Source organism: Bos mutus, chromosome 5 (assembly GCF_027580195.1).
Source record: "Bos mutus isolate GX-2022 chromosome 5, NWIPB_WYAK_1.1, whole genome shotgun sequence".
Taxonomy (NCBI): domain Eukaryota; kingdom Metazoa; phylum Chordata; class Mammalia; order Artiodactyla; family Bovidae; genus Bos; species Bos mutus.
The window spans coordinates 98,732,905-98,804,993 of NC_091621.1; the positions used below are offsets into that span (position 1 = coordinate 98,732,905).

General features: G+C 44.9%; 1 protein-coding gene across 3 annotated transcripts; it reads right to left on the reverse strand.

Moving 5' to 3' along the window:
- Window positions 1-29,323: 29,323 nt before the first annotated feature.
- Window positions 29,324-58,964, reverse strand: USP18 (ubiquitin specific peptidase 18). Of its 3 annotated transcripts, none has more exons than XM_014478126.2 (11): window positions 58,737-58,964; window positions 46,892-47,002; window positions 45,734-45,830; window positions 44,554-44,699; window positions 38,533-38,612; window positions 38,132-38,278; window positions 37,708-37,803; window positions 37,115-37,282; window positions 31,628-31,759; window positions 31,107-31,156; window positions 29,324-29,536 (listed from the first exon to the last, which is right to left on the reverse strand). In XM_014478126.2, the coding sequence occupies exons 2-11, from the start codon at window positions 46,893-46,895 to the stop codon at window positions 29,491-29,493; spliced, it is 966 nt and encodes a 321-aa protein (XP_014333612.1). In that variant the 5' UTR covers window positions 46,896-47,002; window positions 58,737-58,964; the 3' UTR covers window positions 29,324-29,490. The 3 variants fall into 3 exon arrangements, with proteins under 3 accessions (XP_014333612.1, XP_070227438.1, XP_070227439.1); XM_070371337.1 differs by having other exon boundaries at window positions 58,694-58,964; XM_070371338.1 differs by having other exon boundaries at window positions 58,898-58,917.
- Window positions 58,965-72,089: the final 13,125 nt, after the last annotated feature.

Consider the following 72,089-nt stretch of genomic DNA (forward strand, 5'->3'; position numbering starts at 1 on the left):
GAGAATAGGGACCACTGGATGGATGGTGATCACTTCACTGTTGACGGTGTGGAGGTCCTGGATGGGGCTGTAGTCATTCCCTCCAGACTTTTTGACAGGTAAGAACGGAGTGTTCCAGGGAGACTGACATTCGATTAGGATCTCGGCATCTTGTAGGCGCTGGATGTAGTCCCAAATTCCCAGGCATGCCTCCCATGGTAATGGATATTGTTTTTATCTAACAGGAGTGGCTCCTGGCCTCAGGTTCTCCACAATGAGGGCATGGTTTTTGGCCAAACCTGGGGGCCCCTTCTCTGCCCAAACATCAGGGAATTCTTTTAGCAGTCTGGGGGGATTTATTTGTTCCTTCCCTGAGGAGTAGAGATGCCATTCATCTTCCCTGGGCATGGTCACGGCCATCATCAGAGCCAATTGGCTCCCCAAGGTGAGGCTCGCAGGCTTTCTGGGGGGTAAAGGTGATTTGTGCCCCCAGTTTTGTCAGTAAGTCTCTACCCAGCAGGGGAATGGGGTATTCTGGTAAGTACAGAAATTCATGAGTCATCAGATGGCCCCCTTGCTGACACAAACCGGCCTTGCAAAATGAGAGGGCTGTCAAGTCCCCTATGGCCCCAACAATAGTTGCTATTTGGCCTGTGAGGGGAGCCACAGGTGTGGTTACCACGGAGTGCTCAGCTCTGATATCCACCATAAAATTCATTGATTGGCCCCCTACTTTCATCGTGACCTTGGGCTCCCAGACGCCCAGGATCAGGAAGTCCGGTCTTCCCTAGTCTGATACTGCTCCAGCCAAGTGGATAAGGTTTTGGACAGCCATCTCAGGTGGTACCTTTCTTTGTTGGGTTGACTGAACTTCTTCGACCCTTTAGATGTCCCTGTGCAATGGGGGCGCTCATTCCTCCAGTGTCCAGTCTCTTTGCAATGGGTGCACTGGTCGTAGCATAGTGGTGGTCTCTTCTTAGTTTCCCCTTTCCACAAGGGAACAGTCTGTTTCGCTGGATCTAAGCTCCTCAATGCTGCTGCTAGCAGGGCTGCTTTCTGCTCATTTTTTCTGAGTGGTTGGGCCACAAATACCCTACGTTGTCCCTGTCCGTTTGTGCAAAATCTTGAGGGTAGGGTCGGTGCTATTAGAAGCAAGGAGTCTGTATGGAAACTTACCTGAATGTCCTGGAGTCCCAGTGACTACCTGGTGTACTGCTTGGACAGTCAGCAGGTCAAGAGTGCCCTCTGGCGGCCATCCAACGTCAGTTCAGTTCAGTTCAGTTCAGTTAGTCACGTCGGACTAAGAGGGTAGGCCTCCCTGTCCATTGCCAACTCCCAGAGTTTATTCAAACTCATGTCCATTGAGTCGGTGATGCCATCCAACTATCTCATCCTCTGTCATCCCCGTCTCCTCTTGCCTTCAGTCTTTCCCAGCATCAGGGTCTTTTCAAATGAGTCAGTTCTTCACATCAGGTGGCCAAAGTATTGGAGTTTCAGCTTCAACATCAGTCCTTCCAATGAATATTCATAACTGATTTCCTTTAAGATGGACTGGTTGGATCTCCTTGCAGTCCAAGAGACTCTCAAAAGTCTTCTTCAACACCACAGTTCAAAAGCATCATTTCTTTGGCACTCAGCTTTCTTTATAGTCCAACTCTCATATTCATACATGACTACTGGAAAAACCATAGCTTTGACTAGACAGACCTTTGTTGGCAAAGTAATGTCTCTGCTTTTTAATATGCTGTCTAGGTTTGTCATACAGAGAAGGCAATGGCACCCCACTCCAGTACTCTTGCCTGGAAAATCCCATGGATGGAGGAGCCCTGTAGGCTGGCTTCCATGGGCTCGCTAGGAGTTGGATACAACTGAGCGACTTCACTTTATTTTTTCACTTTCATGCATTGGAGAAGGAAATGGCAACCCACTCCAGTGTTCTTGCCTGGAGAATCCCAGGGACGGGGGAGCCTGGTGGGCTGCCGTCTATGGGGTCGCACAGAGTCAGACACGACTGAAGCAACTTAGCAGCAGCAGCAGCAGCAGCAGGTTTGTCATAACTTTTCTCCCCAGGAGCAAGCATCTTTTAATTTCACAGCTGCGGTCACCATCTGCAGTGATTTTGGAGCCCCCCTCAAAATAAAGTCTGCCACTGTTTCCACTGTTTCCCCATCTATTTGCCATGAAGTGATGGGACCAGATGTATACCCCAATATATACCTAAGTCATCTGACTTAGTTTGTTCCATACAAATTCTTATTTTTTAGAGAAACTATATACTGGCATTGTCCATAAGGCACCCAGCCTAGTTTTCTAGTGTTATTAGACTGATTATCCATAGAATGATTTAATTGTTCCCAGTATAGAGGAGACTTTAAATGGGTGCAAGGTGCAGCTCCTGCGGAGTTAGAGGGCAAGAAAGCAAACTTAGTTACAGACATGCAGAGCCAGGAATGGCTAAAAAAAAAAAAAAAGGAATATTCAGTTCTGCTCATTGTTTTCTTTATTTTCTTTGTTCTCAGGAAGGGGAAAGAGAAAAACCATTTCTCTCTTTTTTATCCCTTTTCACTGCAACACAAGTACCTTAGGATCCAGCAGTCCCATCGCTGGGAATAAACCCAGAGAAAAAATTTTAAACATTTAAAAGACAAAGAAACCCCTGCAATCTCAGCCCAACAAGGTACAATAGTCAAGTCTAGGAAGGAAGCTAAATGTAGAAATTACAGACGAATGGAAACAGAGGATGGGGCACAGGTACACAATGCAATATTTCTCAGTGATAAGGAAGTAGGAAATAATGCCAAGTCCAGCCACAGGAAATAAAGTAGGGATGATCATTCCAAGTGAAGTAAGGGAGACAAGTATCATGCGATATCACCTGTAGGTGTAACCTAAAAATGGATACGAATGAAGTTCTTTCCCAAAGAGACACAGCCTCACAGATTTAGAAAAGAAACTCCTGGTCACCAAGAAAATCAAGATGCAGTAGATCGAAAAGAAAAAAAGAGTAGAAAACCCCACAAGATTGTAATTCACTCCTGTTCAAATTATAGGGTAAAAACAGAAAAATATGGGAAAAGAAATGTTGATTCTATCCCCCTCAGGCCGTAGTTACCTGAGCTGATGTCACATCCCTGGAGCCTGACTGGCTTCGGTACCAAGGCTGGAGTGTCCTGGGGCTGAGGGAGCTGCGAGGATGTAGCAGGCAGTGTACCTCCACAATGAGCCTGGAGTGCCTGTTGCCCTCTGCAGAGCCTCCATCCTTCAGAAACTAGTGGGAGAAATTAAGAGTTTGGAATTAACACATACACAGTAATATATATCAAATAGATGATTAAAAAGTAACTGCTGAATAGCATAAGAAAGTCGATGAGCACACTGTAACCACCTATATGTGGAAATGAACCCAAAGAGAATAAACATCTATGCATAACTGAATCATGTATCTGTACAACTGAAACAAACACATCAGAAATTAACAATATTCCAACATAAAATAACAAGGAAATTACAGGGAAAAAAAAGAAGAGTGGGACATGAAGAACTGCTGCTCCCTTGTGGCCATCTAATGTAACAACACCATGAAAAGCAGTACTCCTGGGTATTTCATATGCACAAGGATCAAGGGGCTGAAGGTAAAAAATACCTGCCTTCAAGAAATGTCCTAGGTGTCACTGGAAAAAAAAGAAAAAAACACCTCAAAACAATGCAGGCATTCAAGTGGTCAATTTCAAGAGGTAAGTTTAACTCACACCCTTTAAAAGAATCACGTGAAAAGATGTCCACATCACTAAATATTAGAGACATGCAAATCAAAACTACAATGAGGTATTTCCTCACATGGTTAACAATGGCCATTGTCCAAAAGTTGACAAACAATAAGTGCTGGAGAAAGTGTGAGAAAAAGAGAACCCTCCCACACTTAGTGAAAAGGTAGATTCGTAGCAGTCATATGAAGAACAGTGTGCAGGGTTTTTAAGAAATGGTCATGAGAATGAAATTAGAATACTCCCTAACAGCAAAAACTCCAAATAGATTAAAGACCTAAATAAAAGGACAGATAATATGAAACTCTTAAGGGAAAAAGCAGAACACACTTTGACATAAACTGCAGCAAGTTTTTCTTTGATCTACTTCTTAGAATCATGAAAAATAAAACAAAAATAAATAAATGAAAAAAATAAAAATAAATGGGACCTAACTCCCCTTAAAAGTACTAGCACAGCAGAGAAAACCATAAACACAACAAAAAGACAAACCCCATAATGAAAGTAATATGTGCAAACGGAGACACCCAAGAGGAATTTCTCACGAAAACATACAAACTGCTTATGCACCTCAATATCGAAGAAACAACCCAGTCAAATAAGGGCACAAGATTTAAATGGACCTTTCTCCAAAGAAATCATAGAGATGGCCATGAAGGTATCTATAAGTATTAGAGAACTGCGAATCAGAAGTGGCATCACCTCACACACGTCAGCATGGTCAGCATAGAAAATCTATGACAATAAATCCTGGAAAGGGAATGGAGGGAAAAGAACCCTCCTCCCTGTTGATTGGAATGAAAGTCACTAAATCCACGAAGGAGAACAGGACAAAGGGTCATTAAAAAAAGAGTGAAGTACCATAGGACCCAGCAATCCCAGTCCTGGGCACACATCTAAAGAAACCATAATTTTAAAAGACAGATGCACCCAATGTTCATGGCAGCATTATGTACAATAGCCAATACATGGATGAAGCCTGAGTGGGTAAGCACAGATGAATGGGTAAACAAGATGCATACAGGCACACAGAGCAGTTACAGCTCAGCCGTAAAAAGGGGAACATCATGCCATGTCCAGCAACAAGGAAGGAAGTAGAGATGACACACTAAGTGAAGTAAGACAAAGGAAGACAAGTATCATATGACGTTTCTTAGAGGTGGATTCTAAAAATGGATACAAATGAACGTCTTTACCAAAAAGAAACAGCCTCATAACATAGCGAAGCACCATATGGTTACCAAAAGGGAAAGGTGGTGGGCAAAGGAAATGAGAAGGTGGACATGGACATACACACACGACTCTGTAAAATAATCAACAAGAACCCACTATAGGATGAGGACCCCGAATCAACACTGCATAATAAACTATATGGGAAGAGAACTCAAAAAAGAACATGTACTATGCATCATTATGCATGAGTGAATCATGTTGCTGTGCACCTGAAACAAATAAACTCTACAACATTGTAAGTCACCTCTGCTGCTGCTGCTGCTGCTAAGTCCCGTCAGTCGTGACCAACTCTTCACGACCCCATGGACTGCAGCCCACCAGGCTCCTCCATCCATGGGATTTTCCAGGCAAGAGTACTGGAGTGGGTTGCCATTGCCTTCTCTGAAGTCACCTCTACACCATTACAAAATATAAATTACAAAAAGAGAATGCTGACTCTGTTCCCTTCAGGCCTTAGTGACCTGGGCTGCTACCATATCCCTGAAGCCTGGGCAGGCTTGGGTTCCTTGGATGGCCTGTCTTGGGACTGAGGGAGCTGGGGAGGATGGGCCAGCCAATGAGCCCTGCCCCATGGACCTGGTAAGCCTGTTCCCCTATGCAGCGGCCCACAACAACCAGATCCTGGCAGGTCCTCCTGCAGTGAAACTACACCTACTGCACCCAAAGGATGTGGAGCAACTGGGCTGGAGGAGCTTTGAAAAGCCCCCTGGACTCCACGTTTCCAGGTGATGCAGTTCCCACCTCCAGCTTCCTTCCTCAGGGTCACCCCACCTATGATTAAAGCACCCTTCACAGAGTGGTGTTGCAGGAATTGGGATGTGTCCAGGGGATAGGGGTAAGGAAGGAAGAAGGAATGGAACACAAGCTTTGGGTATTTCTTCTGGCACATTCCACTTTAATTGACAATCCAGAAACAGGACTTTCCCTAAGGCTCTGGTTCCCCCAGTAACCAGGGTAGGGGCATGAGACATGTTGCCGCCTGGTGGCCATTTCCCATAACAACAACTTTAAATCCTTTGTTCACTGGCACTGTGGTGCCACTAGGCTGCACTAGACCTGCGGGCTGTAAGTAAAAAACACCTGCCCTCAAGAAATGCCCTCGGGGACATCAACAGAAAAATATTAAAAAACAGAGCAGGCGTTCAAGAAGCCAATTTGAACAAGTTTAACTCACACTGTTTAAAAAAAGTCACATGTAAAAATGTCAGTATCGCTAAATATGAGAGAAATGCAAATCAAAACTTCAAGAATGTATCACCTTGTAACAGTCAGAATGGCCACAGATGGAAACTCTACAAGCAATAAATGCTGGAGAGGGTGTAGAGCAAAGGGAGCCCTCCTGCACTGACGCTGGGCATGGAAATTGGGAGCAGCCACCGTGGAGGACTTCGGGCAGGTTCCTTAGCAACGAAAATGAGAATGAAGTTAGAATGCTCCCTCACACTGTACACAAAAATAAACTCCAAACAGATTAAAGATCTAAATAAAAGGACAGATACTATGAAACTCTTGAGGAAAAGAGCACATGTGTTGGCATAAAATGCAGCAAGTTCTTTTTTGATCCACCTCGTAGAATCATGAAAATAAAACAAAAATAAACAAATGGGACATAATAAACATTAAAAACATCTGCACAGCAAAGGAAACCATCAGTAAAAGAAAAAGACAACTCTCAGAATGGAAAAAAAAATTCTTGCAAACAAAGATACCTATAGGGAATTTCTCTTCAACACACACAAACCATTAGTACAGCTCAATATCAAAAACACAAACAATCCAATAAAAAAATGGGCCAAAGAATAAACGCACATTTCTCCAAAGAAGTCATAGAAATGGCCACAAAGCACATGAAACAATGCTCAACATCACTAGTTCTTCAGTTCAGATCAGTCACTCAGTCGTGTCCAACTCTTTGTGACCCCATGAATTGCAGCACGCCAGGCCTCCCTGTCTATCACCAACTCCCGGAGTTCACCCAAACTCATGTCCATCGAGTCGGTGATGCCATCCAGCCATCTCATCCTCTGTCGTCCCCTTCTCCTCCTGCCCCCAATCCCTCCCAGTATCAGAGTCTTTTCCAATGAGTCAACTCTTTGCAAGAGGTGGCCAAAGTATTGGAGTTTCAGCTTTAGCATCAGTCCTTCCAAAGAACACCCAGGGCTGATCTCCTTTAGAGTGGACTGGTTGGATCTCCTTGCAGCCCAAGGGACTCTCAAGAGTCTTCTCCAACACCACAGTTCAAAAGCATCAATTCTTCAGTGCTCAGCTTTCTTCACTAGTTCTTAGAGAAAGGCAAATCAAATGTACAATGAGGTATCACCTCACTTTGACCAGAATGGCCATATTGAAAACCCTACAACAATAAAGTCTGCAGAGGGTGCAGAGAAAAGGGACCCCCTCCTACACTGTTGGTAGGAAAGTAAGTCAGTACACCCACTAGGGAGAACATTATGGGGGTTCTTAAAAACTAAACATAGAAGTACCCAGTGAGCCAGCAGTCCCACACCTAAGCACAGATCCAGAGGAAACCAAAATTTAAAGACACCTGCACCCAATGATCATCATGGTGGCGCTAGGTACAATAACCAAGACACAGAAGCAACTTAAGTGTACAAGGACAGATGAATGAAGACAGAAAATGGGGTACATGTACACAATGCCAGTATTACTCAGATGTAAAGAAGGATGAAATAATGCCATTTCCAGTTACCGGGAAGAAACTAGAGATAATCATACTAAGTGAAGTAAGTGAAAGAGAAAGACAAGTATAGGATATTACTTCCTGTGGAATCTACACATGGATACAAATAAACTTCTTTACAAAAGAGAAACAGCCTCACAGACTTAGACAAGAAACTCATGGTTACCAAAAAAGAAAGGCAGAGGGACAGGGAGTAATTAGCTGGTCCGGATCAACATATACACCTTAAAAGAGATGCTAAAGGGCTCATAAGTCACAAGTCCAAGAGGGCTGTAAATGACGCCTGCCCTCAAGAAATGTCCTGGGGTAAAGCACCGGAAAACAATTCTAAACAGGGCCAGCTTGGAAGAAGCCAGGTTGAAGAGGTAAACTGTTCTTACAAGATGTAAAATAATAACAAAAGCACACGGAAAGACAGTCCACATCAGTAATTATTAGATCAATGCCAAACAAAACTATGAGGTATCACCTCGCACTGGTCACAATGGCCATCATCGAAAAGACCTACAAAGAATAATTACTGCAGAGAATGTACAGAAAATAAAATCCTCCCACAGTCTTGGTGGGATGTAAATGGTGGGGCCACGATGGAAAACAGCATGGAGTTTCCTTGAAAAACTAAACATAGAGGTATCATCAGATCAGATCAGATCAGTCGCTCAGTCGTGTCCGACTCTTTGCGACCCCATGAATCGCAGCACGCCAGGCCTCCCTGTCCATCACCAACTCCGAGGACCGGAGTGAGGACCTCAGGTAAAACAAACAACACTCCTGGTTGGCCCAATTTACATAGGACAGGCCCAGGGAGAGGTAAACAGGTAAATGGAAGAGCCAAAGCCAGCTCGCTCGCTCTCTCTCTCTCTCTCCCGTGTGCTGGGGCACTCTTCTCTGCGTTTTTGGATCAATGTGCCCTCACGCCTCGAAGATGGATTTTCCTATCTTCTAAATAAAATAGAGCTGTAACACTGATTTGTCTAAGAGCTATAACATGGTTCATTTGAGACCTGAGAGCTATAACACGGTCTATCCAAGACCTGAGAGCTGTGACATGCCGAGGGGCTTTAATGTCCATCACTCCAAATCTTTGTTGTGACGATACAAAGAACTGAGGAACATACACTCGCGTGACAAAACCATGGACTAGGAGTAACCCTAAAGTTCTGGTTACTATAGTAACAGGAGTAGAACATGAAGAAATCCTGTCTCCTTGTGGCCATTTCGCACAACAGAAACTTTAAAGCTATTGCTTATGCTGCAGTAAAATAAGAAAAACTTTTTTCTCTTTGGTCTTTTGATTCCTTCTCTACTTTTGCTGTTCCTGATCTACAGTCTGCATTGATAACTAAGTTTCCTTCTTTTCAGAAGATTAACCAATTGACTGTTTTGAAACAATGCAGGAAGGAACAAGAATATAGGAACCTTATACCTTTGTGGAAATAAATGTTTCTGGAAGGAAATAAAAAGATGGCTTTAATCCCCAAGCTGGCAGAGGAGAGAACGCACTAGGCTTGCACCTCAAGAACTGTGTCTCCCCCAATGGGGAATCAAGGAGATCACACAGTTGGGCCTCATACTCAGAGGCTGTAGATAAAGAGCAAATATGTAAGGATCCTGTATTCTTTCTTTTTGCATTGTTTCAAAAAGAGTCAACAGGCTGGCATCAGGGAGCCCAGTATCTTGGGTCCAACAGGCGGTCCCAGGAGTTGGGTCCATTGCTTTTTGTGGACTGCACTGCAGCTTTCTTTCCTTAAGGCAAAAAGAGGGACAAACAAATGACAAGGGATGGTTTGCAGAGTAACATAAAATTAACCATCATTTAACTTAAGGATGTGACTAACATGAAATTAAAAAATAATAGATGCAAAGTATGGTTCATGTACAGTTAGAGGGCAATAGGCACGGGATATATCCGGAGAAGGTCATAGCAAACCAACTCCAGTATTCTTGCCTGGAGAAATTCATGGACAGAGGAGCCTGGTGAGCTACAGTCCATGGGATCACAAAGAGTCAGACACGACTGAGCAACTAACACACACACACACACACACAGGTCGCTCAGTCGTGTCCGACTCTTTGCGACTCTTTACATAATGGGTTAGTCTTCTGAAAAGAAGGAAACTTAACAGTGCAGACTGTAGATCAGGAATAGTTAAAATAGACAAAGATTCAACAGAGAAAAAAAACTGTTTCTTATTTCACTGCAACATTTATAAACACTTCATATTCACAAGGACTGCTGGGCTCTAACATGGACAGAGGAGCCTGATGGGCTGCAGTCCATGGGGTAGCGAAGAGTCGGACATGACTGAGCGACTTCACTTTCGCTTTTCACTTTCATGCATTGGGGAAGGAAATGGCAACCCACTCCAGTGTTCTTGCCTGGAGAATCCCAGGGACGGGGAAGCCTGATGGGCTGCCATCTATGGGGTCGCACGGAGTCAGACACAACTGAAGCGACTTAGCAGCAGCAGGAGCTGGGCTCTAAATGATACCAGCACTTTAAAAATGTCCATGGGTAACTAACTGAAAATAAATAAAAACTGGGCAGACTGTGAAGAAGAAAATTTCCACAATCAACTCCACACACACTGGTTAAAATCAAAGCCTATGAAAACGTGCTGCACATCAGGAATTGTTCAGTTCAGTTTAGTTGCTCAGTCACGTCCAACTCTGTGACCCCATGAACCGCAGCATGCCAGGCCTCCCTGTCCATCACCAACTCCCGGAGTCCACCCAAATCCATGTTCATTGTGTCAGTGACGCCATCCAACCATCTCCTCCTCCGTCATTCCCCTCTCCTCCTGCCCTCAATCTTTCCCAGCACCAGGGTTTTTTCCAATGAGTCAGCTCTTCTCATCAGGTGGCCAAAGTATTGGAGTTTCAGCTTCAACATCAGTCCCTCCAATCAACACCCAGGACTGATCTCCTTTAGGATGGAATAGTTGGATCTCCTTGCAGTCCAAGGGACTCTCAAGAGTCTTCTCCAACACCACAGTTCAAAAACATCAATTCTTCGGTGCTCAGCTTTCTTTATAGTGCAACTCTCACATCCATACATGACCACTGGAAAAATCATAGTCTTGACTAGACGGACCTTTGTTGGCAAAGTAATGTCTCTGCTTTTCAATATGCTGTCTAGGTTGGTCATAACTTTCCTTCCAAGGAGTAAGCCTCTTTTAATTTCATGGCTGCAATCACCACCTACAGTGATTTTGGAGCCCCCAAAAAATAAAGTCTGACACTTTTCCACTGTTTCCCCATCTATTTCCCATGAAGTGGGACCAGATGCCATGATCTTCATTTTCTGAACGTTGAGCTTTAAGCCAACTTTTTCACTCTCCTCTTTCACTTTCATCAAGAGGCTCTTTAGTTGTTCTTCACTTTCTGCCATAAGGGTGGTGTCATCTGCATATCTGAGGTTATTGATATTTCTCCTGGAAATCTTGTTAGAAACGTGCAAATCAAAACCACAGCGAGGGAACGCTCTGCACCTGTTTGAAAGGCCATCCTCAGTCTACAAAGGAAAATGGTGGAGAAGACATGGAGGAAAGAGAACACTTAGGGTGCTGATGAGATGCAAATGCTAAGAATTACTGTTGAGAAGAGTATGGAAATGCCTTTGTTAATTTTTAGTAAGATAAACATATTGATTCCAGATCAGGTCACAGGAGGACTTAAAACATGTCCTGCTCAGCATTCCCTCATTGTCAGCACCAGCAAAGGAAGAAGGTGCCTGAACAGCAGCTCTGCCCAAAGCCGGCAGACAGCCTCAGTGAGGGACACAGCAGTCAAGTCTCTTCCTCGTCAGGTGGTTAACAAGGCATAACTCATAGCAAAACTCTCCTTAACTCCAAATTTATTTTGCACAGAGACGAGGAAAGAATCAGACATAAACTATAAACTAAATCAAGTATCTCTATTTTAAAATTTAAATATAAAAAGTGAAGGATAAAATCAGTAAAAATTACACTTTAAGTGAATAAATTACAAACTAAATCAACTATATATTCTGACATATAAAAAAGGGGAGGAGGATGGAAGCCACACAAATTACTCTAAGTGAGCAGCCTTTGACTAAGTGGGTACCACCCAAGTTCTCCAGTCGACTCCACCGCTAGACTTGCCTGCAGACACCATCCGGGAACCAGAGCTGCTCTTTTCATCACACCAGAAGGAGCCTTCTTTGTCACCAGGATATGAAGAGAGCCCAAGTCTGTGCCTTCATGCACTTCTTCTGCCAGGCTCCAAGCAGAAGGCTCAGCCTGAGTTGCATTCTTCATCTTCTTCTCCTGCAGGTTAATGGCAGTAAAATGAGGCAAAGGAAGTGCCTAGAACTTGGATACCTCCCCTTTCTGCAGCTGTTTTATTTCCTTTTCTTTCTGTAAGTGACTTTTTTGAATCAAAAGAGAAAGAGCGTATTTCCACAGTTCTCCTCACTGGAATTTTGGGCTTAAAATGTACTCCATAGTGGGGCAATTGTTAAGCTCTTATCACTCCTGACTTCTCCTCATCCTCACCCTCTTGGGTGGGTTTTGGGTTTCTTGTCTTCCAAAGGCAGGAGTCCTGGGGACAGTGAGTGGAATTGCTTTCTTATCGGGAACACCCACAACACCTAACAAGATACAATAAGGGCAAGGCTTTGCATAAATTTAAAGTGTATCCTCCAATGTCCTCTTTGTTTCTCGCTGTTTGATTCTTTTCTCCGTTTCAAAATCAAAGCTAATAGGCATGGTGGGTGGCTTCTCTGGCAGTTTCTTAGGGAAAACGTGCCCACTGTAAAAAATTTCGGAATCCAGTTTCCATGCTTTAAATTGTAGAGCCCTGCTTTACAGGATTACATTTTTTTGGATTTCGCGTTTGTTTCCAACACCTCCACCACCTCTTGCTGCATTTTTATTCCCTTCTCTGATGCTTGTTTCTCAGTACTTTTTAGGATCTTCTGTGTAGGGGAAGAAGAACCTGAAAAAGAATAGATATGCACTTATACATGACTGAATTAAGTTCCTGTACGCCTTATACAAACACAACATTGGAAATCAACTCTATTTCAGTATAAGATCAAAATGAAATTGCACAGAACGAAAAAGAAAAAAGGGCCGTGAAAAATGCTGCCACCTTGTGGCCGTTTTCCATAACAACGTTGAAAGCTGTGCTGATGGGCACTTAATATTCAGAAGGGCCATGGGGTTGTGAGTAAACAACACCTGCCTTCAAGAAATGTTCTCGGAGTGTTCATCAAAACACCAGGCAGATGTTCAAGAGTCAACTGCAAGATGTTTCACTCATATCCTTTAAAAAAAATCACAGGAAATAATGTCAACCTTGCCAAATATTAGAGAAATCCAAAACTACAATGAGGTATCACCTCACACCAGTCAGAATAGCCATTGTCAAACACTCTACAAAGAACCAAGACTGGAGAGGGTGTGGAGAAATGAGAACCCTCCTCCATCGATCACTAATGGTCAGTTTTCATTCCAATCCCAAAGAAAGGCAATGCCAAAGAATGCTTAAACTAAACTACCGCACAATTGCACTCATCTCACATGCTAGCAAAGTAATGCTCAAAATTCTCCAAGCCAGACTTCAACAGTACATGAACCGTGAACTTCCAGATGTTCAAGCTGGTTTTAGAAAAGGCAGAGGAATCAGAGATCAAATTGCCAACAACTGTTGGGTCATCGAAAAAGCAAGAGAGTTCCAGAAAAACATCTACTTCTGCTTTATTGACTATGCCAAAGCCTTTGACTGTGTGGATCACAACAAACTAAGGAAAATTCTTCAAGAGATGGAAAAGCAGACCACCTGACGTGCCTCCTGAGAAATCTGTATGCAGGTCAAGAAGCAATAGTTAGAACTGGACATGGAACTGAAGGAGCAAACAGACAGAACAGGCTCCATCTTGAAAGCAGGACTCCATCTTGGGCCGGACTGTGGACTTTGAACTATATGCCCAGTATCTATGGAAATAACATACCAACTGGAAAACCAAAGCCCTCAGATGGAAGAGCCCCAGGGCTTGTACCTACTCTCCATTGCCTAAAAGAATACCCTAATTATCTGTGTAACCGAATAGAATCATAAATTCTATTATGCTTATTGGGGTATGACCACAGGCCTACTGATAATTGTCCACTGTTAACTATCTAGGCTTAAGGCATACAAATCACAGGTTTAAGGCATATGAATCACGGATTAACTTTGATTGTATCCTTCTTGTCCTTTGTTCAGACTAGTTTCAGAGAATCTGGGGAGATGGGTTTGAGCACGTACATTTAGGATATATACGGCTAAGTCACTTCAGTCGTGTCTGACTCTGTGTGACCCCATAGATGGCAGCCCACCAGGCCCCACCGTCCCTGGGATTCTCTAGGCAAGGACACTGGAGTGGGTTGCCATTTCCTCCTCCAATGCATGAAAGTAAAAAGTGAAAGTGAAAGTGAAGTCGTGTCCAACTCTTAGTGACCCCATGGACTGCAGCCTACCAGGCTCCTCCGTCCATGGGATTTTCCAGGCAAGAGTACTGGAGTGGGGTGCCATTGCCTTCTCCTAGGATATATAAGGTTTTCACAAAAACTGGTCGGGGTCCTTGGCTAAGAGGAGACTGCCTTGGGCCCACTGGTGTAATAAACTGCACTCCACTATCTGCATTGTCCTTCTGAGTGAGTTTTTTCCCGGAATGCATGGCTACAGTAGAAAAACAGACTGGTTCCAAATTAGGAAAGGAGTACGTCAAGGCTGTATATTGTCACCCTGCTTATTTAACTTATACGCAGAGTACATCATGAGAAATGCCGGGCTGGATGAAGCACAAGCTGAATCAAGATTGCTGAGAGAAATATCAATAATCTCAGATATGCAGATGGTACCACTTTTATAGCAGAAAGCGAAGAAGAAATAAAGAGCCTCTTGATGAAAGTGAAAGAGGAGAGTGAAAAAGTTGGCTTAAAGCTCAACATTCAGAAAACGAAGATCATGGCATCTGGTCCCATCACTTCGTGGCAAACAGATGGGGAAACAGTGACAGACTTTATTTCTTTGAGCTCCAAAATCACTGCAGATGGTGACTGCAGCCATGAAATTAAAAGACACTTGCTCCTTGGAAGAAAAGTTCTGACCAACCTAGACAGCTTATTAAAAAGCAGAGACATTACTTTGTCAACAAAGGTCTGTCTAGTCAAAACTATGGTTTTTCCAGTAGTCATGTATTGATGTGAGAGTTGGACTGTGAAGAAAGCTGAGAGCTGAAGAATTGATGCTTTTGAACTGTGGTGTTGGAGAAGACTCTTAAGAGTCCCTAGGACTGCAAGGAGATCCAACCAGTCCATCCTAAAGGAGATCAGTCCTGACTGTTCATTGGAAGGACTGATGTTGAAGTTGAAACTCCAATACTTCGGCCTACCTGATGTGAAGAACTGACTCATTTCAAAAGACCCTGATGCTGGGAAAGGTTGAAGATGAGAGGAGAAAGGGATGACAGAGGATGAGATGGTTGGATGGCATCACTGACTCAATGGACATGAGTTTGAGTAAGGTCCAGAAGTTGTTGATGGACAGGGAGGCCTGGTGTGCTGCAGTCCATGGGATAGCAAAGAGTCGGACACAACTGAGCGACTGAACTGAACTGAACTGATCACTAATGGTTAGAGGAAGGCAAATCAAAAGTCCAATGAGCTGTCACCTCACACTAGTCAGAATGCCCATCTCAGAGAATCTCCAACAATACATGTTGCAGAGGATGCAGAGAGAAGGGAACTCCCCTGCACTCTTGGTGGGAATGTAAATCGGTCCATCCATTAGGCAAAGAGTATGAAGTTTGTTTTAAAAACTAAACATAAAAGTACCTTAAGATGCAGCAATTTCACACCTGGGTGTAGATATGGAGAAAACCAAAATTTGAAAAGACCCTACAGCCCTATGTTCACAGCTGCACTAGGACCATTAACAAGCTGCTGCTAAGTCACTTCAGTCGTGTCCGACTCTGTGCGACCCCAGAGACAGCAGCCCACCAGGCTTCCCCATCCCTGGGATTCTCCAGGCAAGAACACTGGAGTGGGTTGCCATTTCCTTCTCCAAAGCATGAAAGTGAAAAGTGAAAGTGAAGTCGCTCAGTCATATCCGACTCTTAGCGACCCCATGGACTGCAGCCCACTAGGCTCCTCCATCCAAGGGGTTTTCCAGATGGATTGGATTGCCTTTTCCGAGGACCATAAACAAGATACGGCAGCAATCAAAGTGCAAAACACAGATGAACAGATAAAGAAGATGGTGGACCTAGACATAATACAATATTCCATTCAGTTCAGTCGCTCAGTCTTGTTTAACCCTTTGCAACCCCATGAATCGCAGCACGCCAGGCCTCCCTGTACATCAACAACTCCCGGAGTTCACTCAAACTCATGTCCATCAAGTTGGTGATGCCATCCAGTTATCTCATCCTCTGTCATCCCCTTCTCCTCCTGCCCCTAACCCCTCCCAGCATCAGGGTCTTTTCCAATGAGTCAACTCTTCGCATGAGGTTTATTGGAGCTTCAGCTTTAGCATCAGTCCTTCCAATGAACACCCAGGACTGATCTCCTTTAGGATGGACTGGTTGGACCTCCTTGCAATCCAAGGGACTCTCAAGAGTCTTCTCCAACACCACAGTTCAAAAGCATCAATTCTTCGGCGCTCAGATTTCTTCACAGTCCAACTCTCACATCCATACATGACCACAGGAAAAACCATAGCCTAGACTAGATGGACCTTTGTTGGCAAAGTAATGTCTCTGCTTTTGAATATGCTATATAGGTTGGTCATTACTGTCCTTCCAAGGAGTAAGCGTCTTTTAATTTCATGGCCGCAATCACCATCTGCAGTGATTTTGGAGCCCAAAAAAATAAAGTCTGACACTGTTTCCACTGTTTCCCCATCCATTTGCCATGAAGTGATGGGACCAGATGCCATGATCTTAGTTTTCTGAATGTTGAGCTTTAAGCCAACTTTTTCACTCTCCTCTTTCACTTTCATCAAGAGGCTCTTTAGTTCTTTTTCACTTTCTGCCATAAGGGTGGTGTCATCTGCATATCTGAGGTTATTGATATTTCTCCCGGCAATCTTGATTCCAGCTTGTGATTCTTCTAGCCCAGCATTTCTCATAATGTACTCTGCATATAAGTTAAATAAGCAGGGTGACAATATACAGCCTTGATGTACTCCTTTTCCTATTTGGAACCAGTCTGCTGTTTCATGTCCAGTTCTAACTGTTGCTTCTTGACCTGCATATAGGTTTCTCAAGAGGCAAGTCAGGTGGTCTGGTATTCCTATCTCTTTCAGAATTTTCCACAGTTTATTGTGATCCACACAGTCAAAGGCTTTGGCATAGTCAATAAAGCAGAAGTAGATGTTTTTCTGGAACTCTCTTGCTTTTTCCATGATCCAGAGGATGTTGGCAATTTGATCTCGGGTTCCTCTGCCTTTTCTAAATCCAGCTTGAACATCTGAAAGTTCACAGTTCACGTATTGCTGAAGCCTGGCTTGGAGAATTTTGAGCATTACTTTACTAGCATGTGAGATGAGTGCAATTGTGCAGTAGTGTGAGCATTCTTTGGCATTGCCTTTCTTTGGGATTGGAATGAAAACTGACCTTTTCCAGTCCTGTGGCCACTGCTGAGTTTTCCAAATTTGTTGGCATACTGAGTGCAGCAGTTTCACAGCATCATCTTTCAGTATTTGAAATAGCTCAACTGGAATTCCATCACCCCCACTAGCTTTGCTCATAGTGATGCTTCCTAAGGCCCACTTGACTTCACATTCCAGGATGTCTGGCTGTAGGTGAGTGATCACACCATCGTGATTATCTCAGTCATGATGATCTTTTTTGTACAGTTCTTCTGTGTATTCTTGCCACCTCTTCTTAATATCTTCTGCTTCTGTTAGGCCCATACCATTTCTGTCCTTTATTTAGCCCATCTTTGCATGAAATTTTCCCTTGGTATCTCTAATTTTCATGAAGAGATCTCTGTCTTTCCCATTCTGTTGTTTTCCTCTATTTCTTTGCATTGATCACTGAGGAAGGCTTTCTTATCCCTCCTTGCTATTCTTTGGAACTCTACATTCAGATGCTTATATCTTTCCTTTTCTCCTTTGCTTTTCACTTCTCTTCTTTTCACAGCTATTTGTAAGGCCTCCTCAGACAGCCATTTTGCTTTTGCGCATTTTTGTTTCATGGGGATGGTCTTGATCCCTGTCTCCTGTACAATGTCACAAACCTCCGTCCATAGTTCATCAGGTACTCTGTCTATCAGATCTAGTCCCTTAAATCTATTTCTCACTTCCATTGTATAATCAATCATAAAGGATTTGATTTAGGTCATACCTGCATGGTCTATTCAGCCATTGCTGCTGCTGCTGCTAAGTCACTTCAGTTGTGTCTGACTCTGTGGGACCCCATAGACCGCAGCCCACCAGGCTCCCCCGTCCCTGGGATTCTCCAGGCAAGAACACTGGAGTGGGTTGCCATTTCCTTCTCCAATGCATGAAAGTGAAAAGTGAAAGGGAAGTCGCTCAGTCGTGTCCAACCCTCAGCAACCCCGTGGACTGCAGCCTTCCAGGTTCCTCCATCCATGGGATTTTCCAGGCAAGAGTACTGGAGTGGGGTGCCATTGCTGTCTCTGATTCAGCCATTAAAAAGGATCAAATAATGACTGGAATCCCTTCCAGCCACAGGGAGGAAAGTAGAGGTGATCATTCTAAGTGAAGTAGGGGCGACAGGGCAAGACAAGAATCATATGGTATCACTTGTAGGTAGAATCGAAAAATGGAGACACATGAACTTCTTTACCAGAAGGAAACAGCCTCACAGACTTATGGTTCCCAAGAAGAAACTTATAGTTCCCAAGGAGGAAAAGATGAGGGAAGGGAGAAATGAGCTGGTTCAGATTAACATACACACACTACTCTTTATAAAATCATCCACAAGGACCCACTGCAAAGCCTAAGGAACCTCCTCAACACTCTGTAATAACCTATATGGGAAGAAAACCTTTAAAAACCAAGTATATGTCTGCTGCTGCTACTGCTGCTAAGTCGCTTCAGTCGTGTCCGACTCTGTGCGACCCCATAGACGGCAGCCCACCAGGCTCCCCCGTCCCTGGGATTCTCCAGGCAAGAACACTGGAGTGGGTTGCCATTTCCTTCTCCAATGCACGAAAAGTGAAAAGTGAAAGTGAAGTCGCTCAGTCGTGTCCAGACTCTTAGTGACCCCATGGACTGCAGCCTACCAGGCTCCTCTGTCCATGGGATTTTCCAGGCAAGAGTACTGGAGTGGGGTGCCATTGCCTTCTCCGAGTGTATGTCTAGGTATTCATGAATCAAGCACCTGGAAGGACATCCCCTTCCCTCATTACTGTGCTCAGTCACTCAGTTGTGTCGGACTCTTTGCAACTCCATGGACTCTAACCTGCCAGGCTCCTCTGTCCATGGGATTCTCCAGGCAAGAATACTGGAATGGGTTGCCATTTCCTTCTCCAGGGGATCTTCCCCACTCAAGGATCAAATCTAAATCTCTTGCATCTCCTGCACTGCAGGCAGATTCTTTAGTGCTGAGCCACACAAGGGAAGACACACTCATTATTAAATCGACGCAAATAAAATCTACACTGAGGAATCCCCTCCCACTGGTCAGAATGGCCATGACCAGAAAAATCTCCAAAGAGTAAATGCTGCAGAGGATGTGGGGAAAATGGAGTCCTCCTACACCCTGAGTGGGGATGCACAGGGTGCAGCCACAATGGAAAACTGCATGGAGGTTCCTGAAAAAAGTAAACGCGGAGGAGCCATGGGATCCAGCAACCTCATTCTGGGCTCAGATCTGGAGAACACCACAATTTGAAATGACACATGCACCTCTGTTTACAAGGAAGCAGTGTTTATAATGGCCAGGACATAGAGTCCACCAAAATGTTCAGCAACAGGAACATGAAGACTGAGTGGTGCATCTATACACTGGACTACGCCTCAGGCTCTGGGGGTGGAATCAGGATGGGGGAGCGTGGGCCTCTAACCAGTAGCTGGTTGGAAGAAGAGAAACAAATTCTGGAGGCAGGGGTTCCCTGAAGTCTGTGGGCCCCAGTGCCCTGATGGGCTTCATCCCCAGTGGGGATGTGGGCAGGGCCTGAGCCCCTTTGATGAAGCCACAGCAGCACTGGACTGAGAAGTCTCCTGAGGGTGCCTCAAACTCTGACAGTGTTTTACAAAAGAGCAAGAGGATGAAGCTGAGCTTCTGTGGGTCAGTCCTTCCAGCTCTGAATTGCTTCCAACAGGACCACCATCACCTGCACGTAGGTGCTATAGCCCACCTGCCCCCTCCTGACCTTTCCTCTTCCTCCCAATGATTCCAGTGACATTTCTAGCCTGGATCCCTCCCCCAGCTCAGATACATCTGTTCATCCACTGCCTCCCCGTCACATCTTGGGGACTAACAGGCCCCTCAGAGGACTGTGATCCTGTTGCTCCCCACGCCCAGGAGGCAGCCCCACCTTTCTCGGCTGCTGAGCCCAGACACCTGGTGTAACCGAGCAGGAGCCTATGGGGCCTTCTCAGAAGAGACCCAGTCCCATATCCTCTGCTGTAGCTCCTCTCTGAAGTATGGAGATAACAGTATCTGAGGCACACTCCCTGAGTTGTTTTACAAATGCTAAAACCCCCACTGAGTGGAAGAAGTTAACTATTTGATGAGCATGAACACATAACCAGAGCTTCCAGTGCCTGAGAATTTGTGAGTTTAGCCACCTGTTACCTCAGCAATCAGAGAACCATGCACCAGAGGGTCACATACTCTATGACCCCCTCCCTCATGTGGCCTGTACAACTGCTTTGCTGAAACAATTCAGGGAGTTCAGGGTTTAGAGCACAAGCCACCTTTCCTCTTTGTATTGGTACTTTTAGAATTATCACTTCACTTTCCTTCACCACGGGCTTCCCTTGTGGCTCAGCTGGTAAAGAATCTGCCTGCAATATGGGAGACCTGGATTCGATCCCTGGGTTGGGAAGATCCCCTGGAAAAGGGAAAGGCTACCCACTCTAGTATTCTGGCCTGGAGAACTGCATGGACTGTAGAGTCCATGGGGTCACAAAGAGTCGGACACGACTGAGTGACTTTCACTTCCCTTCACCACAACCTGACATCAGTAGACTGGCTCTATTGCACTCAGGAGTGTGGACCCAAGTCTGGTCAGTAACACTGGGGCCTTCCAGGCTCCCAATTCCTTGTGCCCCAGTGACTGTCAGCACCTCCTCCAGAGCCCATGGCCAGTCCCCACACTAATTCCTCCCTACCTCTAAGCCCGCAGTTACTGGTTATATGATGGTATTGATGATGACATTCAGAAAAGCCAGCTTTGCAAGGTAGACACTTCTGGGCTTGACACTGGGACCCTTTCCATGGGTAGGATGGAGTGACTGCTCTCACAGGCCCTATGGAGGAAGAGCTCACCTTCTGATGAAGCCAGGACTTGATCCTGTCCAGGGGATTCCATGGTCTTCATTCTCCCCAGACCTCCACCCACATGGCTGCTGTCTGTGCCAGTCTATATGAGACCTTGGTAATCTCCTAAAATGAGGGTGATTTTGTACATAGCTAATGGGTTGAACGGTGGCGTCAAAAGATGTACAAGACCGCATGTGGGAAAAGAGCTTTTGTAGATGCATTTAAAGATGTCAAGGCGAGGTCATCTTGGGTGTGGGTGGCCCTCAAACCTCTTACAGGTTCCTTGTAAGAGACAAAAGAAGGGAGATACAGACACAGAGGACAAGCTGCAGGAAGACAGAGGCAGAGATGGGAGGGAGGAAGCCACAAGCCCAGGGACCCCTAGAGCCCCCGAAGCTGGAAAAAGCAGGAAGGACCCTATCCTGGAGCTTCTGGAGGGACCTCAGCCCTGCACCACCTTGATCTCAGGTGTCTGGTCTCCAAGACTGGGGGAGGATGAACTCCTGTTGTTTTAAATCACCCAGCTTGTGGTCATTTGTTAGAGAAGCCACAGGGCAGCCACACAGACCCTGCTCTGTAGGATCCTAGAAGTGTGGGTCTCACCGAAGGCAAAAGGAGGCTGGATTACAGAACCCTTAGAGTCAGCATTGGTCCCCCCCAAAAAAATTCCTAAAGCAGTGGCTGGACACCAGAATGTTGAAGGGTCAAGTCTGAAGCCCGTCCCTTGGGGTACCAGCTGCACATGCTTCCCCAGGTTCTTACACTATACACATGGTGTAGTAAGTATTTAGTCCTGACTGAGGACATTTAATGTCACCGTTCACGTTGCTCATTAAGAAGTCACGAGTTACACAGGTGAAAACCCAATTAGGACGCTTGCTACACCAATGAACAATTCTTAAGATGGTCAGGGGTGGGGACTTAGGTGCAACCAGCAGTGCTTCCTCCTCCCCACCCCCTCCTCCACCCCTGTATCCCCTTCACCCCACCTACTCCCCTAAGAAGAGTCCTCAGTGGGAAGCTGGGATAACAAACAGAGGCATCTCTAAGAAAACCTTGGCTGACCCCCAGGCTAGCTGTTCCTGAACCTCATCCACCCTTCCCAGGTAAAACACCCGAATATGAGTAAAGACTTCACAGGCGGGAGCCATCCCAGCAACAGCATGCTTGCTGAGCGGGCTCGTGCAGGCCAGGCAGGATGGTCCTGGCCCCAGGGGCTCTTCTGGAAGCTTTCCATTTCCCTGCCTGAGTTATCCTTCCCATCCTGGTTCCCACTGCCTTTTCTCTTGTTTCCTCACCCCCACCTGGGGAGGTCCGACAGCAGGCACAGGTGACACATCCCTTTCTTATCTGGTCTACAAAAGACCTGATCACAAACAGCAATCCACACGGCCCTCTTGCCAGCCCAGCTCCACACATTCAACAGAGTATGGCATAGAGTATAGCTGCAGGCACTCTTACACCCGCTTACATAGACCTCAACCTAGGCACATCTGGGAAGGGCTGGCCAGCCAGGTCAGATTAGCCAAATCCTCACCCATCAGGGGCTCACTGTTGCAGAAAATGGGCCTTGTTGTGCCTGCCAGGCACACAGTTGTGGGTCCTGAGGGTCAGGATAGACATTGGGCTGCAGCTCTGGCTTGTTTTCTAGTCATTTTATCTGGCCCACAAGTAGGAGGTAATTTCAAGAAGACCCTCTCTTAAAGAGAGGAACCCAAGAGTCAGGGAGAGGAGGGGTGGTGGTGAAGACAGGGTCCCAGTGCCCGGGTGCAGTGGAAGCCTCTGGAAGACCCACTGGAGGGAGGCTGCATAGTGAAGCCCAAGGCTACTGACCTGTCCAGGAGCAGCTGTTTGTTAGTTCAGGTCCTGCTCTGAGGGGCTCAGGGTGAGGCCTGACCAACAGGTAGGCTGGAAGTGCTCTGCAAAGAGGGCTCTGTGCATGGTTCCTGGGTCCTGAGCCTTGTGGGTACCTGCTCAGGTGAGCCCCATATCCTGGGAGGAGCCTGCCCACCAGAACCCTGTGTTCCTGGGAGGGGTGTATGAATGAGCATCCTATCTGTGCAGCCAGCACAGAGTAGCTTAGTGACTGACTCCTGTGTAGGCAGCGCTGGGATGAGATGAGAACCAGGACACGCAGTGAGGCCCCTGAACCCACCCTGGGCCCATCCAGAGTGACGCAGTCAGTCGGCAGGTGCTGGCCACTGTGCTGTGTGTGGGAGGTCCCATAGGTACCTCTTGTTTCTTCCACTTGACACCACAGAGGCCTTCCCAGGACACAGCAGACAGCTTGCCCTGGGTGGTGGGAGCTCCTGGTGACCCTGAAGGGGATGTGAGAGAAGGACCAGGCACGAGGGGAGTGGGTGCCCCAGCAGAGCCACGGAGCTCAGGACCCGAGGGGGCCTTTCTGGTCTGAGCTGGGAGTGGATGAGCAGGTGGTGTGTGTGGGCCAAGAAAGCAACCCTGGTGACATAAGACTGACCCTGCTTCAGATTGACAAGCCTTCTGGATGATCCCAGAGACAGAATGTGAGACAAGAGTCCTGGTAAAAGAAGATGAGTCAACCCCCTAAGAGCAGGCTCTGTGAACTGCCCTGCAAGGGGTCAAGGGAACAGGTGTGAACCTGCTGTGAACAGGCAGTCACCCTGTGCAGGCAGCGGGCACAGACCCCACTCCATGGCCACACGTCTGTCCTTCTGGGTGGGTTACTTGGCTTCTCAGAGCCTCAGCCTCTCATCCTGCTTGTGGAATGATGGTAGCATGGACTGACTAGTCATTTGCTCAGGACAGGGCAGAGAAGGGTCTCATGGAAATTCCACAGAAAACCATCAATATGGGACTCACAGCCCACTTCCTGCAGGTCTGTCTTCGGAATCCAGAGAGCAAATGCGAGCAGACTTGTAGCAGAGCCTGGGATGGGCTTGGTTTTGGTGGTTGGTGGAGTGATGCTCTCATCTCCAGGCCCTGCCAGCATTGGCCCTTCAGGCTTTGGGTTGGGGAGCCCGTGGAGTGAGTCCAGCTGTGCCCACCAAGGAAGCTTGGAGGACTTGGCAAGGAAGCACTGGTGTGGTCATCACCTGTACAGAAGCTTCCAAGCCAGGGTCTGGTGGGAACTCTTGTCTTGCACATGGGTTTCAAATCCAGAGCATACATCAACTTCTAGCAGCTGTTTGTTTTCTAGAAACAATGTCCTAATATCCAGTATTGCCACTGCCCGTGAAAAGAAACATCTGATCTGGCTCCAAGTGTTGCTTCTGGATCCCTCCTGACTGGAGGCCCAGCAGTCAGTGTCAGCGAGTCAGACTGCCAGGTGGTGTCAGGGGTAGGGGGGCAGAGGACACAGTCCAGGCCCATGAGGGGCCATGCTGTCCACAGACCAGGTGCTGCGGTTGAAGGTGTGCCTCCCCCCACTCCATGGGGCAGACCACTGTCCCCTTACAGATTGTTACCAAGTTAAGTCCTGTGGACCCTGCTTGGGCCCTAGCCTGGCCGAGGCTCTCTGCCTCAAAAAGGAAGGTTTCCTTTTTCCAAGCGGGTTCAAGTAGGCGATTATGAAACCAAAGCCAAGACCAACACAGCACAGGCTTTACTCAGAGGTCAAAGAACAGAGAAGAAAGCAAGTTCACAGCTCAGCTTCTCGCCCTCTGCAGAGAGGGATTTAATTCTCCAGAGTAAAGAAAAGGAAGAGGACTGAGGCTAATGCTGGGGAGGCACGTGCATTGGGAAGGGGAGAGGAAGGCTACCTCCTTTTTACTGTTTAGGTTCTTCCTGTCTGGTCACCGGTAGATGTGTCACTGAATACGATAGATCAGTTCAGTTCAGTTCAGTCGCTCAGTTGTGTCTGACTCTTTGCGACCCCATGGACTGCAGCACGCCAGGCCTCCCTGTCCATCACCAACTCCCAGAATTTACTCAAACTCATGTCCATTGAGTTGGTGATGCCATCCAATCGTCTCATCCTCTGTCATCCCCTTCTCCTCCCACCCTCAATCTTTCCCAGCATCAGGGTCCTTTCAAATGTATCAGTTCTTCGTACTAGGTGGCCAAACTATTGGAGTTTCAGCTTCAGCATCAGTCCTTCCAATGACTATTCAGGACTGATTTCCTTTAGGATGGACTGATTGGATCTCCTTGCAGCCCAAGGGACTTTCAAGAGTCTTCTCCTATTTATTGGTAACTTATCATGTAATCTTTAACTAAGAGCAGTAAAGCAAGACAGAGACCAGCACTCTGGGGTTAAGGAAGCTACCTCCTGGAGGTCTGCAGGAAATCACATGAGAGTCCTAAAGAAAGGTCTTTGAAGAAAGGGGGTTTGTTTATCATGCAGAACAGCATCTTGCAATGCTGACCTGTCAACCAGAACATCTAACTTAAAGGCAGGGGAGAGCAAGCAAGGAAGAGGGAATGAGTAAGATTCAATTCCAGGAGACATTTCTGAGAAAGCCCCAGCATCGGGTACCTCCGCACCAGGACCCACCCTAGGGAATTTCTCAGAAGCAGGGACTAGGCCTGGGGGCTGAGGGGAGGAGGGAGCTGGTCTCTTTATGATGCACCAAGGGGGCTAGGATGCCTTGTACCCAGGAGGGCCTTGGACTCGGCTAACTACCACTGGGATCTCCTGGCCCTCCCTGGTAGAGGGCCCCATGACACTCCCCCGAACCTGCTTCTGACCCCAGCTACAGAATCGGGGATCCAGAGACCCCCTCCTCAGCTTCTTTTTACATGGAGGCTCCCAGAAGTCCCTGAAGCTGTTATACTCAAGGTGAGTTATGGTGAAGGATGAAGATTAAACTCAGTGAGGACAGAGGTGAGCACGGGCTCAGCAGTTGTGGCTCGTGGGCTCTGGAACACGGGCTTCTCTAGTTGTGGCACACGGGCTTAGTTGCCCCAAGGCATGTGGGATCCTACTTCCCTGACCAAGGTGGGAAACCTCATCCCCTGCCTTGGAAGGCAGGTTCTTAACCACTGGGCTACCAGGAAAGTCCCTAAACTGTCATTTTAAAAATTTCTTTCTGTTCAGCTTGAGTGACTCCCACTATGTTCTTCCAGTTCACCATCCATTCCGCTGTGTCATCTAATCTGCTACTGTTTTCTTTAAGTGCATTAGTGATTTCATTCTTCAGCTCCATTGGGTTCTTAATATCGTCTCTGTTAAACTTCTGTGTTCACCCAGCCTTCTCCAAAGATCACTGAGCATCTTTATGATCAGGACTTTGAGATCCACTGGGTAGACTGTCATCTCCACTTCACTTAGGTCTTATTTTATCTTGTTCCATTGTTTGGAAGACATTTCTTTGCTGCCTCATCTTGCCTAGATCTCTGTGCTTCTTTGTATGTTATGTAGGTTGCTTATGCCTCCCTGTTATGGAGAAGTGGCCTCATACAGAAGACACTCTATGGGGCCCAACAACACTCCCGTCAGGTCACCTGTAATGGAGCTGTATGGTCTATGGGAACTCTATGTGGGCAGACTATTGTGGGCACCCCAGCAGGCAGGACTTGGCCTTGGCCTGGGTGGCTACTGGGGATTGAACCCATGCCCTTCACCCTGTGGAGTTCCAACCACTGGATCACCAGCGAATTCCTCACAATACTACTTTTAAGGAAAAAACACAGGGACAAAGATATTGGGTGTACGTGCTGAAGAAGTCTGGGGCGGCAGACAGCAGGGGTACATAGGGATGAAATAACAACAGACCTCAAACCCTCAAAACAAGATCACAGCAAAGTTCACATACGGTCAGGCATCAGGTATCACTGTGAACCTTGATTTTTGGACAAATGGATATATGGATGAGTAAGGGGGCACTTTGGAGAAGAAACAAAATAGCATAGAAATCAGCTACTTCCAGAGACTCAAGTCAATTGATTCCTTGTCTTCTCCTTCAATCCAGGACATTAAAAATGATCTACTAGTACCCTTCCTCTTTAACTTGGAGTCTACATGTAACTTCTCCCTTCAGTCTCTTTGATCCATAATTTCATTCCTCAGTACCTACAGAAATATTTACTCATGTACAAAAACACATCTAAAGGTACTCATTCACTCTGCACTTTAAATAGTGAAAAAATGGGAATGCCCTAATATTTACCAATATGGGAATGGAAAAAATATAGTATATCTATTTATGGAGTAAATGTAACAATTCAAAAGAATGTTTTCCATTTACATACAGACTTGGAAACTTCCTAAGACACTATTATGAGAAAAAACAATGAGCAGAATAATGTTTCCAGTAGAATTAATGATGTAAAAATTATTCATATCTGTGAATATGCATGCCAATGCCCAGAATAAGGCCTAGAGGGATCAATACATTTTACTACTCTGAATAGGGTCCCCCTAAAATTCCCACCCACCTGGAACCTCAGAATGATGAAATAAGCCATGTGAAGGTGAGGTCATGCTACACTGGGATGGCCCCTAACCCATGGCTGGTGTCCTCGACTAACACACGTAGGGAAGACAGCGCGTGAAGATGGAGGTGGAGGCCAGAGGGACTCAGGTCCACGCAGGGGATGAGAGCAGGGCTGGCACGACCAGGCGCCAGAAGAAAGGCAGGACAGACTCTCCTTCACAGCCTCCTGGAGAAACCAACCCTGTGACACCTTGATTTCAGACTCCAGCCTCCAGACTGCAAGAAAAAAACACAGCTTCTGTGGCTTTCAGCCAAGTGCTTTATGATAGCTTGTGACAGTAGAGATAAGAATATACACACACCTGCTTAGCAACAGTTAGCACTGAGGAAGAGGATCTGTCCATGACGACATTGTTTGGCTATTATACGGTGAGAATTTACTCTCACGTGGCTAAATTCTTGCCAATAAAAAGAATAAATCACCCTCATTTCAGGTTGGAGGTTTCAGCTCTGCCACTTACAAAATATGAAATCTCGAACAAGTCGTTAAACACGTGAATGACTGAGTCACTTCCTTTGTTGGTGGGGGGTGTCCACACACTTCTTCCCAGGTTGGTGCAGGGTTTCCCTTCCCTGGACACCCCACGATTCACATTCTTCCTCTGACACGGCTCCAGGGACTGTGCACGCCTGCCCACCCATGCTGCCAACCTGTCTCTAACCCATGTCACCCGCAAATCCATTTTACTGCAACACCACTAAGTGTTCCTTTCCTTTTTGAACACTTTCAAAAAAAAAAAAAAAAAAAATCCTCATTACTTATTAAGCTAGACCCAAACTTCTGAGCCTGGATCAAGATCAACGTGCTGAGCCCCACCTCCCTTCCCTCTGGGTGTGTGGAGGGTCCTTGAACCCTGAGCCATGCCACTGGGTGTGCTTCTCCCTGTAAACAAACTGTCCTCATTCTCAGCCCCCTTCCAGCCTTCAGGCTGCTCCTGTGGGTGCACAGCAGAAGCATTTTCATTTATTTTCCTTTGAATTCCTGTAGCACAGACCCTCAGTACCGTGTATTTTAATCAACCCCCATTAAATTAAAAAGTTCTTTTTGAGAGAAAGAATTGTATTCATTACTGTCTGGCATACCATTTCACAGAGTAGGTGATCAATACGTATTTATCAAATAAACGAATAACAATTACAAAGCACTTGAGTTTCATGTAATTGATACGCATTTAAAATTTTTTCTTTTTAATTTTTGGCTGTGCAGGGTCTTTGTTGCTGCTAGAGCTTTTTCTTGTTGCGGCGAGCAGGGGTTACTATCTAGCTCTGGTGCACAGGCTTCTCATTGCAGTGGCTTCTCCTGTTTCGGAGCACAGGCTCTAGGGCACGTGAGCTCCGTCCTTGTGGCTCCTGGGCTCTAGAGCATAGGATCAGCAGTTGTGGTGCACAGGCTTAGTTGCTCCACAGCATGTGGGATCTTCCCAGATCAGGGATCAAACCCATGTTTCCTGCATTGGCAGGTGGATTCTTTACCACTGAGCCACTAGAGAAGCCCTGAAAGTTTTTAAAATTATAAACAGAAATGATATACAATCAGTACCTATCAGTATAGTCACATTAGCTGTAGAATATTGAAATAATTCCTGACCACAGCCCTTTGTTACCCGACTGCCTCTTGCTACCAGCACTGGCCTGGTCTCTCCTCCCCTGGGAGCACCCGGACTCTGCAGCTCCCAGCTAACAGATCACTGCCTTGTGCAGCAGGAGCAATCCAGACCATGAGTCCACCAGTGGCTCCCATTCTGACCGATCCAGACCTGTGTAGTGTCACTGCTAAATATTTTAATAATCACCACTTATTATAAATAAAATGTAAACAGCTTGAAAATGGTGCCTCTCCTCACTGCAGGATCTCTTACAATCTGCAGAGACAGGAACAGAAAAGGAAGATGATACTCTGTAGGTCTCTGAAGGTTTAGGGAGCATCCATTAGGACTCAGTCTTCACGTAAAACAGGAGATAGGCAGTCTCCCGCCTAGAAAGAAAAAAAGTGCAAGGGCATCACTGAGACGAAACATTCAGAGTTCATTACTACATCATTACTTCTTGATAGAACACCCATCAGAAAACTTCCCGGTTTACTGGATCAGGTCTTCATCAATCTATCAGCTCAGGGCAGACAAAACTGGGGACCAGGGTAAATAACTATTAGCTAACATCTCAAGCAGGGGTTGACAAACTATGAGCCCATGAACTTAAGTAAATGTAACTGGAACAAAGCCACATATGCTCACTCATGTACCACCAGTGGCTGCTTTTGTGTTGCAGAAGCAGAACCAAGGAGCCGAGACACAGACTGTGTATCCCAGAAACTGAAACATTCACTCTCTGGCCTTTGACAGAAAAAGTCTGCCAAACCCTGATCTAAATAACGGGGGGTCACTGACAACCAAAAGATGACCAAGTGTATATCTAAGAGTGTATCTAAGGGAGATGCTTAGAAGAAAAGGAGAAGCAGCAGGTAGCAGGGGGCGGTGGGGGGGCAGGATTTCAAGCACAAATTTCACCCAATTTATCAGTTTCCAAGTGAAGACCTACTCGTGCGGCTGGGTCCACGTCCCACACCACGCTTAGTGTGCAATGACACCTCTAACCCAGAAGCTCTGCAGAAAAAACCTGCAAAGTCTCTGCTTTATCTCTGCCAAGCTTTTTCCTCTCCAGCCTCCCCTCTATGTAGTTACTGATTTTCAATAATATATTTACTGTTATTATTGACTAAATTCAAGCCTGCATACCAGACAACAGAGGAGGACAAGAGTGATCCTTGCTTCCGAAGAGTTCATGGTTAACGTGAAAGAATGTTATGCAGGTGAACAATGACCAAGCAGCGTGGTCCTGGCTGTGAAGAGGTGAGCACATGATGGAAAACACCTGAGAGGCTCCTGCACACCTGCCTGAATGGTGCTGGGAAGGCAGTACAAGGCAGGTGGGCATGAGCAGAAGCACGGAAGCATGAAGGTGGTTTGCCTCAGGGACAAACTAGGAGAAGGGACAGCACGTGCAAAGCCAGGGATGGTGTGATTGTTTGGGAGCCTCAGACACTTTAGCACTGCTGGGTCTAAACTGCAAGAGGAGGACTTCCCTGGCAGTGCAGTGGTTAAGACTCCACCTGCCAGTGCAGGGGACACGGGTTCCATCTCTGGTCTGGGAAGGCTCCACGTGCCATGGAGCAGCTAAGCCTGTGCACTACAACTGCTGAGTCTGCAAGCTCTGGAGCCTGTCCTCTGCAACGAAAGAAGCCACCACAGTGAGAAGCTTGCACACCTGCAACAAAGAGCCCCCGCTCACCACAACCAGAGAAAGCAACGAAGACACAGCATTGACAAAAATTTTTCTTAATTAACTTAAAAATACATATGTAATTTCAAACCTTTATCTATGAAAAAAATTTAAAAAATAAACTAGGAGAGGAGCAGTGCAGTGGATGGGGCTGAAAAACGAGGCTGAGCATATTCTCTGGGCCTCCAAAGGTGAGTGGCAGCCCTTTCCTACAGCAACAGATGCCCTGAGTGAGTTCATGGGACCCACGACCCAGCCTTCCTCACCAGCGGTAGCTGTGATTCCCATAGGTACACTGGACATCTTCCCAGGACACCTGCAAGGACAGAGACAAACCAGGTTAAGTGGCCAGAGAGTGATGGTGCTGCCAGCTGCCCTCCTTCCCTAGACAGACCAGTCTGACTACTCCCAGGCCTGGTCACCCAGTGACAGGTGCTCGGCACACCAAGTCCCTCAGGTGCATTGTCTACACTTGGTTATGCTGGGCCCAGATTTTGTAACTCTTTCTAGAGCTTCTTGGCTTCATAGGTTAGTCCAGAGCACAAGGTTGCAGGGCCCTGAGCTGAGAATTCCAGAAACCGGGACGCTAAGCTAAGCAGACCGTAGCAGAGCTGTGAACCAGACGGGGCTCCATGCAGTAAAGGGCTTCAAATTTCACAAAGGCCCCCCTGCCACAGAAAACAGGATCTTAGTGTGTCTGGGTCACAATAGCCTTCCAGTCCTGGCTCAGAACCCATTAGCGATGGAGAACCCACGGCAAGAGGCAGTTTGGGAGGACGCTTCTCACCCAAGAAACATTGGAGTCGTTGAAGCAGAACCATTCTCCATCTTCAGAACTCCGGATGTAGGCACAGTAGTGACCATAGTCAGCGTTCCCCACGTGGGCGATCACAGCAAAGAGCTCATAGTGCCCTCCACACTGAAGGACACAAGGATAAAGGGACCCCCATCACACCTCCTCTTCCGACCCTCTGCTTCTCAGTGCCTTTCTGCCAGGCACTGGTGCGCCCAGGGCCCCAGAAGACCATCTCTGACCACAAGATGCTCATACCTAATTACAGCACAGCTGTAAAGCGAGGTTTCACACCAGGTTTACAGATAAATCTGGGAAGCAGTCTCTACCCCAAAACAAGAAGGAATGGGCAGTTGAGAAAAGCTCCCCAGAGACAATGTGCTTAAACTACCCTGAAGGATCTGTGGAGGGCATGGTGGTGGGGGATGGGGTTGAGGGATGGGGCAGGGGTGCAGGGACCCACTGAGGCCAAGTCAGGAGTCAAAACATCCCAGCAGCGGCAGCCTTGGAAGGCTCTGCGCAGAGGAGCAGCAGCATCAGATTTGTGTTTGAGAACACCAGAGTGAAGGCATATGAAAATGGCTTGAGAGTCCAAGTGAGGCAGAGTCACAGCTGAGAGCGGAAGAAGTGGGGAGAGACTGACCACCTGCAAGAAGCACCACGAAATGACAACAAGCATTATAAACATGATAATTACTAGCTAGCTTCCAGCATTTGGCTAAGTCTTCACATACATTACTTTTTTTATCCTAAAAGTGAACTAATATTTTATTTTTCCATGATTTACATACAATATTTCCTGGGAGCTCAGCTGGTAAAGAATCTACCTGCAATGCAGGAGACCCCAGTTTCTGGGTCAGGAAGATCTCCTGGAGAAGGGAACAGCTACCCACTCCAGTATTCTTGCCAGGGTTGCAAAGAGTCAGACATGACTGAGTGACTTTCACTTTCAAATACAATATTCTTCTACATATTACATCATAAAGCACCCTCAAAGAAAAAAATTACTTTGCATTGTGAATTAAATGTTTCTTATTCCTCCTGACCAATTAAAGAGTCATATCTAGATGCTGAGTCTATAATTTTTTTCTTTAGAAACCTAAGGTTCATATGCTGTAAGAAAAATAATGAGCATAAATATATAATTTATGTGCTACAATATTAATACCATACTTGAATTGTTATATGATAGGTGATAGACAAATGTATATATAATGTAAAATTTGAAAAGTGATATTTCCATTAGCAACACACTCAAATATTTTATGACATACTTGCTCAAGTGAACTACTTCAAAACAAGCTTAAACATTATTATTCTGGTTCTTTGTTAGATTTGTATTATTTATTGCTTTGCTAAAAGTTACAGCTTTTTATGATTTTACAGTGCTTTTAGCAGTCTTGTGATGACAATTTTACTAACTGCAGACATACTCACACACCTATGCTGTATATAAAAAATATGCCTAAATATGTTTAGCCACTGAGAGAAAACTGTCTTCACATCTTTCATGAGAAGTGTAAGAATTAGAAGCAGGAAATACTTTGTACTTCACTTAATAATACACCTTCAGGGACTTCCCTGGTGGCACAGTGGATAAGAATCCAACTGCCGATGCAAGGGACACAGGTTCGATCCCTGGTCTGGGAAGATTCCACATGCTGCAGATCTAACCTGCGAGCCACAACTGCTGAGCCCGGCTGCTGTAATTACTGAAGCCCACGCATCTAGAGCCTGTGCTCCACAACGAGAGAAGCCACCACAATGAGAAGCCCACTCACCACAATAAAGAGTAGCCCCTGACCTCCACAACTAGAGAGAGCCAGTACAAAGCAACAAAGACCCAGTAAAGCCAAAATAAATAAAATTAAAAAAAAAAATAAGATGCTATGGGAACTTCCCTGGAGGTCCACTGTTTAAAATAATAATAATACATCTTCAGAACAAGACATTCAAGGCTCATAAGACAATATGGTACGTCTTCATATAACATGATGCATTCTGAAATGGATTTTGCATCTGATGAGAGCTAATGACTAAATAGGATTCTATGTTTAGAGATAAATGTGATTCATATGCACTATTTCATTTAATATCCACAACGAACCTGTACACAGGGTGTTGGCATCAATCCCATTTTGCAGACATGGAATCTGAGCTCAAGGAGTAGAGTAACTCACATCAGATTCAGAGCTTATCAAGAGGTGGGACCTCCACCCAAGCCTGCCTGGCTCTGAGGCGCCAGCTTTTGACTGCAGTACTGAGGAAGTGGGGGACAGATTTGTGCAAAGTCAAGGAAAAACAGTAAGTCACTCGGCAACTGATGGATACAGTGGGGAGGAGTAAGTAGGGGGCACTGCAAGGATGAACCCCAGATTCTTGGCTTGGAAATTAGGAAGATGTTGGTGCTATAAAGTTACGCATGGAACAGAGGTGTCTGGGGATGAAGACAGCGAGTTTCTCAGGACTCAGCTGGAGGTGGACACCCTGGTTTGGGGATCAAGAGTGAGACCTGGGTAGGGGACAGCGACTCGAAAGTCCTCAGTTTCAGATGATCGAAACCATAAGAATTAATGAGAAGACATTTGAACAATGGGAAGAAAAAGGAATGCGATGAAAATTAAATACCAATAAAAATGGGCAGGAAAGGACCCAGAAGCAGAGAAAGAAGCCCCAGGAGAGAGGCCTGGAGGAGACAGATTTGAAGCAGAGCAGAATCAGTAAGAGAGCATCATGGTAAGGGAAAGACCAGCATAGTCACCAGGTTTGGGGTAATTAACCCTGCTCCCTTTGGTCTCAGAAAAGCTAGATAAGAGATGATTCTCTGTGAAAAGGGAACAGTGGTGAGAGTCTTCATTTTGAGCAAGATCTCCACAAGAGTCAGGAAAATTGTACTTTTCTTCTCAATACAGTCAAATAATGTCCCTTACCTGAGACTCTGAAATGGGATTATGAAGGGGAGAGGATGAGGGTGGTACAAACTGTGAAATGAAAATATCTTCTGCCTATTAATAAACAAGGAATGTCACAGCCACCAGCGATTTCTGGCCTCCAAATGTGAATGAGGGCTCCCCAAAACTGAGGTCCAGCAGATGCTGCCACCCCACAGTGACTGCTGTTGGGGGGAGGTGATGCAAGAAGCCAGGCAAACGAGGAAACAGGATTGGCTGAGGTGCTCAGGTCGCTGAGCTGCACATGAAAGGAGTGAATCCAAGCCTAGAGGCTTGCACCCATACACAGAATGCCAAACTCCTTAGCTTCATACCTGATCTGTGATGTTCAGACTGCCTGCTCCCTCCATTGCAAACTTGTATGTAGACTGACTCCCTGGTGGCTCAGATGGTAAAGCATCTGCCTGCATTGTAGGAGACCCGGGTTTGATCCCTGGGTTACAAAGATCCCCTGGAGAAGGAAATGGCAACCCACTCCAGTACTCTTGCCTGGAAAATTCCAGGGATGGAGGAGCCTGGTAAGCTACAGTCCATGGGGTTGCAAAGAGGCAGACACGACTGAGCAACCTCACTGGTTCACTGCCCTCCTGCCTCCTTGGAGCAGTTTTCTCAGAGCTACTGAGACACTGTCTCTGGGACTCTGAGTCCTAAATATTCCCACCAAATAAAAAACTCTCTACTTTCAGGTTGTGACTGTATTTTTTAGTCGACAAAACAAAGCTTTGTCCCTAAAAGGGAGGGCTCAAATCATTCTCTGTTCTCACGTGAGGACATTACGCTGGGTTTTTAATATTACTCTGGGGCAAACTCTGGATGGAACTATCAGTTTATAGGAAATACAAGGAGAGAGGAAAGCGCCAAACAAGACCACCAGCCAATTCTGGACGTACATAAAACCCTTCAAACAAATGCATCTCAAGGAAAAGAAAAGGAGAGAGAACAACAAAGAAACAGAACCTATGGAAGAAAGAAAGGCCAAGGGAGGGAGGGAGCAAACTGAGGCAAATGCAAGTGTAGACTTTATGTGGATCTAGATTCAAACACAGCAAACAACTTACAGGACAGTCAAGAGATCCACATACCAACTGGATATTAGAGGATATTACATAATCATGAGATGAAACTGGTCATGTTTGGAAAAAGTGTGCTTCTTCTTTAGAGAGACATGTGCTGTGCGCTTAGGTGCTCAGTCATGTCCAACTCTTAGAGACCTCATGGACTGTAGCCTGCCAGGCTCCTCGGTCCATGGGGATTCTCCAGGCAAGAATACTGCAGTGGGTGGCCATGCCCTCCTCCAGGGGACCTTCCTGACCCAAGGATTGAACCCAGATCTCCAGCATTGAAAGCATTTACCGTCTGAGCCACCAAGGAAGCCCTAGAGAGACATAATGAAATACTGGCAAATGACATGCATGACATCTGAGATTTGCTTCAAAATAACCCAGTAGAGGTTTGGAGAAGGAAAAGGATGGGGTACAAATAAAGAAAGACTGGTTGTGAGTCTGCACAACTGTTTAGGCTGTTGGTAGATAGGGAGACATTATATGTCTCACATGTCTTTTCAAGGTAAAAGAATTTTAAGATACTTCATTAGGTAGGCTGTGCAAGTGGAAATAAGGAAACTAGAAGGAAAGAACAGAATCCTATGCCCCAAACAGGGAAGGAAACCCTATTATAATAGGAGCCAATCAAACACATGGTCAGGCCTCAATTTTTCAAAAAAAAAACACAAACCCATAGTTCTAGAGCATGGATAGTAAAGAGCTCAGGGGAACAAAACAGACAGTCCAAAAACTGACCCATGTATATATGGCAATAAATGTAGGATTTTAAACCTATGGAGAAAAGATATTTATGTCACTTTTCTCAGAATCTCCCGACAACTTACTAGCTCGAGACAACTGGATTCAACTTTACTCTAAATCAATTTGGCCCCAAGTGCTGGCTCCTTTCTTATCCCCAAGGCAAGTGTAATCTGTCGGGAGAAGGAAGCAAGGCTGGTGCTGCTTAGCACCCAGGATGTGGGTCACCTGTGGCACACCCTATGTAAAAGGAAGGTTCTGAAGTATGGTTTCTTCTGTCAGTACTGGGAGATAGCTGTCCAGTCATTAGAAATAAAGTCTTAACAGAAATGCAGCTGCCAACAGCAACGCTGGTGGGAATGTGAAGCTAACAGCCCCATGGCTGTTATTCGAGAAGAGTCTAAACTCCTTATTGAAAGATCAGTGTTTCTTAAATGTGTGACTATGTTTCCACGAATCACACTAAGCGTTGGTGAGTGTTCCTCCCTGTGCGTCCTGAGCTCGGCCACAGAGGAGAGGATGACGCCCCAAACCCAAAATGCATCTCTGGTGTGTGTGATGCTGGGCAGCTCAGGGGAAGGAGACAGACAAAGGATGTGGTGTCTGATAGGGGTGGGGAGGGAGACAGACAAAAGACATGGGCTCTGATGAGGCCAGGGTGTGTGTGTGTGGGGTGTGTATATGTGTGTGTGTGCGTGTTTGTGTGTAAGGAGCACGAGGGCCCTCACCTGCTCCTCAGCACTGCAGGGCTCTCCCTTTGTCTCAAGGAGCTTGGTTAGATCCAGATTCTGGGGGAAATACAATGAGTGGCAGACTTTTTCTGCCCGCAGGTTTCTGATGGAGAATCTCATGAGGTGGATGGTCAGTGTCTGGGGCAGATGGGTCAGTGTCAAGACCTGGAAAAAACACAGTCACCGTGGAGATGAGTCCCAGGCACTTCAAACAGGTCAATTCCAAGAAGCACCAGGGCCAACAGGATGTTCTTCCTCCCCAAAAAGAAGGGAGTGAAACAGCACCCCTCCTTGGAATCTGCTGGGTCTCCCACAGAAGGCTTGAGCAGCCCAGGGTTCCACAGGTGTCTGTAGGGGACTATGGAGTCTGCTCCCTGAGCCCAGGCGAGGGTGGGCCTGAGTGTGGCTCTTGTGCCCTCCCCACCCCTACAGTGATGGGGCCCCAGGAGCGCATCCACAGCTCTGGGCATCAGAAGCCCCCAGGATCCTGGACCCAGCCTGGCGGATTCCCTCCCTCAGCATGCCCCCTCCCCAAGGGCCCGCACCCCCCACCCCACAGTCTAGGGAAGCCTCTGATCAGCAGCGAGTACCTGCTTCCAGAGAGTCTTCCTGCCACAGCTCTCACAGAAGCACTTGTCTTTGCTGGACAGCTCCTGGGGCTGGAAGAAACAGTGGAGAGCATCCTCCTGCCCCAGAGAGCAGGGAAAGCCAGGGTTACTCCACCTGGGGTCACCCTTTTCCCCACAGACAAGGGTTCTCCTCAGGTTCCCCTAACATCAGCCCGCGTGGTACACGTGCCAGGATCTCAGAGAGGATCTACTTGTTGAGGAGCAGGAAGGACAAGGGGAGCGGGAGGAGAGACTTATTTTTCCTGCAAATCAAAGGAGAACTAAGCAGACCCATGCTTAGGAAATGGAAATCAGTTTTTAAAAGCCAAGGGTGCATTAAAGAAGCAAGGGAGCGCTGACAACATTGGGCTGCAGGGAATAGCAAACTCCCCAGGAGGAACCTCACCAGCGTTTTCAGGGGCTTCCAGTGCATATCAAAGACAGACAGGGGGAGGGCCAGCATGCTGCTGTTTCTGCTCATCTCCGAGGTACATTCAAGACAGACAAAGGACTCCTTCAGCCGGATGGTGTAGAGGGCTTGCAGCCTTGCCACCTGCAACGTGGGGCGGGGGGTAGGAGGAAGAGGGGCAAAGAGAGCCCGAGTGAACAGGTCAGCCACGTCCAGAGCTGGAGACACCACACAGAGCTCCAGAAATAGCGGCTGCCCCTGCCCCTGCTCACTAAGGTGCAGAGAAGTCACAGCGCCACACTGCACGACTGTGGTGAGCATTCTACACGTTTCCTCTTGGTTTCCATGTGCACAAGGACAGCATCCTCCCTTTCTGAGCTCTCTGTTCTAGGACTTACCAAGTCCACGTCTGTGATCTGGTTCTTGATCAGGTTCCAGACTGTGAGGTAGAGCTGGGCAGCATCATGCTGGACAAACACTGGCCAAAGAGAAAAGCAACTCCCAGGGAGGGCCCATGATGCGGGTCATGCCCTCCTGCCCCAGCTGCCAGACTCAGAATTCATACCTGTTAACACCATTTCCTTCATACCTGTTAACACCATTTCCTTTGTGATACTTATCACAATTTGTACTCAGTGTTTGGGGGTTTTATTTTGTTTTGGCCTGTCTCTTCTCTCAATTGTCAGCTCCATGGAGGCAAAGACTCTGTCAGTCTAATTCCCTTACCAACTCAATAACCAGCACATAATCAGTGAGCATTACTTATTAGATCTTCCACCTAGGGATCGAACCCGGGTTCTCCTCCATTGCAGGCAGATTCTTTACCATCTGAGTCACCCAGAAAGCCCAGATGAATGGTTAATCAATCCAACTTCCAAGCTAATAATCCCAAAACAGGGATTAACAGGCTAGTAGCAGGTTGAACTGATGCTGTCTCCAGAGAATTACTTTCAGCAGGCTGCCTTCCCCAGAGCCAACACAGAACATGAAGAGGGTCAAGTCACTTTGCCAGGCAGAGACGTCCTGCCTCATCTGCCCATTCCAGAACCAGGAGTCCCAATTCATCTGAGAAATACCGGGGCCCTGCCCAACCTATAATTTCCTTCACTCCTGCTACATGCAGGTACTGCACAAGCCTGTTCCCAGGAAACCTACATTCTAGCAGAAGGTGAGTATCCATGTATGGACTCACAATTTAGAGAAGACTTCCCCAGGCATACAAACTGTTAGGAAAACTAGAGAAACATGAGCTATACCTGGGGCAGCAGAGAGAGGGTCTCTCTAAACCCACTCCTCCACACAAGCAACAAAACCAAGAGTTTACAAAAATCTTAGGAATTCAGGAAAAACTGCAGAGCAGGGACTGCGGCTTCCTCAACTTGGCTGGTTCCCACACACTCTTCAATGCTCTGCAGAAGGCTTGAAAACGAGAAGCCTTGCAGTTGCCACAGGCGACAGGCTGGGGCTGGACTGGGCACCTAGGAAAGCCCCAGGCCAGGAGCATTCCCACGATCTGACCTGTTTGCAGCAGCTCCGGGGAAAAGCCCATTTAAAGGAGGTTGCTGTTATTTAACCTGACTCAAAGCTGAAAGCCTGTAATATTCCCAGGGTGTCTGTGGAAAATGCTCAGCGACAATAAACAACTCAGTTACCTAAGGCAACCATGCCAGCCGAGGCAAGAAAAGCCTGGCCAGAAACTCAAAGGAAAGATCTTACAGTAAAAACAACAGCAAGAAGAGACCCCACTGTGGGGGTTTCTGATGTTCAGTGTTGTCACATTATCTAAAATGTCTAGTTTCTAACAAAAAATTCCAAGACACACAAGGAAACAGGAAAATATGGTGCACACACAGGAAGAAGAGCAATCACTAGAAACTCACTGAGATGCCCCAGATGTACTAGACAAAGACTTCAGATTAGTTATTACTGTATGTTCAAAGAACTAAAGCATCCAAAAACCCAAAATAACTAAAGAATGAAAACAATGTCTCACCAAATAAAAAGTATCAATAGAGAAAAGAAACACGTAAAAGACCAAATCGAAATTCCTGACTAGAAGAGTAGAAGGACAGAAGTGCTCACCAGAAGTAGTCAAGAGCAGATCTGAGTTGGCAAAGGAATCATCAAACCTGAAAATAGGTCAACGGAGGTTATCCAGTCTGAGAAATGAAAGGAAAAATGAATGATGAAAAATGAACAGAGCATCCACTGGGTTCACTGATGAATTCAACCAAACATTTATGGGAGGAATTCTTCCAATTCCCCAAAATCTCCTAAAATAGAAGCAGAGGGAATACTTCCCAACTCATTCTATAAGATCACCTTCGCCCTAATACCAAGCCAGACAAAAACATTCCAATAAAAGAAAACTATAGATCAATATCTCACATGAACACAGATTCAAAATCTGTTAAGATAATATTAGCAAATAGAATCCAAACAATGTAAAAAGAATTATACACCACAACCAAGACTTATCCCAGGCATGCAAGACTAGTTCAACTGGAAATCAATTTATGAACCTATGACATCAACAGGCTCTAAAGAATATTCACATGAGTACATTAATAGATACAGAAAGTCATCTGCCAAAATCCAAAACCCATTCATGATAAAAACTCTCAGCCAACTAAGAACGGACAGAACCTTCCTAAGATTGATAAGGAACATCTTCAAAAAACCTACAGCTAATATCACATTTAATCGTGAGAAACTAGCAGCGTTTCTTCCAAGATCAGGAAAATAAACAAGAAAGTTCCCTCTTACCACTCCTTTTCAATGTTGTATTGGAAGCCCTAGCTAATTAGATAAGACAAGGAAATAAAGGGTATACTGACTGGAAAGGAAGATTTCAGAATGTCCTTCTTTGCAGATGACATGATCATTCACATAGAAAATGCAAAATAACCAAAAACTGCTGGAACTAATAAGTGATTATGGTTAGATTGCAGGCTACAAGGCAAATATATAGAAGTCAATCACTTTCTTATATATCAGCAATGAACAAGTGAGATTTTAAATTTAAAACACAATATAATTTATATTAGAGCACATAAAATGAAATGCTTAGATATAAATCTCACCAAATATGTACAAGATCGATATGAGAAAAGCTACAAACACTGATGAATAAAATCAAAAGACCTACCTAATGGAGAGATATTCCATGTTCATGGATACAAAGACTAAAAATTGTCAACATGCCAGTTCTTCCTCCTAACCTGATCTCTAGACTCAATGCAATTCCATCAAAGTTAAAAAAATAAAATAAAATAAAATAATTAAAAAAAAAAAAAGATACCAGAAAGTTATTTCATGAATATTGATAAACTTATTCCAAAGTTTACCTGGAGAAGCAGAAGACTCAGAATAGCCAACATAGTACTGAAGGAAAAAATCAAATAAAATCAGATGACTAATATCAAACTACAGAGCCTCAGTTATCAAGACAAAGTGGTATTACAAAAGTATAGAAAAACAGATCAATGGGACAGAAGAGAGAGCCCAAAATACATCAAAATAAACAATGTCAAAAGATTGAAAGGTCTTGGGAAAGACTGAAGACAGGAGGAAAAGGGAAAGACAGAGGATAGGATGGTTGGATGGCATCATCGACTTGATGGACGTGAGCTTAAGCAAGCTCCGAGGGTTGGTGATGGACAGGGAAGCCTGGCATGCTGCAGTCCATGGGGTCACAAAGAGTCAGATGTGACTGAACGACTGAATTGACTGAAACAATTGTCCACTGCTCTTTCACGATGGAAACCAGCGTTTTCACCAAATGTTGCTCAAATACCTGAACATTCACATGAAAAAAACCAATCTGGACACAGACCTTATATCCTAAAAAAGAAGCAAATGAACAAAATAGATAACAGACCTAAATTTAAAATGCAAAACTGTAAATAAAACTCCTTAAGACAATATAAGACTAAATCTACACGGCCTTGGGTTTGGTGATTATTTTTTAGATATGACAGCAAGGTATAATCAATAAAATAAAGAACTGATAAGCTGGACTTCATTAAAATTAACACTTTCTGCTCTGTCAGGAGCATGAGAAAGCAAACTACAGATTGACAGAAAATATTTACAAAAGAGATATTTTAAGAAGATACAAAATATACAAAAAACTCTTCGAACTCAACACTAAGAAAACAAACAACCTAATTGGAAGGGCTGATGCTGAAGCTGAAGCTGCAATAATGGAGCCACCTGATGGGAAGAGCTGACTCATTGGAAAAGACCCTGATGCTGGGAAAGATTGAGAGGAGGAGGAGGAGGGGGCCACAGAGGATGAGATGGTTGGATGGCATCATCAACTCAATGGACATGAGTTTGAGCAAACTCTGGGAGATACTGAAGGACAGGGAAGCCTGGTATGCTACACTCCATGGGGTCTCAAAAGAATCAGATATGACTGAGTGACTGAATAACAACGAAAAAGGAACCTGAGCCGTCTCCAGTGTGAATCGGAGAGAGGACAGAAATATGTGAGGGAGATTAAGAGGCACAAACTTCCAGTTGCAAAATAAGTGAAGCACAGGTATTAAATGTACAGTGTGGGGAACCGAGTTAATAGTTATGTAATATCTTTGCATGGTAACCCATGGTAATTAGACCTATGGTGTTCATTTTGAAATGTGTAGAAATACTTAATCACTGTGTTGTGTAACAGAAAAAAATGAGAATATTGAGAGACAAATGAAAATAAAAACACAACATACCAAAATTTATGGGCTGCAGTGAAAGCAAAGCTGGAGGAAAAATTCAGACTACAAATGCTTATGTTAAAAAAACAAGAAAGATCTCAAATCCACGACCTAACTTACAATGCATGGAAACAACCTACACTTTGATGGAGTCCCAGAAGATGAGAAGGGAAAGGGTAGAAAACTTATCTCAAGAAACAGTGGCTGGGACATCCCAAATCCGGGGAGACATTCAGACATTGAAGTTCAGGAAGCTTGTTGGTTCCCAAACATATTCCTCTCAACTAACTGTTCTCTAAGAAACATCATAATACTGTCAAAAGTCAGAGACAGGAACTCCTGATGGTGCAGTGGATAGGACTCAGGTTCAATCGCTGGTCTGGGAAGATCTCACAAGTCACAGAGCAACTAAGCCCATGGGCTACAGCATTGAGCCTGTGCGACAGAGCCTGGGAGCTGCAGTTGCCGAGCCCACGTGCCCCAGAGCCAGTGCTCCGCAACAAGAGAAGCCACCACAATGAGAAGCCCACACGCTGCAAGGAAAAGTAGCCTCCACTCCCCCAAACTAGAAAAAAGGCCCACGCAAAGCAACAAAGACCCAGAGCAACCAAAAATATTTTTTTTTTAATCAAAGAGATCTTAAAAGCCATATGAGAAAAGAAGCCTATCACCCCAAGGGAACCCGCTTCATAAGGTATCAGTATATTCTCAGCACAAACCTTACAGACCATGAGAAAGTAGGAAGGTATATACAAAGGGATGAAAGGAGAAACTGCTGATAAACAGAACGTTATCCGGGAACGCTGTCCTTCAGAAATGAAGGAGAGACACAGGCTTTCCCAGACAGAGAAAAGCTAAGAGATCATCACCACCAGGCCTGCCTCACAAGGATGGCTGAGAGGAGTTTGCCAGGCTGAAGTGAGAGGATGCTCACTGGAATAAGGAAAGAAACTAGACCAACTGAGCAAGAGAGGAGTACCTTCAACACGTGGCGCTGAAACAACTGGATACCACGTACAAAAGAACGAAGCTGGACCCCTACCATTCACAAAATTTAACTCTAAGAGAAACACAGGTCTAGATCTAAAAGCTAGATGTGGGAAACCTGGAAGAAGACAAAGGAGGATGGTGAGCAATTATTAACAGGTAGAGGATTTCTTTGGGGAGATGATAAAAATTTGCTAAATTTAGACTGTGATGATAATTCCACAGCTTTGTGAAATCCTAAAAACCTCTGAATTGTATACTTTTAAATGACTAAATTTATAGTATGTGATGTATATTTCATTTGAGTCTGTTTAAAAAAAAAAACTAAGCTATTTAAGAGTTTCCTTTCGTAGAACATGGTTTCTCCTTACGAATCCTGTATTCTATTTCTTTAGGATGCTTTACCTGCAGCTGAACCAGCTTTGAGGAGACTCCTAGGCTGACTTACTCCACTGAGAGGCAGGAAAAGAGTGAGTACGAAAGTAAAACATGAATAACGAAATAAATGCTGTCCCTGCGAGATGAGGGTTGTTTAAGGTATTTCAGATACACACACAGGCGTCCAACACAAGGAGGGTTTCCTTCCTGTGCACTCAAGGGCCATGAGGCCCCTCCTTTCCTCCACTCTCCTCTCTTCTGCTCCCTCCCCCTCACCCCTCCAAGAGCTCCCCTTCCCCTCAGAGCACCAGGCCGGGAGCCAGAGCAGGAGGACCGTCTTACTCGGAATGTTGTACTTCTGCAGACAGTAGGCCAGCTCCGTGGGCTGCACCGCCTTCTTCCGGCTGTCCTGCATCTTCTCCAGCAGCAAGAGCAGCTGGAAGGGGACACTCCTCCTCTGCTCCTCAGCTCCGCCTGGCACCGTTATCCTGCCGGGTGAGAAGAGCCACAAACCTCCCTGTCCCCACTGTTCTCAACGCCAGGGCCACACTAGAGTCACCTGGGAGAACTTTCAAAAATCTCCATGTCCGGGCCACTCCGCAGATGGACCACATCAGGATTTCTGGGGGCGGGGCCCATTTATCAAAATTTTTATTTCCCGGATGACTAAAATGTACAGACAAGGCTGAGGACGGCCATGTCAGCAAATCAGCTATAGAGCATCCTCTCGAGACGGGGCACCCTCTCCCCACCCTGCACGAGAATCACACCAAGATGAAGGGCAAGAGCAGTAGGTCCTCGGTCCTCAGCACATGCCCAGCCTGAAGTCCTTCAAAGGGAAACAGCAAGTAAGGTCTAGTCCTGGGAAGGACACGGGAAGGAACGTCAGTGTATTCTGGCAATGATTTAATTACAGGCAACCTCCTGTGTCCATGAAACGGGAAAAGGAGAAAGCTCAAGGCAGAAAAGAATGAGCGATAAGGTGTATTATGTGAATATGCACACATTGGTATGGTCTTCCACTCAGTCACTGCTGGCTGAGCCTCAACACTTCTTGGCAGAACCCACTGAAAAGAAGGGTTTTCACAGTGTGTGTACTGTGTGTATATATACTCTGTGTGTGTATGTGTGTGTGTGTGTGTGTGCTGTTTGAGAAAAGTCAACAGACTCATGGACCCGCCTACTGATACTACCCCAACTTCCTTTTAACCAAATCAGTGGTTCTCAGTCTGGCTGCATTTTAGAATCATCTGGGGAGTTTTCTGGAAAGTACCCATCTTGGGCCCCACCCTAGAAACCCATGCAGATTCCAAGTGAAACCAAATATCTGGAGTGGGATCAGCATTTCACATTTTTTTAAACTTCCTAGATGATTACAATGTATAGTTCAGATTGTACAAAACAAGATCTCTTCTCTGGCAGCTTTTGAAAGAAGACTTCTCAAAGTCCAAATAACTGAATAACAGAATAAACAAAAACAAAAAACAATACACACATTTATCTGCCTTAACAATGGTCTTACCTCTTCAGTATCTTGGCAAATCCCACATTTCTAACAAGCACCTGGATCAGGGAGTTAAGACAGCATGTCTGTCCAATGTTGTGTAAACCGACCGGGCCTGCAAGGAGCAGAGGGAAGACACTGAGAGAAAGGCCCTCCATGGAACTCAACAAACACCAAACATTCTTCTCGGCCCTCATGAGGACGTGAAATCCTACAAAGGACTCCCAGGGGCACAAAGAATTCACTAAGGAGGTTGCAAACAAATTGGAAACGAAAGAGAAACACCAGCCTCTGAAAAGTGAAACAGCAGCCAAAGTCTCCACCGTCCAGGAAAGAGACACGCCACAACGAGGGGCATCATTCGCTGTCAAACTGGTAACAGTGCAGCAGTAAGAGCAGAGGAAGAGAAGACTACAGACAGCATCTGGGGGAGCTTGGAGCCCTGCCCGGCAGCTGCCCCACAGCGCTGGGCCACAGTGGGCATCCACGGGGTCAGGGCCAAGAACACCCTCCCAGACAACCTATTCCAGACCCTGGTGCAAACACCCTACCCAGCCCCTACCACATGGTGGAAGGAAATCAAGAGAAAGCTTGGGGGACCCACCTCATCTGAACTTACCTCAAGAGGCTGCAAGCTACAGGGAACTTCCGTGGATGTGGGAAAACCAAGAGAGCATTTCTCTGACCCACTAACCACCAACCTCCCCTCTCCCACCCACCCTGTGCTCAGCAGGCCCTACAAGGTGTGTCATTTAAGAGGAAGGGAGTCCACTTTCTCAGAGTTCCTGGGGAAAGGGCTCTGGTATACACGCTAGGGCAACAAGAACCAGGAATCTGGTCCAGCAGGGCCACAGATGTCCACTCCCCACTCAGCAGAAGCCCCAGGTGTGCGGGATTAAAGTGGTCCCCATTTTTCCCAACAAGCCTATGTGCTCAGGAGCTCAATAGTCCCCACTGCACAGCTGCCAAAGTGGAGGCACAAGAGAGCAGGCCTCATGGACCACACGGCTCCACGGCTTCAGGGTCCAGTGGACAAGCAAAGCGTTTCTATGCAGACAAAAGAGCAGAAGCGGGGTCGTGGCTGGTGGGCTTGGGCTTCCTCTGCCTCGTCCTTCTCAATGGGCTCTGCAGAGAAACGTGCAGACAGCCAGGACCGGCAGGGGTCCTGACACGTACCCATCAGTGGTTGCTCCAAGGTCCCTGGACTGACAGCTGCTGCAGGCGTCTTCAGGACAGCTAGACCTCACTTCCCAGAAGAGCGCTCATGAGCTGGCCTTGGGAGGCCCTCTGTGAAGAGGAAGAACATCTGTGTGACCAGTTTTGACTTCCAACAGTCAGTCTTAGAGGGTCAGTGTCTGGGGAGACCAGCCACAAAGCTATAGGGCGAAAATCGACAACTCGGCGAGCACCATCCCTGTGGTCCCTCATCCCCACTGTCTCCTCATCAGGACCCATGGCCACAACCTCTCCCCCTACCTCCGGGCTCTCTATTCAGGCAAACGGCTCCACATTCACCAAGGGTCCAGGCCATACACCTGGGTCTCCCTGTTGCTCAATCCCAGGCCCAAACCATCGCTGGAGGCCATCAGTGCCACTGCCCGAAGGCTGTCTGCATGCTGGACCGGAGGAAGCCTGTCCTGGTTCCTCAGCGGGGAAGCCAGGGTGCTGTTGACGCCCCATGGGTGCGGTACAAGGACCATCCGGATACCTGGCTCATTGTACCCTGATGTGGGAACAGCTATATTGCCTGTGGTGGGAGGTGGCGACACCCAGACTCTGGAAGGGCAGAAGCCCTTCCCCAGGCCGACAGGTGTTGGTGGTCAACAGCCCCCCACTGAGGCCCCCGAGGAATTCATCCCAGTGAAGACAGCTGGCCCAGTCCCTCTCCAGGGGTTGGACAATGAGGGGCATGACGGCCTTACCACCTGCCTGAAGGTGTGATAGCTCTGAAGGGTCACCCAGTCCCGAGTTCCCCTTAGGATCAGCTGAGGCTTCTGTTGCAGAGTCTGGCAGTTCGAGTCCCCTCTTTGCCCACCCTGCTGTGTTCACTTCTCCCTGCCCCCCGCCCTGGTGTCTTCCCAAGGGTGCTCCCCAGCACACCTCTCCCACGATCATCTCAGCTGGGATGACACCATCAACGGAGGAGCAAGTCAATAGCAGGTCCTCAGTCTATTGAGTTTTCTTAGACAACACACACACACACACACACACACACACACACAGTATATACTCTTCTTCTCAACAGGCTCCACCAAGAAATGCCGACACTCAGCCAGCACTGACTGGTAAATGTCCTTGGGAACCCAAACACCACGCCCATGTGTGCACAGTCACATAATAAACTTTATCACACATTCTTTTCTGCCCTGGGCTTTCTCCTTTTCCCCTTCTGTGGTCACGGGTCACTGACAGAGGCCTGTAATTTTGTTGCTATATCAGCACACAAGAAAATTTGTAAAGTGCTTAAAATGACTTGGGAAAATTCTTGTAACATGAGATAGAAAAAGCAGTACATTATCAACCATTTCACAATGATTCCTAATATAGCAACAAACACTGTGGAATAATCTGGTTGTTTTCAATTATTTACCATTACTTAAAAAAAAAAAATACAGGGAATATCTTTAGGTATAAAACCTTTCTCTACCTATCTGATTTTTCCTCAGTCAAACCAAAGGTCACAGATACAACAAAACCACAGCTGTAAACAAGGTCATGTGAACCAGAACCCACTTCCTCCAGACAGCACAGACTTCAGCTACCTGTGCATCCTCTCCAGGTATACTTGGAATCTCAGGAGTCTCAGAACAGGTCCCAAGCACCGTACCCTGTCTGTACCTTCCCAGAGTGCACACAGGTGTCTGCAGGGCACTGCCCAACACAGCGATCCATGCACAAAGGTTCCCTTGTGTCTACAAGCAGACTTGATACGGAAGTGGGATCTACGCCCAGGCCTCCCACTGCCTCCTTCCTTTTCATCTCATGGAATTCTGCTGATAGGGCTTCAGCTTTGCCGGCAGCTCAGGGCTCAGGCCTGCCCAGAGTCTAAGCTGAGGCCACAACCCATACTGTTTGCTCAATTATTCCCCTTGTTGTCGTTCAGTCACTCAGTCGTGTCCAACTCTTTGTGACACTATGGACTGCAGCACACCAGACTTCCCTGTTCTGTATCTTGCAGAGCTTGCGCAAACTCATGACCATCATTTCCCTATCCTGATGCAAATAAGTCTGTGGCTTTCTAACTTACCTGACCATCAGATACAACCAGTCGCTAAATCAGTATTTGGGAGAGATTCTTAGAAATATAATTACAAGGTCACAGTGTACAAAGTTAAGGGTTTGCTTTTAAACATTTATTTGGCTGTGCTGGATCTTAGCTGTAGCACGAGGGATCTCTTAGTTGCAGTGGACAGGATCTAGTTCCCCGGCCAGGATTGAACCCAGGCCCCTTCATGGGGAACACAGAGTCTTAACCACTGGACCACCATGGAACTCCCCCTAAGGTTATTAATAAACGTAGCTAAACGCCTTGCACCCATCTGCACTTTAGCCACTGGCTGAGAGGCCTATTAGGACTCAGTACTTAAATGAAGTGACCTAAATTCCCTGATGTTCACAAGGGCAAGTTTTGTGGGAAAAGTGGGTCTGGATCTGAGTTTATTATGAAGGAAAGGGTATGGTTTAAAATAAAGGACACCTTGGGACAAGGCAGGTGATGTGCAAAGAAGCCCAATGGTTGGGGGAGGAGCATGTGGGAAGAGTGTGCAAAGGACTCTGAGCAAATCTGCATAGCTGAATCTAAGTCAGGACTGGAAAAAATGTAGAGTTTCAGAATTTGAAGTTTTATAAAAAGTTAAGTGGTCACTAGTGGTCAGGGAACTGCAAACCTTGACCATAATGAGATACCATTTTACACTGTTAAACTGGCATCGGTTAAGAATTCTGGGGACTTCCCTGGTGGTCCAGTGGTTAAGAATATACCTTCCAATGCAGGGGACACAGGTTCAATCTCTGGTCAGGGAAGATCCCCCACGCCACAGGACAACTAAGCCCATATGACACAACTACTGAGCCCGTGCTCTAGAGCCAGCACTCCACAACTAGAGAAAGCCTGTGCACCACAACAAGGGCTCAGTTCAGGCACTCAGTCGTGTCCGACTCTTTGCGACCCCATGAACCGCAGCACGCCTGGCCTCCCTGTCCATCACCAACTCCCGGAGTCCACCCAAACCCACGTCCATCGAGTCGATGATGCCATCCAACCATCTCATCCTCTGTGGGTTCCCTTCTCCTCCTGCCCTCAGTCTTTCCCAGCATCAGGGTCTTTTCAAATGAGTCAGCTTTTCGCATTAGGTGGCCAAAGTATTGGAGTTTCAGCTTCAACATCAGTCCTTCCAATGAACATCCAGGACTGACCTCCTTTAGGATGGACTGGTTGGATCTCCTTGCAGTCCAAGGGACTCTCAAGAGTCTTCTCCAACACCAGAGTTCAAAAGCATCAATTCTTCGGTGCTCAGCTTTCTTTATAGTCCAACTCTTACATCCATACATGACAAATGGAAAAACCATAGCCTTGACTAGATGGACCTTAGTTGGCAAAGTAATGTCTCTGCTTTTTAATATGCTGTCTAAGTTGGTCATAACTTTTCTTCCAAGGAGTAAGCATCTTTTATTTTACGGCTGTAATCACCATCTGCAATGATTTTGGAGCCCAGAATAATAAAGTCAGCCACTACTTCCACTGTTTCCCCGTCTATTTGCCATGAAGTGATGAGACTGGATGCCATAATCTTAGTTTTCTGAATGTTGAGCTTTAAGCCAACCTTTTCACTTTCCTCTTTCACTTTCATCAAGAGGCTCTTTAGTTCTTCTTCACTTTCTGCCATAAGGGTGGTGTCATCTGCGTATCTGAGGTTATTGATATTTTTCCTGGCAGTCTTGATTCCAGCTTGTGCTTCCTCCAGCCCAGCGTTTCTCATGATGTACTCTGCATATAAGTTAAATAAGCAGGGTGACAATAGACAGCCTTGACGTACTCCTTTTCCTATTTGGAACCAGTTTGTTGTTCCATGTCCAGTTCTAACTGTTGCTTCCTGACCTGCATACAGGTTTCTCAAGAGGCAGGTCAGGTGGTCTGGTATTCCCATCTCTTTCAGAATTTTCCACAGTTTATTGTGATCCACACAGTCAAAGGCTTTGGCAGAGTCAATAAAGCAGAAATAGATGTTTTTCTGGAACTCTCTTGCTTTTTTAATGATCCAGTGGATGTTGGCAATTTGATCTCTGGGTCCTCTCCCTTTTCTAAAATCAGTTTGAACATCTGGAAGTTCACGGTTCAAGTAACAAGGGCTCAGTGCAGCCAAAAAAATTTGTGATTGAACCAAGTGTTGGAAAGAATGTAGATAAATACAATCTCTTACACACCACTTGGGGGGTGTGTAAAATGGTACAATCACTTGGGAAAACAATTTGGCATCATCTAGTTTCACTTAATTTCGACCCAAAAATTTTTAAGAGAAATTCTTACGTGCGTCCCTGGAGACATATACAAGAAAGTTCACATCAGTCCTGTTTGTACAGCAAAAACATGGAAACAATCCAAGCACTTGACCCAAAGGCAGAAGAATGAGTACATGGGCTGTAATAGATGTACACAGTGAAATTATACTCCTTAGCTGCACCTGAGTGAACATGTCCGGAAAGGGTAAATCTTAGAAACAGTGCTGAGTCAAAAGACAATTCTTAGAAGATAATATATAATATTTCTTTTGTAATTCAAACTCAAGGAAAATGAGATATTACATTGTTCAGGCATCAATGGGCACAGGAGATAAAGCTTCTTAAATAGATAACTATGATCAAAAAGGCCATTACCTCTGACAGGGAAGCAGAGGGAAGAGACAAGCAGAAAGCATGTACTTGCCAGTAATGTTCCAGCTAGGGGAAAGGGGTTCATAAACATTTATTTATAATTCACTAGCTAATGAATCGGAGAAGGCAATGGCAACCGACTCCAGTACTCTTGCCTGGAAAATCCCATGGACAGAGGAGCCTGGTAGGCTACAGTCCATGGGGTCGCAAAGAGTAGGAAACGGCTGAGCGACTTCATTTTCACTTTTCACTTTCATGCATTGGCGAAGGAAATGGCAACCCACTCCAGTGTTCTTGCCTGGAGAATCCCAGGGACGACGGAGCCTAGTGGGCTGCCGTCTATGGGGTCGCATAGAGTCGGACACGACTGAAGCGACTTAGCAGCAGCAGCAGCAGCAGCTAATGAATTAATTGGAACTTGGAGTCAAGGGCAGTAGTCTGAGGAGACAAGACACAGGCATGAAGACACAGGTCTGACATGGGCATGAAGGAGTCATTCACATTGCATAGCCCAGCAGGGAACATAGAGCTGACCTACTGCTGACAAATCTGAATCACAGATCACTCCCAGGATTTTTCCCAAAGACACTCAGTTTAATTAATTTAATTAAGAAGAACCCTAACCTTAAAGGCAGATTCCCTCAGAGCTCTGTCTCCAGCGAGAAAAGCAGAAGCCGAATCATGTGGGTGTGTCAGCCTTGCCACCTAGTGGGATGCAGGGGAATGACCGTGTAGACAAAGGCTGAAGACAGACTGCAGAGCAGAGTACCAAGTAGGCAGACCAGAGCACACACTGAAGAACAGATAGTAAAAGACAAAATACCAAACCCTAGATGTGACAGAAAGACCAGTCATTCCCATCTACAGACAGAGCTCTGGACGAAAGTGGCACCGTATCCAAACGCACGCTAAACACTGTATGAGGACTTCCATTTTTCAGATGGAGTAGGAAGTACCAGAGCATGGCTTCACTTTATTATTATTCAGCTAAGATCCATCCACTCTTTGGCCTCAGCCTTTGAGAGCCCAACCACCAAACGCCCACCTCAGTGTCCCTCCTGGTGTCCCTGCACTGGCACATGATTGAATGGTCATTGTGGTCACCACCCAGGTGACCAGTGTAACAAAAAACGGGGGTCACCTGGATTAACTGTTAATATCTGAAGATCCAGTTGCAAATGATCCACACAGCTTAGGGTAGAGAATCTCATATACTTTCTATGTTGAGACATTAAAGCATAATTTTCACTGCAAAAGAAAGATGCTGCAACAGTGAATGGTTTGGACCACTAATTATATGCATAAAATTATCTTAAAATATTAAAAAAGGAAAAGAAATTGAAAATACATGTAGTAAAGAGAGTGAATAAGTTTGCTAAATAGCTTACAGAGAATATTTTATCTTTTTTGGCTTACAACTTTATGAAAATTTTTTATTGGAATATAGCTGATTTACAAAGCTATGTTAGGCAATTTTATTAAATTTTAAAGTAATTTAGAATAACAGAGTTAGATTGTAACAATTCTACACTTTGCAAAATTGTTCAGTATGTCAGACTTCTCATATTAAACAAAATAATCTCTAAGAATTGTATTTAAATTTTAATTATGTAATTCCAATTAAGTCATGAGTCTTTCAAGAAAAAAAAACATATCTGCAAATTATTTTTTTTGCAAATACTTCAAATCTTGTGTAGATGAATTTAAACCAGAACATCAGTTTTACCAGTTATCATCAGGAGGAAAAACTCCAAAATATCTACAAAAAAATCAAGAATAAATCATTTTTCAATCCAGGTATAAGAAACAATATTAAAAAATCTGAAAAGAAACCAAATGCCAAAAACACAATTTGTTCACACTTGTCAAACTTCAAAAATCAGACTATACACATGAATCAAGCACTCTTTTTAAGATCTGTTCTACTTGTGGAGGTTAAAAACGCTTGTCTGAATGATGACTTTAGATGGTTACTCAATTCAATGGTTGGAAATAAAACGCTTGACTTTTGACAGTTACCTAAACTATGAATCCTAAGGACAACCTGCTCTGGAAAATATGTTTCTAGAAATAAATTTTCTGAATTACATTCTGCTGTACACATCAAATAAACAGTGATCATTTTAAATGTGCTACTTCTGTATCATATACACCAAGCATCTGAACAGGCAGAAACAACCAGAGCCTATTTTAAACAGCATGATGGGTTAATGGTGAGTCCAGTCAGATTCTCTCCTAAAAAGTTTGATTGAAGAATATTTATAGACTGGAAAACCAGTTTTTTAAATGTCAATGTCATACAGTTGTCATCAACAGTGGAGCAAACAAGGTGAAGGCTATGAATGGTTTGGCAGTCACAGACATAGTCAGGGCTGGCTTGATGAGTACACAACCTGTGTAGCTGCAAAGACACACACAGAAGTGCCCGGTTTGGTTTAATGCTCCCTTGTTGCAGTCTTGAAATTCTTCACAACTGTTTAATAAGGAGCCCCATGTTCTTACTTTACTAGGGGACCCACAAATTATATGGCAGGTCTGGCATACAGTGTTTTGTTCACACCCTTCAGTATGTGTCCAGGAGGTAACTATAGCACAGAAGAATTTAACAAGAAATCCTGGTCAGAGAAAGACAGCGAGACAGTTTCGCCATCCTTCATCAGAGATTTTGGAATGGTTTTGTCACAAACTTACTGTAAGATGTTCAAACACTACTGAATAGCAGACACTATGTGATTAAAAGGCTACTCAAACAATAACACACACACTCACACAAATACGCCCTAATGCTGTAGTTTGCAGAACTTAGCACCTGCAGTTTGTTCACTGGAAAGTACTGAAGAAGTAGCCACACTAAAAGCCTTGTTGAGAATCCAAACGCTTCTCAGGGGACACCAGCTATAAGATCCTCCCGTTCTTCAACCCCAGCAATGTACTGAAATTGGAGTGCATTTCAGCACAGGCGAGAGGCAGATGGCCTCACCTGTAATCAAACATTGAGTTTAACATTCAGTCCTTTAGTATTCTGCCAAAAGGTGTAAAAGCTTTTCTGAATATGTAGTAATTTCCAATGTGTTTTCTCAATTAATGGATATTGAGAGTATGATTCTTATCTGAAGGGGAGGTTTTCTTTCGTTTTGCTAAAATACTGGCAACCACTTGTCTAACATCTTGTCACTAGAAAGGCAGGTCTCTGGACCAGTGGCGTAAGTACCACCTGAAGTCTGTTAAAGAGGCAGGACTGGAATCTGCATTTTGACAAGATTCCCGAGTGAATGCGCCTAGGGGCGCATTAAGGCTGAGAGGCTATTCTGGACAAGCACTGACCAAGTTCAGGCTTCAGGGGGCTGACCACCGGCACAGAGGTGTGCGTGCAGACCAGCTACCTTCAAGTCATTTCATGAAGACTGTTTTCAGTTCAGTTCCAGTATTGCTCTCCCTAAAGGGGCATGATTTCCCAGCTGCTTTATTTCCATTTAAGGCGTCAGCAGTGAAGATCTCATAGTGTCACCTGGGCAGACACAGACGAGGTGCAGAGCAGCAGCTCCTCATCCACACATGGCCACGGGGAGTGGACAACCACAGTCAGCCTGGGCGCACACTTGGCAATGCGCACCACACCTCAAAAACGACTCCAGTGGACAGCTGTCATTTCTGCAGCCCAGTACCCCACTTTTTGGTAGCAGACTCACTTTTTCTTTACAAAAACTCTCTCAACTTTCAGACTATGAAGACTGGGTGGAGCCCACACCCACTGCCTGGCTCAGAGGCCTGGCCTCACAGGGCTCACGGTGGCTGTTTCTGCAATGGTCACACAACCCAATCAGGACTGATAATAATCAGCCTTTAGACTTCTTAGATGAGATTTTAGGCCAGAAGATTGTAAATCAGACCATCTTTCTCACTACAGGAAGAAAAAACCCCAGCCAAGGAAAAGGGCCAATGACAGGTAACAGAACTAAGAGATGGAGAAGAAGACAGAGTCCCAAGACAGCCAGCTGATGCCCTGGACCAACCCAGCCTCCAGATGCCTGCCCCCAGAGGTCTCCACTCAGAATCCCCTCTGCTCTTTTTAAAATTAGCCTGAAATGGGTTCCTGATACTTTTAGCTGAAAGACTACTGGTTAACATGACTCTGCTCCAGGACTCTGGCTTCAAGAAATAGAGATCCATACAAAGATCTATGTGAAGACTGTTCACCACAATTCATTTTTACAGCCTATTTTCTTTATTTTACAAATTACATAGTATGAACTCAATTTTATAAAACATAACTACACACATAGAGAAAAAAAGACTGAGACAAAATATATCAAAAATGTCATTAAAGGGTAATTCCAATTGGTTACAAACAATTTTTGTCTTTCCCTGGATTATTTCTCTTAATTTCTTACAATTAATATGAGTTTAAACAAGCAATAAATCATATAAGGCATAGATTTAAAATCTTTTAAGGGAGTCCTTCTTAGCAATAGTGTTTCTATTCTAAGATCCAAAAAATTAGTGAATTAGGAATGAGAAGTTTTACAATTTTTTCTCAATCCTTTTATAAAAGGTGAAGGGAGGAGAACATAATAAACTCAGAAAATGCTAAATATAAGTGGCATAATTAACAGGCTCATGTTAAATGGCTCAGATAACACTCTCTCTTTTCTTAGTAAATATTTTCAATAGTCATAAACAGTTGTTCCCCTTATGAGGATCAGCCTAGGAAAGTTAAACTGACAGAGAAATGATGGCGGTTGACAATTCCATGAGCAAAACCTAGGACTTTGAGACCACATCGAAGGAAATCTGATGAAACAGTAGGAAGGGATCAGCCTGTTTTCCAGAGACATTACTTTGCAGTCTGCCAGACCTTGAAAATAAGACAGTAAAACCCAGTGGAGGTATCATCTGGAGAGGTGAGAGGCCAGATCCCAAAGAGCAAGAGAGAGGAGGGAAACTTCAGAGCTAGTCACAGAGGAGACAGGTAGGTGGGGCAAAAAAAAAAAGAGGAAAGCAAAACTTAAAGATCTGAGAAGGATGGGGAAAGTGAGCTAAGCAAGTGGTGACGGGGGAAAGGAGAATGGATATATTTTGAGGAATATTTTAACGATGCTGAATTTTCAAACTCAATGCCTGACTGAAAAATGGGCTCCAACACAGGATTCTTAGGGCAGTGAGACTATTCCTATTCTGTCTGACACATGGTGGATACACGCCATTGTACATTTGTCAAAATTCATAGAATGCACACAACAATGAACCCTAATGTAAAGCACAGACTTTGGATGATAACGACCTATGTTCATAAATTGTAACAAACTGTTTACAGTGGAGGAGGCTGGAGGGGCAGGAGGTATATAGGAACTCTGTGTACTCACTTTTGCTGTGAACCTAAAATTGCTCTGAAAAATAGTCTCCTATTTAATAAAATTTTAGGTTCCAAAGAACAAAACTAACTTAACCCACTCTTCCTAAAAGTTTCACGCTTATAAATGGGAGATGTGGAGGACAGAAACAGCTGGCTTAGACTAGGCACCATTGTTGCCACAGAAACAACCGGAGACTTCAGAGAAACAGCGTAAGACCCAATGTAGGAAACCTGGGCTGGCCCGGGGCTCTAACTGGGCTCTTCACTCACTACTAGACTCTCTGCAAGGAAAACCAAATCCGTCCTTAAATGCCCGAAGAGGAACAAAACCTACATGCCTGGAATGTGATGCAAGCCTCACAGTCCAAATCAAACCCATCACGGCAACAGATTCAGATCTCATATTTCATGTTTGTGTGTGCTTCTCCAGTAATGGTAATGCGCTGGGCACACAGACTGAAGCACTCCAGATGAAACCTCTTTGCAAGCTCATCACCATATTTAATATAAAAGCATCTATACTGTGCAATGAATTTTTATTGGTTAAAAAAAAAATTTAAGTTTCTTTTTTTTCCAGTTCCTTGATAGAGATCCAAAAACCAGGATGGAGCTGTGTACCTGTTAGCTGATGGCCTGTCTGGTTCCTATGAGCACAGCAGACCTCCTAAATGTCCAGGCTGAAGCCCCCACCTCACCCTCATAGTGTGACACCAAATGCAAAGTATGTGTCAGTCGCTCAGTCATATCTGACTCTTTTGTGACCCAGTCATGTCTGACTCTTTTGTGATACTATGGACTGTAGCCCACCAGGTTCCTAGGTCCATGGAATTCTCCAGGTGAGAATACTGGAGTGGGTTGCCATTTCCTTCTCCAGGGGATCTTCCCAACCCAGGGATCAAACCCAGGTCTCCCGCATTGCAGGAAGATTCTTCACTGTCTGAGCCACCAAAAAGAAATAATTTAAATATGTGCCCCTATTTCAACGATTTCAAAGTATAGCTACCTCAATGCCGTAAAGCATGAAAGTGAAGGCTCTGCTTTAATTTTCAAAACGCTTTAAGTCCAGATTTTCAGGGGTCATAGAATAGAGTTTTAGGTTTAAAGGTCTAACTTTAGACTAAAATATTCTGATTTGCACAATTTAACAAAATCTTTAAAATTTCTCAGTCTGTATGCCACTGACCCAGCAATTCTACTTATAGGAACTCTCCACAAATATGCTCATATATTTGCACAACTATGACTATAAATGATACTGTTGTATCATCCATACCAGTAAAAACGGGAAAGAACCTAAATGTCCATGGAATGTTTAAACAGAAAGACGTACCTCTCATATTTTTCACCAGTTTTTAAAATGAGGTGGACCTACCCTATCTCTTGCCATAGAAACATGTCTATAATATACTGTTAGGTGGGGGGAAAGCAAACTTACAGAGCAATTTTGGAGTTGTACATATAAAAATTTCTGGTAAGGTACCCAATAAAATGATAGCGAGTTAACGATTAAAAGAAACCTCATTTCTATCTCACAGATTTGTCTGCATTTTTTGGAATTTTTCTTACAAGCTTCGACAGTTTTGCCATTTCTTCTTTAATTAAAGTCATGCAAAAAGTCTCAATCAGTACATCAGAGTGGGAAAACTGCATCGATCCAACACACCTATTAATGAATACAGACCATTATTATAATCCGCGGAACCCAAATAAATCCTGTCAGTATCCACGAGGCAATGAGCAGAGCCCCGCCTTACCTTCCGTAGAGAGAAAGTTTCCAGTAAGTACCACCAAACTTGCCTTAAGAGCCGCGAAGCGTCAGACCCGCGCTGCCAAGTCGAATGCGGGGGAAGTACAGCCACAGTGTGGGGCCCTCCAGGAGGCTGCGGGGCTGGCGCAGCGGGCGACGCCCGGTCCGTCCACTTCGGTCCCCGCGTCTGTCCCCGCGCCTCCCTACTCACCTCGGTCCCCTACTTCTGGCCCTCTGGGTCCCCGCTCACCGGGCGCCCTTTCACCAGCACCTCTGTCCCCGCCCACACCCTCGTCCCCGCCCCGTCCCCGCCCCGTCCCCGCCCCTACCCTGGCCCTAGGCTTTCGTTTCCTGCGAACTGAAAGCGAAACTCAGCGGAGGAAGCGCTCCTGAGCTCGAAGTCCGTGCCTCCGCAGTTGGTTTCGTGTTTAAACTTGCGCGCGGTTTGCAGAACAAGGCCTAAACTGGTTCCTAGCATAAGCTCTTGTTTGGACATTTTAAGATCTCCATAGTCATTTGGAGGTGTTTTACAGTCGTTTGGCATTTCGTTATTACGTGACAGCATTTTTTTTTCTTTCTTGAAGCGATGATGTAATTTCTTAAATTGGGTATCTTAAAATTGGATGGCTTGTAGATTCTATGACATACGGTAGATAGATGCAAGACGTAGCCCGCTGTCCTCTGGTACCCCTGGGGCGGCACGGGGGCTGGTTCGGGGAACCCGCTGTGACGCAGAGCTGGTGGGGAACAGAAAGTGAACTGTTCCACCTTAGCACCTCACGTACACTGGGTCCCTGAGAAATGCCAGGCTCCCTACTAAGCTCTAAACCTAATTTAGTCTATATGACAGGTTCCTAGTAGAGGCCCCATTTTTATTTCAGTTTTATAGGCGAGAATACTAATTTCCAGAGAGGCTAAGTGGGACTTCCCGGATGGTCCAGTGGTTAAGATTTCCCCTTCCAAAGCAGGGGGTCTGGTTTGGTCCCTGGTCTCCCTGGTTGGGGAGCTAAGATCCCACATGCCTCACGGCCAAAACACCAAAACATAAAACAGAAATGATAAAACACATTAAAAATGGCCCACATCAAAAAAAAAAAAAACCTTAAAAAAAAAAAAGAGGCCAAGTGACTTGACTAAGGTCACAAGATTACAAGGGGTGAAGCCAGGATTCCAGAGGGTCTTAACCCTAATTCCCACTGCCATCCCTTCATATGAAATGCCAGGTCGCTGAAACTAGGGGCTCACCAGATGGGCATGCAGAGAAGTTAAGGTTCAAGGACAAATGGACAACTTGCTCAGTTGCTCAGTTGTGTCCGACTCTTTGCCAACCTATGGACTGCCTGTCCATCACCAACTCCCGGAGTTTACTCAAACTCATGTCCATTGACTCAGTGATGCCATCCAACCAACACACCATTCTCCTCACACCTTCAATCTTTCCCAGCATCAGGGTCTTTTCACAATGAGTCAGTTCTTCGCATCAGGTGGCCAAAGTACTGGAGTTTCAGCTTCAGCATCAGTCCTTCCAATGAACATTCAGGACTGATTTCCTTTAGGACGGACTAGTTGGATCTCCTTGCTGTCCAAGTGACTCAGAGTCTTCTCCAATACCACCGTTCAAAAGCATAAATTCATCAGCTCTCAGCTTTCTTTATAGTCCAACTCTCACATCCATACATGACTACTGGAAAAACCATAGCCTTGACTAGATGGACCTTTGTTGGCAAAGTAATGTCTCTGCTTTTTAATAAGCTGTCTAGATTGGTCACAACTTTTCTTCCAAGGAGCAAGCGTCTTTTAATTTCAAGGCTGCAATCACCATCTGCAGTGATTTGGGAGCACAAAGAAATAAAGTCTGTCACTGTTTTTACTTTTTCCCCATCTATCTGCTTTGAAGTGATGGGACCAGATGCCATGATCTTAGTTTTCTGAATTTTGAGCTTTAAGTCAACTTTTTCACTCTCCTCTTTCACTTTTATCACTAGACTCTTTAGTTCTTCGCTTTCTGTCATCAACATATCTGAGGTTATTGATATTTTTCCCAGCAATCTTGATTCCAGCTTGTGCTTCATCCAGTCTAGCGTTTCTCATGATGTACTCTGCATATAAGTTAAATAAGCAGGGTGACAACATACAGCCCTGCTGTACTCCTTTCCCAATTTGGAACCAGTCTGTTGTTCCACATCCAGTTCTAACTGTTGCTTCTTGACCTGCATACAGATTTCTCAGTAGGCAGGTCAGGTGGTGTGATATTCCCGTCTGTTAAAGAATTTTCCACAGTTTGTGGTGATCCACACAGTCAAAGGCTTTGGCATAGTCAATAAAACAGAAGTAGATGGTTTTTTGGAGCTCTTGCTTTTTCGATGATCCAACAGATGTTGGCAATTTGATCTCTGGTTCCTCTGCCTTTTCTAAATCCAGTTTGAACATCTGGAAGTCCACAGTTCACATACTGTTGAAGCCTGGCTTGGAGAATTTTGAGCATTACTTTGCTAACATGTGAGATGAGTGCAATTGTGCAGTAGTTTGAGCATTCTTTGGCATTTCCTTTCTTTAGGATTGGAATAAAAACTGACCTTTTCCGGTCCTGGGGCCACTGCTGAGTTTTCCAGATTTGCAGGCATATTGAGTACAGCACTTTCACAGCATCAGCTTTTAGGATTTGAAATAGCTCAACTGGAATTCCATCACCTCCACTAGCTTTGTCCATAGTGATGCTTCCTAAGGCCCACTTGACTTCACATTCCAGGATATCTGGCTCTAGGTGAGTGATCACACCATCATAATTATCTGGGTTGTGAAGATCTTTTTTGTACAGTTCTTCTGTGTATTCTTGCCACCTCTTCTTAATATTTTCTGCTTCTGTTAGGTCCCTACCATTTCTGTCCTTTATTGAGCCCATCTTTGCATAAAATGTTCCCTTGGTATCTCTAATTTTCTTGAAGAGATCTCTAGTCTTTCCCATTCTATTGTTTTCCTCTCTTTCTTTGCATTGATCACTGAGGAAGGCTTTCTTATCTCTCCTTGCTATTCTTTGGAACTTTGCATTCCAATGGGTATATCTTTCCTTTTCTCCTTTGCTTTTCTCTTCTCTTCTTTTCACAGCTATTTGTAAGGCCTCTTCAGACAGCCATTTTGCTTTTATGCATTTCTTTTCCTTGGGGATGGTCTTGATCCCTGTCTCTTGTACAATGCCATGAACCTCCATCCATAGTTCCTCAAGCACACTATTAGATCTAGTCCCTTAAATCTATTTCTCACTTCCACTGTATAATCATAAGGGATTTGATTTAGGTCATACCTAAATGGTCTAGTGGTTTTCCCTACTTTCTTCAATTTCATTCTGAATTTGGCAATAAGGAGTTCATGATCTGAGGCACAGTCAGCTCCCGGTCTTGTTTTTGCTGACTGTATAGAGCTTCTCCATCTTTGGCTGCAAACAATATAATCAATCTGATTTTGGTGTTCGCCATCTGGTGATGTCCATGTGTAGAGTCTTCTCTTGTGTTGTTGGAAGAGGGTGTTTGCTATGACCAGTGTGTTATTTTCAACATATTCAATGTTCGAACTTCACCGGTTATCCCAGTATTGTCCTTTATATCAACTCTTTTCCAATACAGAATCTAAGCCATAATCTCCTTCACTGAAGTTTTTTATTATTAAACTTTTTATTTTGAGATAATTGTAAGAAATCATGCAGAGAGATTCGAGTTTTCCCATCTAGTAGGACTGTGGCACATATTGAAGAGGAAATTTTTAAATTTTACATAACCTCCTCCTTCTGCCTCTGTAGCTCAGTTTGCCCCTTGCAAAGCCTAGATCACATAGGTCATGTAGTCTCAGAAAGTGGGGACTTGCAATAGTAGGAACTGGAGTTTATCTCACTCACCCTTGTCCTGCTCTTTGCAATTGCCCAGCCCCTGCAAACCTGCTTAATCATGCCTGTCCAGGCCAGGCATTCCCCTCCCCCCGCCTTGATTGTTGTTCCCCTGTGTGTGAAACCCCTTAGTTTAAACCAATTAATAGTGTTGCCCACGATAGTCTGTCTACAGAAACTCTAATCCCTTTGTTCAGGGCTCAGAGCTTGGAGTATTAACTCCTCTGGGCCCTCTGGCATAATAAACCTGAGTTTTCCAACTCTCTGAGTGTGGTGCTTGGTTTCTCAAGTACTGGTTTCTGCAACAGTATCACAATCAGGATATTGACACCGATGCATGCAGAACATGCAGGACATGCAGAACATGTCCATGGACTCAAGCATCTCATAGGTCACCTTCATAGACACACCTACTTCTACCCCCCCACCCCCGACCTCAACCTCTGCCAAACACTAATGTGTTCATCATTTGTATAACTTAGTCATTCCAGAAACTTTATGTAGGGTAATTCCCTACCAGTCCAGGGCTTAGGACTCTGTGCTTCCAATGCAGGGGGCACAGGTTCAATCCCTGGTGGGTGAAAACTGAGATCCTGTGATCCTCGGGTGTGGCCAAAAAAACACATTTGGATTTCATTTGGATCCAAATGAAATCACACAGCACATAATCTTTGGAGATTGGCCTTTTCACTTAGCTTAACGCTCTAGAAAATCATCCAGGTTGTTGAATGTATCAGTAGTTTGCATCTTTTTATTTTAGTGGACTACAGTTAGTTTATCCATTCATCTGTTGTAGAATATCTGGGTTATTTTCAGTTTCTATTACAAACAAAGGTACTATTAACAACTTTATGGGAGTTTTGTGTGGACCTAAGTTTTAATTTTCCTGGCATTATGTCCAGAAGAACAATTTCTAGTATAATGATACATGCTTAATTTTTAAAGAAATTGTCAAAATCTTTTACAGAGTGACTATACCATTTTACATCCCCACCAGCAGTATGTAAGTGATCCAGTTTTCATGCAAATCTGCCAACACTTAGTGTTATCACTATTTTTCGTTTCAGCCATTCTGATAGGTTTATAGTAATATCAATCACTGGTTTTTCATCTAGTTTTAATGTCTCTTTAGATTCCTTTTCTCTGGAGTTGACTTTTTATTGTCCTATATGATATTGGCGTTTTTAAAAAAGTGTATCCTTCTTGTTTCCCAAAATGTTCTTTAATTTGGGTTTATCTGCTTGTTTCCTACTGATAGGATTTGGGTTCCACGTGATTGACAGCCATGCTATGTACATGATGTATCCTCTGTGCCTTTAGTCAGAGGCCATCCAGTGACCATTGGTCTTGCTCTTGGTGATGATAACATCCATCCCAGGTTAAGAGGATGCCCACCAGATTTCTCCACTGTAAAGGTAATCCCCTTTTAATGAGTAATCTGAAGAGAGATGCTTTGAGAATATGTAAATATTCTTTAACTCATGAGAATTATAAAAACTGCACACAAACACTCCATCTAAACCCCTGAACAAAGAAGCTTGCTTTAAAAAAAGAGTAGAGGTAGGGGTGGGGGCTGGGGTGGGGGGTAGGAGGCAGAGCAGAGAGAGGAGATCAAACCTCAGCCTCTGGCAGCAAAGCCACATCCTTGGGACACCCAGCCTTCTTTTGAGTTCTTGCCTGAAAAAGCCTCAAGGCTGTCAAAATAATTTACTGTCTGTTCTAACTGATACCAGGTGGTATGCCCCAGTTTCTCAGAGCATTTATTTAAAAAGGCTTACAACTGAGAATCCTTTCTGTCCCTTGGAGATGTATCCATACCTCCTTCAACTCAGGAGTGTCTTTCTCAAGGACCTGAGAGGTCTCAAGGACCTCTGAGATGTGGACCTCTATCCCCAGTCTCTGTGGGGACAGAACCCTCTCTGGGAGCCCTGCCAGCAGCAGACGCAGCTGATTACATTTACAGACCACTGTCTGTGACTTTTCAGTTGAGCCTCCTCCCCACTCCACCCCCATTCTCTTCTTGAAAGACCCAGTCCCCTCTGTACCAGTCAGAATGGAGTTCAGCTCTTTGTGGTTACCAAATAAAATCTGTTTTCACTGTTTAAAGTAATAGCTGCCTTTATCTTCGAATCCCTAATGATTCTGCTGTGGTTCTTCTACATTTGTTGGTTGGCATTCTGCTAAAAACGAGGGCTTTCCCTTCCCCTCCTTCTCTTTGCTTTTCAGTTTCTTTGGATGCAAAAACTCGTTTATATTCAATGTGTACTTTCTTTGTCAATTTTGGTGCTCAATTGGCCACTAGGAGCTCTGTCAAACTGACTCCTCTGTCTTTATGACATATTTCCCATCATTTTTTGAGCACTTCTTTACCTTCTGGCCCAAGATATTCCAGGATCATCTTGTAGTAATACTTTTCTGACTCAGCCCTGAAATCAGCCAGTTCTCCAGTGAATCATAATTTCTTTTAGAGGGGAATGGCATTTAGAAACCAAGATACAAGCACTAGATGTTCTCAATGCTATGGTATGCCATTGGTTCTAAGTTCTTTCAATGGCAGAGCTAAGAAAACAAAATCGAGGACTTTTCCTGTGGTTCAGGGGTTAAGCCTTTGCCTTCCAGGGCAGGGGGTACAGGCTTGATCCCTGGTCAGGGAGCTAGGATCCCACATGCCTCTCAGACAAAAAAAACAAACCATAAAAACAGAAACAATATTGTAACAAATTCAATAAGCACTTTAAAAATGGCCCATATCAAGAAAAAAAAAATCCAAAGGAGCAAACATGAGTTCATATTGAAGACTCCAAAGCTGAAATATGATCCACTGTTACAGAGTTGTTCTGTGCTCTATCCTATTTCGTAATTGTGTATTCCATCTTCTACTGAGAACTTTGGTTCCCATTAGTGTCAATCTATTTATTTCTTTGCTTAATCTGAGAGCACACAGTGGGAGTTTCAGAATAGCTACACTGTCTATCAACGACAAACTTAATAAGTTCAAGGTATTTTTTTCTATTTGTTATATCTTTACACAGAAGATATATAATCAAAATACTGTGTTCAGTGCCATGGATTATATTTTTTTCTTCTATGTGGTTGTGGTATTCATTTGATACACAGTTTAATGTATTTATTTCCAGTGAAGTAGTTTCAGGATTCTATCTATATCCCAGGTGACTCTGCCAGGCATGAGAGTACAGGAAAATAAAAGAAGATTACCATTAAGGGAACATTTCATGCAAAGATGGGCTCAATAAAGGACAGAAATGGTAGGGACCTAACAGAAGCAGAAGATATTAAGAAGAGGTGGCAAGAATACACAGAAGAACTGTACAAAAAAGATCTTCACGACCCAGATAATCACGATGGTGTGATCACTCACCTACAGCCAGACACCCGGGAATGTGAAGTCAAGTGGGCCTTAGGAAGCATCACTATAAGCAAAGATAGTGGAGGTGATGGAATTCCAGTTGAGCTATTTTAAACCCTAAAAGCTGATGCTGTGAAAGTGCTGCACTCAATATGCCAGCAAATTTGGAAAACTCAGCAGTGGCCATAGGACTGGAAAAGGTCAGTTTTCATTCCAATCGCAAAGAAAGGCAATGCAAAGAATGCTCACACTATTGCACAATTGCACTCATCTCACACGCTAGTAAAATGATGCTTAAAATTCTACAAGCCAGCTTTAGCAATACGTGAACCGTGAACTTCCAGATGTTCAAGCTGGTTTTAGAAAAGGCAGAGGAACCAGAGATCAAATTGCCAACATCCTTTGGATCATGGAAAAAGCAAGAGAGTTCCAGAAAAACATCTATTTCTTCTTTATTGACTATGCCAAAGCCTTTGACTGTGTGGATCACCACAAACTGTGGAAAATTCTGAAAGAGATGGGAATACCAGACTACCTGACATGCCTCTTGAGAAACCTATATGCAGGTCAGGAAGCAACAGTTAGAACTGGACATGGAACAACAGACTGGTTCCAAATAGGAAAAGGAGTATGTCAAGGCTGTATATTGTCACCCTGCTTATTTAACTTATATGCAGAGTACATCATGAGAAACACTGGGTTGGAAAAAGCACAAGCTGGAATCAAGATTGCCGGGAGAAATATTAATACCTCAGATATGCAGATGATACCACCCTTATGGCAGAAAGTGAAGAACTGAAGAGCCTCTTGATGAGAGTGAAAAAGTTGGCTTAAAGCTCAACATTCAGAAAACTAAGATCATGGCATCTGGTCCCATCACTTCATGGCAAATGGATGGGGAAACAGTGGCTGACTTTATTGTTCTGGGCTCCAAAATCACTGCAGATGGTGACTGTAGCCATGAAATAAAAGATGCTTACTCCTTGGAAGGAAAGTTGTGACCAACCTAGACAGCATATTGAAAAGCAGAGACATTACTTTGCCAACAAAGGTCCATCTAGTCAAGGCTATGGTTTTTCCATTGGTCGTGTATGGATGTGAGAGTTGGACTAAGAAAGCTGAGTGCAGAAGAACTGATGCTTTTGAACTGCGGTGTTGGAGAACTCTTGAGAGTTCCTTGGACTGCAAGCAGATCCAACCAGTCCATCCTAAAGGAGATCAGTCCTGGATGTTCATTGGAAGGACTGATGTTGAAGCTGAAACTCCAATACTTTGGCCACCTGATGCGAAGAACCGAGTCATTTGAAAAGACCCTGATGCTGGGAAAGATTGAAGGCAAGAGGAGAAGGGGACAACAGAGGATGAGATGGTTGGATGGCATCACCGACTCAATGAACATGGGTTTGGGTGGACTCCGGGAGTTGGTGATGGACAGGGAGGCCTGGCATGCTGTGATTCATGGGGTTGCAAAGATTTGGACATGACTGAGCAACTGAACTGAACTGAACCATCAAAAATGACAAGGGGTCTTTGAGCAAAGGAGAGGCTGAGCATATGGTCCAAGGGGCTTAGAAGGACAAAGCTGCATATGAGAAGAAGAGGAAACAAGATGTATTACAGAAATTCACTTGAATTCTGAGCATTCTATGTGAAAGCAAGGACTGAAGATGACAGACTTGAAGGCAAGATCAAAGATGAGGACAAGTAAAAGATTCTGGACAAGTATAATGAAATCATCAACTAGCTCAATAAGAATCCAGCTGCAGAAAAGGAGGAATTTAAACACTAGCAGAAAGAACTGGAGAAACTCTGCCACCTCATCATTATCAAGTGGTACCAGGTGTAAGAGGCATGCCAGGAGGAATGCCTGGGGCTTCCATGGTGATGGAGTGCCTCCACTGGGCCCACCTTTGAAAGTGAGAGGCCAACCTGAGCATAAACACGTTAGCATTGTTCCACAGTAAAAGAACACATTTAAGGAGCCACATTTACAGCAAATTCAGTGACAATCATTAAGGCTGAGTTACTATACTGAATTACTGGCTTTCTTATTACTTAGGGAATATGTGTACAGGGAAAGGAAATAACATTGCACACAATTAACACTGTTTTGTAAAATGCAGTGTATTAAAATCTGTATTTAAAGTTAATGCACAAAAAAAAAGCTTATTAAAAAAGAAAAAATTGTTTGGTCTTGTCAAAGTTTTAAAAGGAAAAGAAAAAATCGCTGCATGAGCTCAACAGAAGATGACAGAAGGAAGAATTGGTGAATTTGAAGATTGAGCAATATAAATTATCTAATATTAGCAGCAGAGAGACTATAGACTGAAAAACACTAACAGAGTCTCAATGGCTTGTGGTTGTTCAGTCACTAAGTCATGTCCAACTCTTTGCAACCCTGTGGACTACAGCATGCCAGGCTTCCCTGTCCTTCACTATCTTTCAGACTTTGCTCAAACTTGTGTCTATTGAGTTGGTGATATCTAATTATCTCATCCTCTGCCATCCCCTTCTCTTCCTGCCCTCAGTCTTTCCCAGTATCAGGGTCTTTTCCAATGAGGTGGCTCTTCAAATCAGTTGGCCAAAGTATTGGAGCTTCAGCTTCAGCATCAGTCCTTCTAATGAATATTCAGGACTGATTTCCTTTAGGATTGACTGGTTTGATCTCCTTGCAGTCCAAGGGACTCTGAAGAGTCCTCTTCAGCACCACAGTTCCTCGGTGCTCAGGCTTCCTTGGGGTCCAACTCTCACAGTATGTACATGACTAGTGGGAAAGCTATAGTTTTGCTTCTAGGGAACTTTGATGGCAAAGGTGGTACTATTAATATAATGAAAGATCTAACATTTCTGTTATTGAGTTAAAAAAAAGAGAAGAAAGTGTGAGAGTGAAAACTATTCAAAGGTATGACAAGTTAAAAATTTCCCAAATTTGGCAAAAGACATAAACCTGCAGATTCAAGTAACTGAGTGGACTCCCAAGATAAGCCAAAGAAATCTACATTAATATACATTGTAATCAAACTTCTAAAAACAAAAGAAGAAAATAATCTTGAAAGCAGCAAGATAGAAATCACACCATATCTAAGGGACTTCCTTGGTGGTCCAGTGGCTAAGACTCCAGGTTCCCAATGCAGGGGGTCCGGGTTCCATCCCTTGTAAGAGAACTAGATCCCACATGCGGAAACTAAAAGTTCAAATGCCACAACTGAAAGATTCCAAATGCCGCAACTCAGACCCAGAATACGCAAACAAAATAATAAATAAAAAAATATTTTAAAAAGTAATATTAGAGATAATTACATTATATATGAGGGAGAGTAAAAAAGACTTAAAAGAAAGTTTTCTACATTTCATTTAAACTAGTAAAATGTCAACACCAGCAGACTGTGATACCAGTTTAATGTAATATCTAGGGCAACTGCTACAGAATATACACAAGGAGATACACTCTAAATCACTACAAATAAATCAAAATGGAATTCTAAAAAGGGTACAAATGACCCATAGGAAGGCAAGAGAAAGAAAACAAAAACAAAGAGCATTTAAAAAAGGGGGGGATAGCAAAAATTAAATGGTAGATATAAGCCCTAACATAGTAATAATTATATTAAATGTTTATGATCTAAATACAATATTAATTTATGTATTTGGTAATTAAAAACAGATTGAGTGGGTTAAAAAAAAATGAACCAATAATATACTGCGTTTAAGAAACTCGCTTTAGGAAATTCCCTGGTGATCCAGTTGTTAGGAATCACCACTTTCACTTCAGGGCCCCAGGTTCAATCCCTGATCAGGCAACTAACCCATGGTCATGTATCCCTGGCCAAGCTGCAAGCATGGCCAAAAAAACAAAGAAGAAACTGACTTCAAATATAATGATATAGTGTATAATACTGCTTACGTGGAATCTAGGAAAATAGTAGAGAGGAACTTATTTGGAAAGCAGAAAAAGAGTCACAAATGTAGAAAACAAAATTATGGTTACCAAGGAGGGAAGTGGGGGCAGGGGTGGGATGAATTGGGAGATTGGAATCGACACATATATACACTACTGTGTATAAAACAAATAACTAATGAGAACCTACTGTATAGCACAGAGAACTCTACTCAGTGCTCTGTGGTGTCCTAAATGGGAAGGAAATCCAAAACAGAGGGGATATGTGCGTATGTATAGCTGATTCACTTTGCTATACAGTAGAAACTGACACAGCAGTGCAAAGCAAATATACTCCAATAAAAATTAATTTTAAAAATATAATGGAAGATGGTGGAGGAATAGGACAGGAAGACCACTTTCTCCCCAACAAATTCATCAAAAGAACATTTGATGCCGAGTAAATTCCACAAAACAACTTCTGCATGCTGACAGAGGACATCAGGCACCCAAAAAAGCAGCCCATTGTCTTTGAAAAGAGGTAGGAAAAAACATGAAAGATAAAAAGAGAGACAAAAGAGGTAGGGGTGGAGATCTATCTCAGGAAGGGAGGCTTAAAAAAGAGAGAAGTTTCCAAACACCAGGAAACACTCTCACTGGCAAGTCTGTGGCGAGCCTTGGAACCTCAGAGGGCAACATAACCGGGAGGAAAAATAAATAAATGATTAAAACCCACAGCTTACATGCCCAACAGTAACTCCCAGCAGGAAAGCAGTACAGACGCCTGCATCCCCCACTAGCAAGCAGAGGCTGGGCAGGGAGGCGCGGGCTGCATTGCTCAGAGTAAGGACCGGGCCTGAATGCCCCAAGGGCAATCTGAGGAAACTAACGTGAGATAGCAAAGCAGACTGTGGGATAGCTACCCAACGAAAAGGCGAAAAGCCCTAACCTAAGACACTGCCAGACCCTCTCACAGAACAAAGGACTGACTAGAGCTAGCCGGCTGTGGACCGGCCCATCCCCCGCCGGAGACAGGCAGGCGAGGGCAGCCAGAGCCAGAAGGGTGCAATCACGGCCCCAGAGAGGCATCATCTACCAAACTGCAAGCAGACTTCATTGCTAACCAAGACTTCTTGGGATACTGGACAGTCGACATCTGCCTGAGAAGGTGCACTGGTTGTACACCCAGAAAACCGAGCGGCAGGGACGGGGGAGGCAATAAGTCATAGCAACCGTGCTCACCAAACACCTGGTCACCTGAGCTACTCAGACCTAGGAAGGGCACCAAACGCAGGCCCAACCGAGTCTGCACCTTTGAGGAGTACCCAAGTACCTGAACCTGAGCAGCTTAGACCTGGGAAGTGCATGCAGCCCAGGGCTGGCCTCCGACTGTTCCCAGCGGAGCAACCTAGAGCCTAAGCTGTGTAGACAGGGAAAGCACACATGCCGTGAGTGGGGGCACACCCAGTGTGGCCGAGACACTGCGAGCACTCCCCACACACGCCAGTCTTATTTGTTTGCAGCATTCCTCCCTCCACACATCACGACTGAACAAGTGAGCCTAAAGAAGTATCCACCACCGCCCCCTTGTGTTAGGGTGGAAATCAGACACTGAAGAGGCCAGGAAACACAAGAAGCTAAAACAAACAGAGGGAACCGCCTTGGAAGTGACAGATGGAGAAGTCTTGAGGCTACTGTAAGAATAAGACTGAAAACCAGAGGCAGGAGGCTTAAATCCAAATCCTGAGAACACCAGAGAACTCCTGACTCCAGGGAACATTAATCGATAGGAGGCCATCAAATGCCTCCGTACCTACACTGAAACCAAGCACCACCCAAGGGCCAACAAGTTTCAGAGCAAGACATACCATACAAATTCTGCAGCAACACAGGAACACAGCCCTGAGCTTCAATATACAGGCTGCCCAAAGTCACTCCAAACCCATTGACATCTCATAACTCATTACTGGACACTTCATTGCACTCCAGAGAAGAAATCCAGTTACACCCACCAGAACACCGACACAAACTCCCCTAACCAGGAAACCTTGACAAGCCACACGTCCAACCCCATCCACAGTGAGGAAACTCCACAATAAAGAGAACTCCACAAACTGCCAGAATATGGAAAGGCCACCCTAACACAGCAACATAAGCAAGATGAAGAGGCAGAAAAATACCCAGCAGGTAAAGGAACAGGATAAATGTCCACCAATCCAAACAAAAGAGGAAGAGATAGGGAATCTACCTGATAAAGAATTCTGAATAATGATAGTGAAAAT

What these genes read in the sequence shown, in the direction of transcription:
- USP18 (XM_014478126.2), bottom strand. An exon ending in GGAAGCCCCTGAAAACGCTG is followed by an intron (nt 37,804 to 38,131) that starts GTGAGGTTCCTC and finishes TCTCTGGGGCAG; the next exon opens with GAGGATGCTCTCCACTGTTT. An exon ending in GGAAGACTCTCTGGAAGCAG is followed by an intron (nt 37,283 to 37,707) that starts GTACTCGCTGCT and finishes TGTTTTTTCCAG; the next exon opens with GTCTTGACACTGACCCATCT.